Genomic DNA, 72,089 nt, shown 5'->3' with positions numbered 1-72,089 from the left:
TGCTACTAAAACATGAAGTTGAATTATTGTACTTTAAAACAGATTATGTAGCCTATGAAAGGGGGAAAATATCTTTCCAGGCTGGGAAGACTGAATTAAACCTAGAGACAGGGAAGTTAAGACTTAGAAGGGGGGAAATTCCCAGGCTTCCCAGGCTACAAATAAATCCTTGTATATATATATATATATATATATATATATATATATATACACTACGACAATCGTAAACCTGAAGGGAGTAACGTCATCGTTATTACATCGTGATTAACGTCAAATAGTTTTCAAAATCATCCCTCCATCCGCAGAATGTGCTGTTGCTGGCATGATGGTCTATGGCTATAGTAGAAATGACGCATTATATCTTCCTCAGTTGAAATGAAAGCATCACTGCAGATCCTTACAGTTTTGAACTTCATGAAATACACAGCAAACTTGTTCAAGATGTCCTCTTGTGACACAAACATTCACGCCCCACATGTCGCTCAAAAGACAGTTACAGACTCACCGTGAGTTACAGCATGAAACCCTTCTTCACCCACTGCAACTCTTGACATCTCTTTTACTGACCACCACCCTTTTCGGTTTCCCTGATGACCGGTCAGTGCAACGTGTGATACAGAATGTCTTTGTATCGCATAACTCAGATTTCTTTTGCATCGGAATAAAATTGTTGGCAGAGTGATGGTAAATATGTGTGGTTGAAGCGGGAGACCATGCCTCCAAGGTGATACCTTTATTTGTACTTGACAGATAGCAGCCTTGCAGGTATCCGTGGAAAGCTTGCAATGTCAGCTACAAATGGTAGCATCATTTTTCAACATAGTACCCTTTACTGGCAACACACTTTCGTCAACGCGAGACAAGGTTTCTCATGCCGTCGGCAAAGAATTGTGATGGCTCCTGGCGACACCATTGCCAAACTGCTTCTTCCGCCTCCGCGTCACAACTGTAGCTTTGCCTTTAAGATGATCCATAAGTTTGGAGAAGAGCCAAAAATCACGGGGCACAACAACCGGACTATAAACAGAATTATGCATAATGTCAACAACACATTGCCTGCAGAGGACAACTTTGATTTTTTTTGGCAGAGAAAAGGACGTGTGTCGGTACTCCATCGACTCACGATTCGTTTTCAGGTCGTAATGGTGTATTCACGACTCGTTCCTGAGTACCCAACCTTCCGCAGTCAGAAATTCAATTACAGCCCGCAGTTTCAACCGGACATCACCACTGGATGGCATGGATTGCACCATTTCTCTGGAATGAGAAGAGATCGGAAGGTGAAACCAGTGACATTCTATAGCTTAAATATCAACACATTAATGATAAACAGTGCTATTGGCCAAGTAGTGGGTTTGGAGACATTACTTTCTGAATCACCCTTGTATCATAGCTTTATTTATTTGGTTTTTGTAAGTGAAATACGTTAGTCGCAGATTTCAGTCACACTAACCCAATGTTATACCTTCACTTCGGTAGCATTGCAGTAAAATACAAGGGCCTATCTATTTTTATATACAATCTCTATGGGCTTATCTATCTGTATAAATATCAAGAAATATTAAGAAGGGGATAAAAATCAATTATTTTTACTATTTGATTATGTATAATGCCTAAAATAGTTTCACTTAACTTTTATCGCATAGCCACTTCAAATCTTTGTGCAAGTACGCGTGATGCAAAAATCGTGATCACGGCATTAATAGGCATGGCAGCAGGGCCGTGCCGTGGGGGGAGGGCGAGCGGGGCGATGGCCCCGGGCGCCGAAGTAAGGAGGTGAAAAATTCGGGAGAAAACAGGAAAAAAAGATAGGAAAAATTGCTTGGAATAAATGTATGGGGGCGCCGTCGTATACTCTCACCCCGGGCGCTGATTTTCCACGGCACGGCTCTGCACGGCAGTCTAATAGGCATTAGATTTTGCAATGTTTGCTCAGATTGCTTGGATTACATATGAAGTGAAGGCGTGTGAGTACTAGTCAATCAAAGAACCAGTTAGAAGTTGCATAATACAAAATAAAAAAAAAGTTACCTTCTTTCATAAGGATTGCCCTTGCCCTTCCACAACAAGTCTTCGTGTTTGCATTTTATAACTGCAGCCATACACTTATTTGTCTTTGGAGCACGTGTGTTACAACTAGTATCACACATGATACACTCACTTCAACTGTCTTCCAATTTATTGAGCATAAAATGGAAAATTACAAGAGAAAATTTATTTTCGATTCGTTCCAAGGTTTGTTACAAACTCAAATTTAGTTCTCCTTCAACATAAAATGGTTAAATAGTTTTACGGCTGAATTATATGTGACTATATTGAGTAAGAGCAATCTTATGGATTTATGATGATCCTGAATGAAACTGTCTGACTAACTGATCAACACCTAGGCCAAACCGCTTAAGCTAGAAATTTAAAATTTTGACAGTGCATAGGATTTGTGACGTAAGGTACCACAAAAGAAGAATTTATGGAAATTCGAGGTAAAAGAACAAAAAATACGAGTGACAATAACAATATTAAAATCTCCATATCTCCAAATTTCTGAACGTTAGAGACATGAAATTTGGTATATTAATTTCTCATTTAAAATAATTGAATCTCTTAAGGTTAGGGAGATGGAATTGGTATTTTAACTTCTCATTTAAAATAAATAGACACGTGTTGAAGCGTTCATTGATATTTAACCAAGAAGTGAAGTAAAGAGAGTGAGGAGAAAAAGGGAAACAGAGAGATCTCGGAATCTCTTACCGTCAACTACATGAAATTTGTATTTGGACTTCTCATTTAAAACAAACAGTTTCGCCTTTCAGCGTTTTCTAAAATTTTATCTAGAAAAGAAGAAAAGAGAATGGGTAGAAAAAGGTGTGGAGATTATAATGGGAGTTTCTTTTGAGGAGTACTGAGGAACTAAGTTTATTATCGAAAACCACGAAGTGTCATTGATTTGAAAATATATACTAGGCATGCATTTCAAATAATTAATACACAGAGAAACTTGTGAAACAAAAATTGTTAAAGCATGAACGGTAGGTAGACTACTAAGCTACGTAAATTGTGAACGATAGCAGTTCGAACACCTGATTGATAAAGTTTTAAGTGCTTTCGTGTTGTATTTGTTGCATGCAATGAAATTTAATTGTAAAAGTTATAACTGTTTTTCAAAATTAAATTGTATTAGTAAATATAATTGTAAAATGTAATCCCAAAATAAATGTTCTCATTCATTGTCCACCTACTTTTTGGTTCACCCTGTATTTCAAAAACTTACAAGCAATCAGTTTCTGTTTCTTCTTCTATAGAAATGACATGTTATCATTTTCTGGATGCTTACAAACAGTTGTCATTCCTGATCTTTCAACTTTACTTCCCATCAAAGATAAGCCTGTTAGTAGGCTACTGCTTAAATATTCGAGAAGTTCTATAAATACTCCACTATACATCGCTCTAGATTCGTTTTAAAAAATAGAAAAGCAACATCACATGTTGCAGTAAAGTGTTAATATTACGGGGCCTGACCTCACATTTAACCAAGATATTAGAAACATAAATAAAGGAGGTAGTGAGGGTTTCTTAGGACCCAGTGAGAGAGAAAGAGAGACTAATGTTAGTAATCTAACAGTCAGTGTCATGGGCATGTGTGTGTGTGTCAGTGTGATCTGCTACCTTAAGATTTTTTTTTTTTTTTTTTTCGTGAAATGTGTCTGCAATAAAATGTTCTCTTAAACTGCTGTTCATCATGTCTGTAAACTGTATTCATGTGTGTATAAAGAATATAATTTACGGGATCCCATGGTCGATTTCCTAAGGAAGAGCATTGAGATTTCGTTACATTACTATAGTGAGTTGGTTTTCACATTAAATTGTAGATCCCCGTCTCACATGTAGTCTCAGTGCTGGAAACAAACTTTAAAGTTGAACAAACGACTACTAAAACAATCTACGGAACAACGCACACAATCTACTAAAATATACGAGTACTAACTAAAAGCATACAGAATTTCGCGTATCTCGCCACAAATATTGTACGGGGTCATGACTCCTTTTCTTCCTCTACAATAACGAGCACAAGGGCAAATTTAAAATCCTTGTTAGAGGTTGTTAAGGAGAGAGACCGAAAAGGAAATACACCAATCATAAAGCAACAGTTAGATAGAAAATGGAATGGTTACAAATTGCATCTACACAGAAACAGCCCGATGTTTATATTTTCACATAACATTACACACGCATGTAATCATATTTGAGGAAGTTGCAACATACAGCATTAAAGCAACGCTAACGAATATAAAATTGAGGTCAATATTAGCGTACTGACTGTAAAGGGTTACCAAGGAAAGTCAGTGACGGTAAAATTACGTAGTTCGCGAATGATATTATAATTCAAGCATGTTATTTGCATATTGATGCTCCTTTCAGACGAGATCACAGTTACATTTTTTTTTTTAACGAAGTCACTTTATTTACTTAGGTTAAGAAAACACTGTAATACAAATGAGTTACGAAGTAAAATGCGATAATTCATCAATACAAATTTCTGTTTATGTAATTAATACTTTGCAAATTTACAAGAACAATTTGTAGGAACAGGTTTTATGACATTTTGTGAAGCCTTGACGAAATAATTGTATTTACTTCGTTTACAGAGCTGTATGATATTCTTTAGCGCAAGAGGGGAAAGAGTAAGAGAATGTAGTTGTAATAAAACGAAACTCTTTTCTAGTAAATTGGGATGTTAAGGTTTTTCTTGAACTAAAACGTACAGGGACATGTAAAGCAAAATTATCCAAGGAAACGTATGTTGACATTGAAAGCTAAAGGTAACATTATCAATCCTTAGTTTCATTTAATACGTTATACAAACTAAATCCGTCTTAACCATCTAGTTCATCTAAAGCTAACCACTGAAGGATCATTCCTAAGGCCATATTTAGACTATACACCAAAAATATACGCCACATATTTCAAGATACGAATATATATTATAATGTTGGAATGAATGTTGCTGTTTCTGGCGCATATTTTTTTCTCATGCTCGAAACTAGCCATAAGAACTAAATACACGTTTCTGATTGGTTTTACAATCACTGCAAACTAATATACATGAGGAAATAAAATGTTTTAAAAAAATGCTATAGAAGTTATTAATAGTAAAAACTGTCTGAACAGTGAGATAAGTATGTTCGTATAATTCATTATTTCTAGTTAATAATACGTGTCTTAAATTACAGAAGTAGTTGAAATGTTTGCAAAAGATAGCGTCGCAGCCAATATATTTTTGAGGCTATAGAATGTGTTCCTTAAGAAACTATAAATTAAAGAAATTATTATAAAAATTTCTACGAGTAGAGATTAAATTTGAACATCATTAACTTCGTACAATACATGGGACATCAATTCTATACCAGTCTTGTAAAATAAAGACTTTAGCGCCCAGCGTGGGGCTCGAACCCACGACCCTGAGATTAAGAGTCTCATGCTCTACCGACTGAGCTAGCCGGGCATGAGGACACACCACTTTAGACGTGAAACCCATTCTGCATCATAACCTCTTTTAACGTTGATTATAAAGTGTATGTAGCCTTTTATTCCTTTCACTTATGACAGTAACGTTTGTCTTAACGCTATAATCGTAAATATTTAAGAGATAATGTATTCAAGGTCTCCTGTTTTTCATTTTAGCAATCATTTTAATAATTGTTTATATATATCAGTGTCCCGAGCCAGATATGAATCATAGGATGTGCAGCGGAAACATTCAAGACGTAAACAACGAAAGCCACATAAAGTAAGACTGAATATCTTATCAGAATATGAAGTAATTTTATATAATCCATGATTTGACATTGAAAGCAGCAAAACATGATTGAATGGCAAATATCATGGCATTACTCGAGCAGATGGCAGACACATTTCTTACATTTTCAGAACTAGTGTTGTAAAGGCCTGAAAAAAAAAAACGGAAATTCTGGGTTTAAAAAAAGTTTTTTTAACGTTTTTTTTCCGAGCTTGAACAAAAAAAAAAAAAAAAAAAAAACGGAAAAATGGGGAAAATTTGAAATTTTTGAATATTTTACTACGTTATGCTTTTAAAATGAAAACTATTTTATATTTACTAGTTTACAGTTAAGATCAGTGAGTAGTTGAGTAGTTGTGATTTCTTGTATTAGAATAGGGAAATTTTGTGTCAACAAATATATTTGCACCACTCCTTTCAAGTAAGCACCGAGATAGAATGGAGTTATGCCTACAAAAGATACTAAAATATAATCCTAGTTAGATTAATTAATATAGACGAATTTAAATTATCTTAAGTAATATTATAAAGTTACCGTTTTACGGCAGGGAAGTGTTAAAATAACAGGGCCAGAATCATTTTAGTTATAACCAGTATGTTAAAATCAAATACATATTCTATGGAGATACGTATCTTCCTTGTGCTGTGTAAAATTTCCGGAAATTTTGAACCCATTACAAAAAATCTTTTGTTCGGAAATATTGGTAAAACCTGAAAAATGTTTAAAAACTATTTCTTCGCCTGATGCAAATCTTATTTGCTGTAACGTGTCTGCAGAATGTATACAATGTATTTCGCTAGCAGGAAAAATATTTAAAGCAATAGCTTTTAATTTTACTTTTTAGTTTTCTGATTTCTGATTTTAAAAAATCCCTCTTTATTTTTTGTATATTTTTCGACCAACTCAAAAAGAGAGATGATCTTATTTACATATATACACTACGCCGTACAAGTGCATAAATTTGAGCAGCGACAAATATATTAATAAATTTAACATGTGTACCTTCCGTTCGTTATTATTAAAGACTAGCAGAATACCCGTTCTTCACACAGGGAGAATACGTTTCATTTTAGGTATAAGAGGCACCAAAACTGTCACCAATGAACTTAGGGACTCCAAAACTATGAATTCGACACTAGTACCAGTCATTTTCAATTACTTTTACATGTGACCCACTCCCTTTATTAGTACTAATGAGGCTGAATTTGGATTTAAACAGCTTCGGAAGTGTTAATGTTCATTTCAGAACCCCCAAAACCATGGATTCGACACTAATATCGGGCATCTCTCCCCGCCTCCAAGCTACGAGGATGAATTTTGATTTAAACGGCATCGGAAGTGTTACTGTTCATTCCAGCGACCCTAAAAACAATGGATTCAACACTAATAACGGTCATTTTCGATCATATTTATATATCTCCTCTCCTCCCTAGTTACAGGGATGAATTTGAATTTAAACGGCATCGGAATGTCACTGCTCATCTCAGCGACCCCGAAAAATATACATTTGACACTAATATCGGCCACTTTCAGTTATTTTGACATATCTCTTCCTACCCAAGTTGCGGGCCTGAATTTGGATTTAAATGGCATCGGAAGTGCTACTGTTCATCAAAGCAACCCGAAAAACTATGGATTCGACAGTGATATCGGTCATTTTCGATCATTTGTGTATATATAACTCCCCTCCACTCTCAAGTCACGGCGCTGAATTTGGATTTAAACGGCATTAGAAGTGTTACTGCTCATCTCAGCGACCCCGAAAACTATGGATTCGACACTAGTATCAGTCATTTTCGATCATTTATATATATATATATATATATATATATATATATATATATATATATACATATATATATCATCCCCTTCCCCCTCCCCCAAAGTTTTGGCGTTGAATTTGGATCTAAACTGCATCGGTAATGTCACTGTTCATCTCAGGGGTCCTGAACACTATGGATGCACACTATTATCGATCATTTTGCATAATTTTTATATGGTCTACCTCCCCCTCCCCCAATTTGCGGGGATAAATTTAGATTTGAACGGCATCGAAAGTGTCACTGTTCACCTCAGTGTCCCCAAAACTATGGATTCGATACTGATATCGGCTATTTTCCATCTTTTTTTATATACCTCCCCTTCCCCTTCCCCCAAGTTGCAGAGCTGAATTTGAATTTAAGCTTCATCGGAAATGTCACTGTTCATCTCAGCAACCCCGAAAGCTATGGGTTCGACCCCAAGATCGGTAATTTTCAATATATATGTGCTCTTCCTTCCTCCAAGTTGCACCTTCAAAGTGAAATGCTGAAATCCATCCCAGGCCTTAAATTCATCTATGTTGAAATTTTTTATTGAGATCAGTCTGGTGGTTCAAGAGTTTTTAAAATAGAAATATATTCACTTTTATATATATATATATATATAGATAGATAGATAGATAATTTGTCGCATTAGGAAACAGGTATTTGTTTATTTACGAAATTTTGTACATAAAGGTTATAGTAAATTCTGTATTTGAATATTAAATGATAGTAATTATATATCTAAGTGCATGACTAATAGTGAAATTTACCCACTGCTCTTTCTTTTGATAAATAATTTGGTTAAAATTAACAAAATTTCACCTGATCAAAGAGCACGTTAAGGACTCAGTTTCATTCAAGAGCCCTATTTGTTGCAAAACAGAAACGCTTCATGAGATGTAGATGTGTATGCAATGGTAAAAGTTCTGTAATTCATAGACATCCAGGTGTAAACGACTAAAAGGCATACAAAGGAAATGAGTGCAGACTATTAATTTTCAAGGATAATTACAACCATTTTATTTTCGAATACTTCTTTTTTTTTTAAAAAAAAATATTCAATATATTGAAATTTCTCAACTTACATTTTTCACGCGTTCGAAAAAAAAGGTCCCATTACTAGTAAAACTAACCTAATACAAGAATTTTGTTTTTTTTTATTTTTCCGGAAAGAAATCGGAAAAAACGTTTTTTTTTTTTTTTTTTTTTTTTGCCAGCAGGTTCAAAATTTCCTGAAATTTTACAACACTATTCAGAACACGAAACAATTTGTGCTAAGTGTTCACGATAATGCTATCTAATCGAGTTAGGGCAGAAGCGCAGCAGGGGACCCGAGAGGTAGAGGAGGGTGCGTCCGTAGGGAGCAGGCACGTCAGCGACGGCAGGTATACGCATAAACGAGGATAGTGGAAAAGAACACATATGTACAATTTTTACACTAACATTGAAAATTCATTTCAATGTGCTGTGCACTGACAGTAAATCACTTATATTCACACTCTCATTCCTTCACGAAATTTTACCTATAAATTTTCTATTTGGTTGAACCGTTTGCTCAGGTGAACCCAATATCATAAATGATATCCTAAGTTCTAATGTATGAAGGGTATAATACCTGTACATTTTTTTATGGCTCTTCTTTTCAGTTACAAAATTTACACATGCTAAAATAATTTAAAACAGTTTCATTTTTATGGTTTGACCTGTTGACAATGCCAGTCTGTAAAAGCTCTGAAGTTCCACTTTCTTAGTAAATCACTGGTAGTCTTTACATTGTACGATTGTACGCAACTGGGACTTACAATATTGTAATGTTAGTACGTTCATACGTCAGTTACTCCACACAAAAACTCTTGAACGGAAGTGAATTTTAAAATTGTTTCTTGTACTTTGTAAAAAATACAAACCACATGGCGTAACAGCCCTTTGTGAGCCTGAGACGCTGCAACGCCATCTGTTAACGACTGACTGAACTACGTCCAGCCTAGCATACGTTGGTCAGCGCACTGAATTCCCCTGTCTCTAACAGGTGTATCAAGATTTTATAAGACCTTTTATTCACGTGATTCCCAGTTTGCCTCACGATGGACGCCGAGTCCGATGGACGCCGAGAAAGCACCGGCCGGAAATCGAACTCGGGACCACGTGGACATGAGTCTGCCACTGCCACTATCGTGTCTTGCATTAGATAGTTAGAACAATTATCTTTACCAGTTTCATTAATGAAATCAATCCGTTAACGTCTTAGCGGCTAATGGTGACTTACGTAAGTACATTACTCCACATAATAACTCTTGAACTAAAGCAAAATTTTGAATTTTGTTTGTTGCAATAGATAACCAGAGCAATTACTCTAATGAGTTTGCTACTAAAATGAATCCGTTAACATATTTACGAGTAACGGAGACTTTAACGGTAGCAATCCATATCTTATTTTGTAACGAAATAATTTACCGTTACATTAGATTTCTACTTTGCTTTGGAACGGACCTCATAAATTATATTAGAGGTTGCATAATTTTTTAAAGGGAAGGCTTCAGATATAGTATCTTAGGTATAGAGCTCCTTTCATTTGAAGTGATTAAAGTAGACTTGCACAAACATGTTGTGAGTTATTAGTTTGTTATTCTACTATGTTTTGTTGCTTTTGTGTTTTCGTTTGTTTTCGATGTGTAATTAACCTACTGCATAACGGTTTACAATTGCTTGATTTGTGCCTATGCATACTTTACAATTGTGTAAATAATTTTAAGAACCTCAGAAATACCCGTATGCTTTAATATTTATAAAATAATATCTAAAAAAATTACTGTTATTTGTTTAATTAACTTTTAGTATAAGTGTGGCTATTTTCATTCTGTACGTGCTTTCGCGTGCTTTTTAAAACCGCGTGGCAAGCCTTACATTTCGTAGATTCTGTCCACAAAAGAAGACGTTATTGATAATGTTAGAAAAGGGGAAACGCGGACGAATAAACAGTATGTAAGTGGCGTGTTGTTTTATAAAATTGTAAGTAAATATTTTGAGAATTTATACTTCATTGTTTGTATATGTAAATCGTTATTACAATGGTATGTTCTGTATTAAATTCTTCATTTGATAAAATGACCATTGAAATATCAGGTGTGTAAAATTATCGCGAATTATGTTTCTAAGTGGATTCTGATTAACGTGTTTAGTGCACCTTTTTAGAAAACAAAACATTGCAATAATGATCATGATTGCGGTGCTTGGAAATTTGAAATATGTTCCAGAAAATAAAGTTTAGTGAAAAGGAAACATTCAGTTTTGGCTTATAAACACAGACTGCTCTAAAGTTTCGGTTCATCCAGGTAACAAATAATTAGAACGTTTTCTGCAGTGCATGAGAGGAAGCATAAATGCTGTTATAGTATTCTCGTTGCTTAGTTAAAATTTCGTTCTCAACGTTCGCCTTCATTTTTACGGTAATTTAGTAAGAATGCATGGCATAATGAGATCTATAATGCATCATTAATTCGTGCCGCCTTTCGTCGCGATCTATTAATCAACAATGATCACAAAACAGCAAATTGATCAGAATAGTATGCACTTTTCTCGCATAAATGAAAATCAAATATACTTGGCAAGATACCTAATCCAAAATAATAAGTTTGTACGTTATTAATTGAATAAATTTTCGAGTTCCATGTAGAAAGTAGTGACGATAATTGCCTTAGTCACGATATTTCGGTTGTTTTCCAATATTCAAGAAATCAGCAGTGACAAATTAATTAAAACTGGTCTTATATATCTTTAATGAAATAATTATATGTTGCTTATTACAACTTCTCAATGAATTATCCGTAAACTTCAATCTTCCATCTCCAAAAAACAGTTTATGAATATGTTTTCTTAATCAAAAAAGAGTATATTTTGTTGTCTGAAATGCAGTTTGTAAATCAAAGCATTGTTCCTTACCTTCTACCAAGTGTAACAAATAATAATAATAATTATATATATATATATATATATATATATATATATATATATATATATATATATATAATAAACTTAGTTCTCCACATGTTTCGTGAGGAACGTCTTGGAAATTTATTGTTTCTCGTCTGGTATTTTACTTTATTTCTTGCACTCACTAGTTCATATATTGACTATCCTTTCTTAAATATCAGAGCATAATTTCTGTTCCTTGGTGCCTTATATATATATATATATATATATATATATATATATATATATATATATATATATATATATATATATATATATATATATAATCATACATGATTAAGCCATTTCACAAATAATCCGATAACAAAATACATGCATCGAGCCATAATGTGACAATTAATACTGACTTCGTGCTTATTTATGGCTCTATCTACTTGTCGCTCCTTGAGAATTCTGTTTGCATGGACTTTGTATCCATATAAATAGTATATTCAATAAAAAAAAATCCCTCCCATACGTGTTACTCTTTACCTCGTTCCGAGAAATTAACGCCAAAAAAATCTCACGATATGAGATTTTTCCCACTGAACTAACGTGATTGAAAGTTATCACACCGCACATGTTTTTTTCTTTTTCTCTTCGCCACGACTACTAGCATCAATTCCCAGACTATGTAAGTCTGTAGTCAAGATCCTACTATAACACTTGCAACTAGTACTACCGCATTATAGTACATCGTGCTGAATATATCTATATAAAGTTCGGGCTCAGGGATTTCTCGATTTATATATATCAGCATTTTCTTTTTTATTTTTATTTTTTTTTATTTTTGCTTAGTAAACTGCTAATTAAATTTAAACTTGCATAGCAATTTGTACGTTTTATATCGCATTTTCTGTAGTGTATGGAAATAATATTATTATGTATTTAACATGTGGACACGAAATAAAATAAAGAATTATATATATATTTGTGAGTAATTCATATTATATGACCGTAGCCAAACTCCCTCTATAAAAAATGTTGCGTGAGTACCTTAGGATTCTGAAACAGATTTTTGGATAGAGTACATATTAGTTTCTAACAAGGGAAGTATGAATGAGCTCATATCGAAACCTACCATAAAATTTCACTCAGAGGGAGGAAGTCCCACAGAAAGACCACACACAAAAAAAGCAGCTGCGTTTCGAAGTGGAATTAACCAAAATGGCAGATTGAAATGTCGCGTATCCATGTCGACAATTGCACAATACGTTCAGTACCACCCCTTGTAAACGGCCTGTTAATAATAAAAAGTCAATAACAACAATGTGGGTATATATTGTATGATCTGTCAGGAAAGTAAATGTACACCTATTTTTCGAGTCTGGCATTCCTGCGCTCCATCCGTGGAGAGTATGAGAATTAAATCAATCAAATGTTTACTGAGGGGCAAAAAGAAAAGCTTAATCTGAATAAGACATTGCAGAGGGGCACAAGCTGTGAATACGAATAGTGCATTGTGTAAATAAAGGACGGCACCGAAAGAGAAAGCCAGAAACAGCTGTTAAACTTACAAAAAAAGAGTAAAAATTGTCGAAGTGGGAACATAAAACACAAATACAACAAATACGCCGACAACTAAACGGTCACCATGCCATGATCTTGGTGTAGTGGTTAAGGTGCTGGCTTACAGATGCAAAGGACGCAAGTTCGAATCCTCGGCAAGACATTTTTAAAATTTTTTGTTAATAATACATACAACTCATGAGAGATGGTAAAAGAGGTCGTATTTAGTTTTTCGTAGCAATTATTATTGGTAATGTTTAGTACTGATAATACTTTTTGTCTTTGCGTATTGCTTTTGTTCTTGTCTTCATTTCGAAAGAGAAGAATATCCGAACAAATGCCACCAAAATTCCTCATATTTTGAATGTAAACGCCATTTGCAATTAGTAAAGAATAAAAATTGAACGTTCCGAAGTAGCTGCAAAAAGTAAAAGGAAAAACATGGAAGTCGACCATACTCATGGTTACTAAAAATACAATTTCTACATGCCTTACACCTCCCGACCACGTTTCTACGTTAGCAAGTAAGAGGCTTGTGTTTAGGTTAGGCTCGTCAATACGTTTTGCAAAGGGGCCCGGTTTAGCTCTGACGCACCACAGGTGCGAGAAGGGAGAAAAACACTTTTTCTCTCTCCCTCTGTGTGTCTATTTATCTATCTATTTGTATATATATAACGCTATTTGTGAATGCCATAACCACCCTAATTTTCAGCGGATTGAGACGAAACTTGGCACAAACATTAATTGTTGAAATATCTTGATGAGTTCGTTAACTAGAATAATCAGATGAAAATGTTCAAAATGGTGGCCCTTCAAACTCTTAAAAAGTTCCAAGGGAACCAAATTTCGCCCATAAATAGGTATTCAGAAAGTTTGAATAAATTTTCGTATTTTACTGAAATATTTGTGTGCAGAAACTTATTGAAATATTGGACCCGATTAATCGCCTAAAGAAGGTTCACCCCCTTTCGCTACGGTCAGGTTTTTTTTTTTTTTTTTTTTTTTTTTTTGCAGGACGGGTTTATTTTCCTATTGGAACAAGATGATTGTTAGTGATGATATGAAATTACACATTGAAAGTGAAGTAACTTGTGTAACGTGTTATTTGAAAGAATAATATAATAAATGTGCATTCCTCTAACACAGAGAACTGTAAATAATGTATTTCGAGTTCGGGAGCCTGAATGGCGAGGAGTGTTATTTGATTTGCTTTTTAGTAACACATTGCATTGCAAATAAAGGTAGGCTACATTAGTGGTAAGTAAAACAACAATAATAATAATAATAATAATAATAATAATAATAATAATAATAATAATAATAATAATAATAATAATAATAATAATAATAATAATAATAATAATAATTGGTGTTGTTTGTGGCAAGGCAATATCTTCCTCAGTTCTTCTTCAAACGTAATGATTGTAACGCTATATCTCCCTTACAAACAAAATATTAGCAATTTATATCGAGAGAACGGGAAACTGTAGAGCGATGGGACCAACGTTGGACAGTATGCACTCATAGTACTCAGAAAAGTAAGCGATTTCAATGCAAAATGAACGAAGAGTCATTGTCATGGGTACTCATGGGGCCACGGCAGAGCCCTCTTTAGGCAAAATGTCGATAGCTTATATCGAGAAAACAAGAGGTGATACTGGGATGGGACCAACGTTGGACACCGTGGACCCATAAGGCGCATCGAAAAAATTAGGGAGGCGGGCGCCAGCCAGCCTTACTTATTTCCACATAATAATATAAAATTATGTTGTCGAAATACACACACGAGTTAGCTACTAATATTTCATATTATTATTATTATTATTATTATTATTATTATTATTATTATTATTATTATTATTATTATTATTATTATTATTATTATTATTATTATCTACAGCGTCTTTTCATTACGTGAGCATGTTTGACATGAAACCAAAGAGAAAATCCATCCTGTAGCGAAAAGAAACAATACTTACTCTCAAATGGATAAAATATCAAGCCGAGATTGATTCGAACTCGCATGAAAAGCCAGTGCTTTGTCCACTATTTTTTTTAACTGACTCACCGAACGCGTTTCAGTAACTTACTTATTGCTAATTTTACTTGCTTCACTCGTTTAACATGCTTTTTCTAATAACTTATAACGACAGGGACACGAACACAGAAACATCGAGAACAGTTAAAAATGATAGATGCTCTCCCGCCGAGAATCGAACCCGAGACTCCATACACCCAAAACTCACGTGCTAGCCTCTAGACCAGCGGCGATGGCAATGCTCATTTCCTGTGTCGTTAGGGATTACGACCACTGTCTTGCCAGCTATCACTTCTGTGGGTTGTATACTATGATCACATGTTTCTTCTTTGCTGGAAGAGTAAAACCTACATTATATGTAATACATGAGGCATTTAGACCTACATGCTCTTCATATAATGTAATAAAAGGGTCATGGTGTCGGATTTTAATACATGACGTATTGCAGTATACAACATGCTTTGCATTACTTGTTTGTTTGTAGACAGCTACTAGCTTAGTGTTCTGAAAGGTTGTGTATAAACTAGGGAAAGCCCGTTCCGGAATTATTAGTTTTCGGACTCCCGAAAGTAAAGCCGGACAAATTCCGGAATTCGGAAAATTCCAATTTTGTAATAATTTCGGAATTCGGAAAAATCCGGAATTTAGAAATTTCTGATTTCGTTAACATTCCGGAATTCGGAAAATCCGGATTTTTTCGAAAGTCAGAGTTTTTCTCAATTCCGGAATTTTCTAAATTCCGGATTCTTTCCGAGTTCCGAAATTCTTCTGAATTCCGGAGTATAACTGAATTCCATAATTTTGCGAAATCCGGAAAGTGAAAGTTCCGTTTTCGAAAAATGAATTTATTTTGGTTAATATGAATCGTGGCGGAAATAAGTCTTTGACCAGGTAATGGCGACTGCTTTGAAAGAAATGGGGAGTATGAGAATTCAATCTGTCATATTTGTAGTTTCGTGTGGAGAAAGAACGAACTTGTGAACCAGTGGTTTAAGAAAAACTCAAGTTATTAATATAAACTTTGCCGACTTCATAAAAGAAATACCAAAGACATTTTGAATCGAAAAATATAACATACAAGTTTGCAAGCGGAGACAAAGAAACCTAATGTAACCAGACTAAAGACGGATCGTTTACCGCATAGCGATCGCGGTTCAGTGGTCAAGGTGCTTCTGCGAATGCACGTTGCAATTTTTTTTCTTACTTTAGAATTTTTGATGGCGATTGATCAGCGATAACATACGTTTTATTATATTCAGATATTTGAATACTCGGATGTTTCAATACTTGAACTATCAAATCTTCAGGAATAATAATAGTAATAATAATAATTATTATTATCTCGTAGAAGATTAAAAGCTAGAAGCTAAATTATCGCTCAGGTCATACCATTACAAGGAGAAACGTGACATTTGGAAAGAATATTTCGGTTTGGTTTAATGTTGCTCACGAGAAGAGGAGTTTCTCATCTCGTTTCTAAAACAAATAAAATAACATGAGAATTAACATTTTACATTCGAGACGGGTCAGGGCTAAATCAAAATTTTCGTCTCTCTTTGGAGATGAGAATCGAGACGAGACGAAAAGTATCGTAAACATTTCCCGTCTTGTCTCGATTCTCGAAATAGTGTATGTCCATTCTTTAAGTAACAATTGCTCTGTAGACTGAATCTCATAGGCTATTTCGTTACATTGTATTTCAGAGCTCATTGAATTATGCTCTGTGTAGGTATTTTTGTAGCAAAGCTTTATATTTACCTTTGCATATTCTAAAAATTAGTTTATTATATGCCTTACTGTCGCGTGATATTCAGTTATATTTATTACAGTTATTTTCCTCAAAACATACTTTCTACATGAAACTTCAATAAAAGGTTCTAGTTTAAAATGTTGGTAGTTGCAGAGGTGTGTCTTGAAGGTACGGAACCCTTTCCCCGAAATCTCTACTTTTAAGTAAGTTTTGCCAAATTTCAGGGCAAGTTTAAAACTATTATTATTATTATTATTATTATTATTATTATTATTATTATTATTATTATTATTATTATTATTATTATTATTATTATTATATCAACTCCATGTATAATCTTTAAAAGATATACGGTTTGTATCTGAATAGTAAAAGCTAATTGACTGTCGATCTCGGTCGTCTGGAAGTCTTCAGGAGGCAAGGACATCGGTCACGTTCTGGGTTTGAGTTCCGAAGGGGCAAGTATTCGGGCTCGAGCAAAAAATTGTTAAAAGTTATAGGCTTCATCCAAACATATTCAAAACAGCTGGGACCGGGTTTGGGCCTCTCAACGGCTCGAGCGGCTCGGTTTACAGCTCATTCAATATCGAACCGAATCGAGAAGTGAGCCGAGCCAACAGCTCACCACACCGAGCCGATTTGAGCCATCGGCTTAGTTGAGCTGAGTCGAAACGTGCTGATGAACTAGTTTCAACTTAGCTGGCTCGAACCGGTTCACATGAGCCGAGTAGGTGACCTATCCCAACCGAGAAAGCTCGAGCCATCGGCTCAATTCAGCTGAGTCGATGGCTTGTTCCAACTAAGCCGGCTCGGGTCATCGGCTCATCCCAACCGAGCCGACTCGAGCTGTTCGCTCAGTTGATACGAGCCGAGCCGGTTGATATCACTACCCGAGTTGGTCTTCTGCTTGGGCTCAAGAATTCGACCGTGCAGATCTCAGCCTTGATTTTAAGAACTACAGTATATACTTATATTGGTGATTATGACATTTGAGGCTGTTTCGTAATAATAATAATAATAATAATAAACTCTTGTCTTCTCGTTATCTAGACGAGACGAGATACACTAAAATTGCCCCACGAGATGCACTAAAATTACGAGATGAGACGCACCTTTGTCGTGAGCAACACTAAAAGTATTCCACATTACTGCTTACATTTCTCATGGCTTTTGCTTTCCAGTCTGATCAGGCCAATATTTCAAAACGAGTTAAAACGAGCTGAACGAGCGAGAGAGCCATTATCAAACTCAACTCAACTCGAAACTCGACCTCGAAAACAGCGACTTGGCTCGGAACTCAATTCAAGAAAATTACCTTTGACTCGACTCAAATTGTACTCGAGTTGAATTGAATTTTGGCTCGACTTGTGCTCATCCCTATTCGTGTTTGTATTTTATGTTTCCACTTCAACAATGTCTACTCTTTTCTCTCCTTTTACCTGCTGTTTCTGGATTTCTCTTTCGGTGTCGTCCTTTATTTACACCGTGCACTATTCTTATTCCCAGCTTGTGACCCGCTTCAATGTCTTATTCAGTTTAGGCTTTTCTTCTTACATTGACTTCACATGTGATTGATTTAATTCTCACTTTCTGGGAATAAGCTGCTTCATTCGGGAGTTGTGCACATGGAAACATACACAATAAATATGCCTGTAACTTTTTACCAAATGCACATATCTTAAAACTATTGCTACCATTGTTTTTCTGCTTAAATTCTAGCCTAAAATCATGTATCATATTGCCCTATTCCTATTTATAAAACTTGACCTGAATTCAAGATGGCGGATTTCAAGATGGCTGCTGTCAAGGTTCACCTTACCATACGACTTCCCCTTAGGTATAGTATGTACCCACATTGTTGTTATTGACTTTTTATTATTAACAGGTCATTTACAAGGGGTGGTACTGAACGTATTGTACAATTGTCGACATGGATACGCGACATTTCAATCTGCCATTTGGGTTAATTCCACTTCGAAAACGCAGCTGTTTTTTTTTTTTTGTGTGTGTGGTCTTTCTGTGGGACTTTCTTCCTCTGAGTGAAATTTTAAGGTAGCCTTCGATATGAGCTCATTCATACTTCCCTTATAAGTGAAGTCTTGGCCCGACTTCGGTAGGTCCCATAGTTTTGGAGCTATGGAAAGTTCACAATTCACTTTTTTATGTTTTCGGCAGCCTATAATCTTAAAGAAAGCATTTGTGCATCCAGATTGGCCTATACATTTTCTCTTTTCTTGGTGTCAGGGATCACCTCCGAAACGCTATAGGTGGTTTTGAAACACCCTGTATATATATATATATATATACAGAAGGTCGATCCGCGTATATGTGTCCAATTTTACACCCGTAACCCTGACCACAGAAGCGACCGAACCAAGTGGTTAAACGCGTGTGCTATACCTGGAGGTCCATTCTATCGTCTGCCAAGCGAAACTGTGTATCGTGTGCATCATGGCTCCAAAGGTGAACCGTTTTTGGAAGGGTTACGTAATTGGACTTTTCCACGCCAAATATTCGGTTTCTAAAATTCAAAGGCAGTGCAAAGAAAATGGTTATGCATTGGGTTCGACGACTATCAAAAACATAATCAAACAGTATAAAAAAGAAGACATACCAGGTAAGCATTCACCCACTAAGGGGTCGAGGAAGCGAGCGTGTACCACAGTGACTCCACAAGTAGCTCTGAAGTTGCGGCGAATTGCCTTACAAGAAAATCCCCCTCCGCAACGTATGATGGCAGCTCGACTCCACATACCACAGTCAACTGTTAACCGCGCCCTGAGTGGGAAATTAAACCTCCGGAGGGTCTTTAAAAGTCATGGACATTACCTAAGTGCGGCCCATCACCGTGAGAGAAAGTCCAACAGCAGGCGCCTCTATGAACGCCACCTATCTGGGGAAAAGTGGAAGTTTGTGACCACACTAGATGAAGCATGGGTGTATCTATCAGATTGTGGCGTAATTCGCTCGATAACGTACACTTCGCGAGATGCAAAAAGCCGTCCTGCGTTCATCCCTCATTGCAAAGCAACTTTCTTGAAAGGATTTATGTTTGTCGCCGGTTACTCTTATCAGGACAAGTTAACAATTCGTCAGGTCCCTATAAACTGTAAAATCAACTCTGCATTCTTTCAGCAACATATACTGACCCCAATTTATACAGAAGATCTGCCTTGTTTGTATGGGCATGCCATAAAGCAAGTGTCTGTGCATATGGATAAGGCCTCCTCACATACATCTCGTTCTACTCAGAACTTTCTGAAGCAGATGGAGACAGACACCGATATTCGTGCTATTCCATTTCATGATATACCAGTGAAATCACCAGATGCCAGTCCCATGGATTTCTGCGGGTTTGGTCTACTGAAAAGGGCACTTTCTTCTCGTCGTGTCACTACTCTCGGGGGCCTGTAGAAAGCCTGCCGGGAGGAATGGGAGAAGATTCCACTTCCTGTACTTCGTCGTAGTCTTCTACAGTGGAAGTTACGGTGCAGAGCTATTGCCAGAACACATGGCCATCACATTGAGGCCAATCGATGGTGGTCCCATGGATTTTCATAAGGTTAGTGTTATTTCAAAATTGGACACATATACGCGGATCGACCTTCTGTATAAAATATACCATCATATATATATCATGTATAAGCATGATAATAAAAAGCAAAGCTGAGAAAAAATTATGGCAAATATAATTTAAAAAATACTAAGTATGTCATTCTACACATTGTCTAACTGAAAGCTGGATATGAATGTTTCATTATGGAGCTTTTATTAAGAGCTGTATTCATAATGTATTTAGGAAATGGGAAAGGTATTACGCAGTTCACGAAGCGAACTTCCATTTTTTTATCCACCTAAAAAAACTTAATTTCACATAAATATTTACTTTCTAACCCATTATATTCAAGTGTTTTGCGGATTCAATTTGTTCCCCCATTTTTCACCACTTCAATTAATAGGAAGAATGTGTAACAAAATTACACAGCCGGACAAAAATAAATAAAAGTTCTGTCCACCGGACCCCAGGGTACGGATTCGATGAATTTTGTTACACAGAATCCAAATTTCGAAACCCCAGTACGATCGACTGTATCAATTTTTTCTTATGGGCGAAAAACTTGAGCGATTTTGGATAGAGATGACACGCGTTTTTCGCCCATAACACAAAATTGACACAGTCGATTGTACTGGGGTTTCGAAATTTGGATTCTGTGTAACAAAATACATCGAACCCATATGCTTGTGTATTTTCAACTCAAATCCTTTTCAAATATTTGAAATATGAACAATATTCGAGTCTTGCATCAGAAGGTTGGTCCAAAAACCTGAGAAATCTGTGACTATTACCTCACATACTTAAGAATGAACTTGATACGAGTGTCGCTGTAGGCTGTATCAAAACTTTGGTTGGTTGTTATATATAACGTTCATAATTTATAATCCCTTTTAGCACTGATGCTGTATGTTATGTTGAGCTAAAGATTAACGTAGGATCTGAACAAAGGGTTCACACTCGGAATTAAACCCAGGTCTCCTGCGTCGAAGTCACGTGTGCCAACCACCTACCAACGAGAACTTCTATCAATAACCCTGACTCAATGTACGCATGTTGTTCGCGTTACACAAAGTTAAAGGAATGAAGACATTTTGAATTTCCAAAATCCACAAGATCTCAGCACTTACTTCTTTTCAGAATTTCTTCAATTTACAACGAATCAATGCTGGCCGAGAATAATTCTAAACGTTTGCTCTGCGTAAAATTCAAAGATTAACTGATTCTGCCACGTGCAATGTAAGGAAAGCACTAACTCAGCACTAGATCACTTATACAGATTGCATTCATAAACTTATTTACTGCGTCCGCGAAGTCTGTAGGGCTGGCTATTTATCGGTCATCAAATCACATTAACATCAACTTCATATGCGTAATCACAGTCCATACCACAACTATTAATTCAACATTAGTTCGTATACATACTACAATAGAATAACGTCTTATATTACGCAACTTCGTTACCAAAGATTTCAAAATGCGAATACACGTGAACTCCACATAATCTCGCTTATTCATCTTAAAATTATGTTGAATGCACCTGTAGAGGAACTTCAGAGGTCTTGTAGAGGAACTTCTGGCCATTCCTCCCCCAAGATATTTCAGTGGGTTGCGAACAACACGAAAATTTTTCACATAGTAATGAATTTACTAATACGAATATCATGTGGTATTAAATATTCTTCGCAAACACATCAAATGCTTTATTTATCAGAATATAATCTGATGTTTTATCATAAAATAAAATAAAGCTTCCTATAATACAACAGCAAACAGAATGAACACAAGGAAATACAATAAAATACTTTATAGCTACGAGATTAAGCGGTATAAACGAAAACGCAATGCTTATTTAATACTTAACGGGGGAAATAAATTCAAAGTTGAACTATAGCGTCACACTAAACGACTTATAACGAATGGAGAATAACGAAACGAATCGAAATGTGTGACAAAGAATGAGACAACAAAATTCTTTAGCCTCGTCTTGCCAGATTGGTCAGTTCGTCACAGTGCAGACTGTCTTTCGATTTCAAATTCATTTTTAGAATTCGTCTTTCCGTTTCAGCCCCAAACGCTTGCATCAGTTGCATGATTTCACTAAAATTGCTTTCGAAATGGTAAATCAGTAACAGTCAAGGCGGATAACGCCTCCACAGGAAAAATGCAAAATACTATTCCATACATGGTTTGTTTAGATCTATTTACATCGTAAATAATATATGCGATCCAAAAACCATTTTCTGTTCCACTATTACTTACAAAGAAAAGCATATATAAACACCTCACTACGAAACTCATATATTCGATAAGAGATACCTTATTTTTAAGGGAAAGTTTTGACCTGTATATAAAAAGTATGTCAATCTGTTTTTATTTGCCATTAATTCAATCCTATCTTCACGCACGCAAACTAAAAATTCTCCCCAACATGATTGTCTCTTTTCCAAACGAATTTTGATTTATTTTTTGTCTTTCATAATCTTAAGTTCTTACTTTTCAAACTTTATTCTCACACTATCTGATGTAATATTTAAAGAAAGTTTCTCTGAGAATATTTAACGAATGAAAAGCGTACATCTGATAACTTTTAGAAGCACCCTCTATATACATAACAATGCTGACGCATATTTTAGTACACTCAAGTCTGTTTATATATATATATATATATATATATATATATATATATATATATATATATATATATATATATATATATATATATTAGTGATGAGCAAATGCAAGACCAAGACCAAGACCGGGGTGGTTTTGGTCTTGGTCTTAGTCTTGCACATCCAGTCTTGGTCTTGGTCTTGCACTGGAATCCTTGGTCTTGGTCTTGCATGCAAGAGTCTTGCAAGTCTTGCATTTAAGATATCTCAGGCTTTTCATAGATAAATTTTACTCTGGATATAAGGGATAATAAACTCTACAATGCGCCAATAGTAACGGAAATACAATATATGTTTCTAAATGTAATATAGGTTAACTTGGTGTAAGTATGATGATAGTGTACAACATAGGTGATGACCTTTATTTTTTTTAATGGATGCCCACGCTTCACTACTTATAAGATATGCTAAATCACAATGTTTGGTAATCTGTTTATATTTTTTAACAGATCGAACACTCCACTGGTTCCCAAACTGGGGAGGCTACCCTTGAGACACATGAAAGAAAATCAAGACAACACAGATTATTGAAATGCCATGAATTACAAAATTATTTTTACACTCTAAAGGCGTCAGATTTTTCTTTTTTACCACGATTAGCTAATCCTTGTATTAATCAAACTTCCAATTAGATTTTGAGATTTTGTTTTACTGATTCCAATATGTACTCCATGGGCCAGAAACATGGACATTACGCAAAAGCGATTTTAAAAAATGGCAGACTTTCGAAACGTGGGCGTGGAGAAAAAAAGAGAGAATAAGCTGTGTTGAACGTAAAACGAATGAGAAGGTGTTAGAAATATTAGCAGTAGGAGAAAAAGAAGAATTTTAGATATTGTTAAAGAGGAGGAAGAGTAACTGGTTAGGATATTGGCTGAGGAGGAACTGTATTATGAGGGACGTGCTAGAAGGTATTGTGGAAGGAAAGAGAGGGAGAGAGCGAAGAAGACTGTAGTTGAAGGAAGGTATTAAAACAGAAAATTGCTACGTCAAGGCGAAGTGACTAGCTGAGGAGCGCCGAACGTCAAACCTTCTTACGTTAGTTGCAGCAAGTAATCTGCCAATAATGGCAGAATAGCTATGATGATGATGATGACATGTTTAGCAACATTGACCAAAAAAAGAGAGAGAAAATTAAAATAATAATTATTATAATCAAACCTCTTAATATTTTAGAATAATTTGAGTGGAAACTGAAAATGACTCAACTGTCTATGTCTTGTATAAACTCAATTTATATGAATACTATGACCTGTACTTGAAATACAAAATAACGGCATCAAACTATAAGTTATTTGAAGTCTCACTTGTGAATATGGATTACTAGCATCAATTATCCACTTCGTTGGGTTAAACCAAAAAGAATAGTAATATATTCCTTTAGTCAGTCACTTTTTACTATTAGTAAAGCGCTCTCTGATATCGATCGTTTTCGATAATTTTTATATTTCTCTCCTCTCCTTTTTCCCAAGTTGCGGGGCTGAATTGGATTTAAACGGCATCAGAAGTGTCACTGTTCGTCTCAGAGATACCGAAAAGTATGGATTCGGCACTAATATTGGCCATTTTCAATAAACTTATATATCTCCCTCTCCCCTATGTTGCAAGGCACGGGATCGGAAGTGTCATTGTTCATCTCAATGACCTCGAAAACCATGAGTTCGACATTAATAATTGTCATTTTCGATATTTTTTATATCTCCTTCCTCCCCCAAGTTGCAGTGCTCAATTTGCATTTAAACGGGATCGGAAGTATCACTGTTCATCTTAGCGACTCCAAAAACTATGGATTCGACACTAATATTTGATCATTTTTTATCATTAATATGTATTTCCCTCTCCTCCAAGTTACGAGACTGAATTTGATCGTAAACGGTATCGGAAGGTCAGTATTCAACTCAGCGACATCGAAAACTATGAATTCGACACTAATATTCTTTATTTTCGATCATTTTTATATCTCTTCCCTTCCCTCCGCTAAGCTAAGGGGCTCAATTTGAATTTAAACACTGTTTAGCTCAGCGACCCCCAAAACTATAGATTCCATTTTAATATAGGTCATTTTCGATCATTTTAAAATATCTTCCCCCCCCCCCATCCTTCCCTATACTGCACCGTCAAAGTGACATGACAGAAACCATCTCAAGTCCGATCCTCATCTATGTTGAAAATTTTTATTGAGATCGATCGGCTAAATCAAGAGTGATGAAGTCACAATGACAGTCACTTATATTTTTAGTTTTTTACATATATCTCCCTTCTTCCCCTCCCCTACGTTGCACCATCAAAGTAAAATTATAAAAATCGCGCCAGGCCTGAACTTCATCTACGTTGAACATTTGATCAAAATCTGTCGGGTGTTTGAAAAGTTATTAAGTTTTATGATATATATATATATATATATATATATATATATATATATATATATATATATATATATATATATATATATATATATATATATTCCCTCACATCCTCTTCCACTACGTTCCACCATAAAAAGGAAACGAAAAACGAACTTTTATTTTTGTTCATATTGATTTTTGTACATCTCCCCCTCCTCCTCCCCTACATTGCTCCGTTAAAGTGAACTGACAGATAACATTCCAGGCTTGATTGAACATCATCTATGTTAAAAAATTGATCGAGATTAGTAGTTTGGTTCAAGAGTTATTAAGTGTTATTTATTATTTTATAACTCCCCCTTCTCCCCTCCTCTAAGTTTTACCGTGAAAGTGAAACGATGAAAACACTTCCAGGCCCATACCTTATCTATGTTGAAAATTTGATCGAGATCAGTCGGGTGGTTCAAGAGATTAGTAGTCACAAAAATAGTCACTTTCAACTTTATAATATAGATTTATTATAGTATAATATTATATCACTCAATCCTCGATGTGCCGTTTACCTGAGGAGGCTAAAAGTTATATTAATAAACAATTATTCAACGTACTAGCATCCGTCCATGAAATCAAACTTGCGGTCACATGCACTAAGTTTTTGTCAATGTCATGAAAATGTTATTTCGATATTAATTTTATGAGCACACATTAAAAATTTACAACGGATGCTTGAGTCTCGGAGCCAAGGCCATACCCATGTAGTCGACACCTATGGTGTACGGTATCACCGATGTTCAATACTACATTTCTCTTTAGTTTTGGAAGAAGAACACCACTAATATGCTTTGAAATGAAATATCTAGTTTAACGTCTCACGATTATGCTTCAAGGGTAAGGGAGACGGTAATATGAGAAATGACTGAAATGGTGGAATGAAGAAAGTAGGAGGAAACAGAAAAACATCGAGAAAATCCACGCACACAGTGTTTGTCCACCAAAAAGCTCACATGGCGCAATATGACACCTGTGTGGCTTGAAAACGAGCAATATCTACAGAAAATGCGAACAACCAATTCAGAAAACGACATACTGTAGCTATATGTTACAGGGACAGATCGACTCACACGGATTGCATAAACTACTGGAAATACATTCACTCCAGCAGCATTTTTACTGAAGCCAAGAAATCCATCTCCTTCCTTTTTACATTCTATATAAAAAAAATCAAGTAGTACCGGTACTTGTGCAAGGCTCTTGAGCAAGAGTCTTGGTCTTGGTCTTGGTCTTGCATGCAAGACTCTTGCAAAAACTGCAAGACCAAGACTCTTGCGCTCATCACTAGCGATTTGCTTCTACAGCATTGTGCGGAATGATTTTAATTCACCACACAACCTATATTTAGCATGTTTATCTGGACACTAATACAATTGAACGGCTCGGAGAAACGTAATGGTATGTCACATTTTCTAACTTTCGAATAAACGGAGAAACAAGGTTCAACATTTAATGCAATTCAATGCAATGACACCTACCAAACAAGCTTCCGCTGTCATCTGTCAGTATATTTTTGAAATTAAACTACCTACGTACTATTCTGTGGTTCGATCCGAGCCCATTTTAACTAATAACTATTTCACCGGAAGTGGCACTTACCATCACGTTTCCCCGAGCCACTCAATTTGTGGTTTCTACTGCATGCCTGACAATAAATTTTAGTTATTTGTTGTTTTTATCTGTAGAACGTGTTGCTCTAAATTTATCTGTTTGACACTGTAAATAATTGACTTACTTTTCGCGCATACAAAAAAAAAAAAAAAAAAACTTACCTCCTTTTGAAGCAACTCACGTTAATTTATGTTGTCAATTGGTTTGCTAATGGCTAATGCAGGTATAGTTAAAAATCTCTCTCTTACCGCTCCACTAAATATTTCACTTACTATTACTGATAGCATCACTTATAAGAGAATTATTGTCGTGCTGTTAGCCTGACACGTTTGCCCTAATTCTTGTTTCATAGCGTGGATACAGTGGAACTTATACCTTTACACTGCAAGGAAGTCTGTTAGAATTATTTTTTTTAATACTTCTTTTATTGAGGGTATTTTAAATCATGTTTTGTTTTGAATGTGTTTTATGTGTTAGCGTTTGGTAAATATTCCTTCCATCACTGAAATGAAAATGAAATCTTACGTCCCACGATTATGCCGGTTAGGTTAAAGGAGACGATGATGATGAGAGATGAGTAAAATGGTAGAATGAATAAAGTTGGAGGAAACCTGTGAACCCCGAGAAAACCCACGAATATGCTGTTCTTTTTAATTCGTTGAATGTCATATACAACACTTTTTAAATTTATCTTAGTATGTGTCAACATCAGCATACTCTATGTTCAATGTTTTAAAAATAAAAGAAAGAGATGGAAGTGCATTTGTTCAGCCACTGCTCTCCTTTCTATTTTCTTTCTTTCATTTTCATTTGTTTTTGTTTATTTATTTTCTTGTTTTTGTTTTAGTCGCCACTTGTTGAATGTTTGATTTACACTATTATTATGAATCTCTGATTATCATGATTATATATAATAATATCAGGACCTTGGAAGAGAAAGGGCGAATCCTGAAATCGGAGTGTTGGGAAATCAAGCTGAAAGTTTTGCAAGAACATTAAGATAGCAAAGGCGAAGTGTGAGAATACTAAGGGCGAAGTAGGGCAAAACGCGATATCTATGTGTTGTTCAGACCTGTCTGATGTGAGGGGAGAGGGAAGAAAAGATTTCTCAAGTTCACCTTTTCTCTTCCAAGGTCCTGATATTTTGCTGAAGAATTCAGGATGGTCGATTCCTCAATGAACATTTCTCTGTAGTAACATAGGATCATTTAGGAACATTTCGACATGTTAAGAAACAACTCGAAACTACTCTGAAAGTTACGATAATTTTATTCTGCAAAACCGATAAAACTTGACAATAATCCTTGCTTTAGCTATAAAACACAAAATCTTGCCCGTGAATGCAATACTTGGAAATACAAGAACTCATAAACGGAATGGATCACTCAACGTAACAAATTGCTTGAACTTAACTAATTCTAGTGAATACGTTACTAGTAAAGAAAGAATATTGTACTTCAACTTTGAGTAACCATTAGGAATTACTAGCGATTGGGAGTAAATGCTGGGAAAGATGTTAAGAAAGCCAAATAAACAAAAATCGTTCATAAAGTGTAATTTAAATACTCTGGGTATTTGTTCGATCAATAAAGGATAATCGCTTGTTATAATTTTGCAGTTTTGGTTCCGGAGGATACAATACAATATATTCACAATTCACTGGAGTAGTTTAACTTCAAACTACAAGTCTACAACTCTGGGTTTCAGCTAATGGTGAAAGGTTTAAAAGCTGTAATGATTAGTATATTATATTTAAAAGTTATCTATTTCATTCACCGCTGATTGATTGGCCTTCACCATGACTTTTAAACGGGAAAACCACGATAATACTTATATTATGAAGGAAAGCCATTAAGATTCACAAACAGGAAATCACCACGACGGGTAATAGCTACAGAGCCGGAGCTTCCACTCGAGTTTGAGGCCCTAGACAATTACCTGGTTTTCTTAAGCAGTAGTTCACTGCTAGACTTATGGCCGCAATCTGAGAAAAGTGATATACCCAAATTTCATTAAAATGTTACTGACAACATTACAATGAAGATATTGTCGAAAAATCCCTATACGGCTCGCAAACGAAACTTAATCCTTTGATTCTGAAGGATGAATTAAAGAACTAAAGAACTCTTACTTTAGTTTGATTTTCGGGTGATTAGTAAGCAACAAATAAATGTTAATTGTTGTGATTTTATTTTTAAATAATTCGTAGTGTCTGTCTAACCATAAAGCTGGGGATTTCATCCGCCCTTACGCATATATAGAGCATAAACTGTAAAATGTAGTAAGGAATGGGTCATCGATATAGATTCAAGGTCCAAGGAACGGATTCTATTTTTGATCGTATTCTTCTGCTGCAATCCTCATTGATATCTGATCTTATTTAATTTTAAAAACTAGCGCGGGATACTCATAATTGAAATAATTTGGTTCTATTAATAGATTAACATTAAAATTGGAAGTGGTGATTGATGTCTGTCACTTCCGGTTGTAATAAAAAGAATAAAATCAGAGGTAAAACATATTCTTGGTAGTGAATCCATATAAAAATTCAGTGTGTCGCTATTTTTGTTTCATCCATTAGGCTATACGATCAGTATTGTAATCGAACAATCGTAATTTAACCCTTTCGGTTTCAGCTGACGAATACAAGTCAAGACAAAACTCATTCTTGGGACACTTAACCTATGTCAAAAACCATTTTCTTTTACTCTATGGAATTAAGTATTGAATTCGGAAGTAGTAGTAAATTTGAAAACCTTCCGGTTCTGGCATGGGTGATGATGGTAACTTGCCTTGAAATGCTAAACTGATTGTTGAACACCACTTATCGCTATTATTACCGTTTTTGTTCTATGGTGATCAACGTTAAAATCGAAAAAAGGTTGATTGCTACCATTTCGGGCTAGTAGAAGAGGATTAACGGAGAAGATTGGACTTACTTTCGGAACGCTGAATCGACTGTTAGAAAGAACTTATCGATATCATTTTCCGTCTTTGATTTATGGAAATCGGTGTTGAAACCTGTATTGGTAAAGTTCAACCTCTACCGGTTTTGGTTCAGTGTTGCAAGTGGTGATGATGAAGCGCTCTCTTGTCACGCTGAACCGATTGCAAGGAATTCGCTATCTGTTACCATTTTTGTTATATGGCGGTAAAAAGGAAATGGTTGGTTTCTTCCTCTTCCGGTTTGAATAGAACGTTAGCATAAGATATGTAACCTTTTTGTGACACTGAATCGGTTGCAAAAAAGATTTCTTCTCAATATATTCTACGGTTTTTGCTCTGTGGAAAACAGTATTGAAACCGGAAAGTACTTACTACTAAAATTTCAACTGCTTTCAGTTGTGATAAAGGTTATGGACGGTGACAGACTGTTCTCTTGAGATGCTGAGTCGATTGTTCAAAACCACTCGTTGCTATCTATTACAGTTTTCGTTCTACGACGAAAAACGTTGAAACCGGAAATGGCTAATTTTGACACCTTTCGATTTGAATGACAGGTTAACATAAGAGATATACGTTATTCTTGGGACGATGAATCAATTGCAAAAAGCAGCTTATCGATATCTCTTACTATTTTTGATCTGGTACCTGTCAACAGACAGACGGACGGGCGGAAAGAGCCGTTCTATGAGACTTCCGACACTTATGCATAGTATAGTTTGGAAGTCTATTATTATAATTAATAATAATACCGTAATAAAGAATTAAAATACAGTATATACGGCATATAAATGTGTTTATCATCCGGAATACTCCTATCTACTTTTATTATTATTATTTTAAAATCTAATCCGAGCCACCCTAACGGTTTGCTCTGTCTGATAGACTAAATTACTTACCAAGAAGAAAAAATACATTTTATTTATCAATCGGATAGATTTCTTTATGTCAATTTCTATACGTTTCAGTGTGTTATGTTTCCGAGCAGTCGTGGCCGAGTGGTTAAGGCGTCTGACTAGAAATCAGATTCCCTCTGGGAGCGTAGGTTCGAGTCCTACCGACTGCGGTTTATTTTTACAATATTAGGTTTCTTTGCAGATATTAATATAATGAAAAATAATTTGTTGAATTTAGTTTGTACAACGCAAATTATACGTCAGTTATTTATATTTGTTCTAGGGACGTTACTCAGACCATTTAACAGTTTACTGAAAAATATACTTCCTTAAGTAATGAGCACCGAAAGACTTTTTTAATGATATATATATTTTGAACGAAAAATGCAGCAAACTTTATATCGTTTAGAGAGAGATCACCATATTTTTCTTTCCCATTGTAATAACAGCAAAAACGATAAGAGATAACGATAATCTCTTTTTTTAAACATTCTATGCCCTTATCACTGTATCAAAACTAATAGTGGTAGTCCTATATTTAATACTTTTGTATCTGTGATAGCGATATATATAAATATATAAAATCAACTGTAGTAGTGGTTTACTCAATGGACTATTTGCGGTCATCTCTATCCTTATCTGTAATGTAGCGGAAGTTATACATCAACCACTTCTTGATCCCATCATTGAAGCCAGAATTCATAGATGTATCACTTCCATTTGGAAGTTTATCGTAGTTTTAGCCAATATTGGATTTCTACAGTTTAGAATTCCATCATAATTTCATCCAATATTGGATCCTCAATTTGGAATTCCATCATAGTTTTATCCAATACTGGACCCCTTTAGTTTGCAAGTCAATCGTAATTTTATACAATATTGGACTCCCACAGTTAGCTCATTCGTGGTTTCATCCAATATTGGACTCCATAGTTTGGAAGTTCAACGTAATTTTATCCAACGTTGGAACCTCGAGTTTTGAAAGTCCATTGAAATTTCATCCAACATTAAACACTCTGTTAAGAAGTCTCTTGTGATTTCACACAATATTGGATCCTCACAGTTTGGAAGTCCATTGTACGAGTAGTTTTATCACATACTGGGCTCCCACAGTTTGGAAGTCAATCGTAATTTTATGGAATATTGGACATTCCACAGTTAGGAAGTCCATCGTAGTTTCATTCAATAATGATCCCACAGTTTCGAAGTCCATTGAAGTTTCATCCAACATTGAACCCCCAAAGTTAGAAGGCCTATTGTGATTTCATACAATATTGGATTCCCACGGTTTGGAATTTATCGCAGTTCTACACTATGAAACAAACTGCCTTGTTTAAGTAATGAGAGACGAAAATACACAGAGGTTTAGAAAAGAGGATCACATCAAGCTAACCATAAGAAAGAAACAAACACTTGAATAAGCTGTAATATTTTCCATAAGTAGAAGCTTTGCTTTGCTATAATTAAATATAAACTAATTATTTGCTGAGCAACCAAAACTATATATTTTCATTAAAATTCAACACGTGTTACAGCTTCACCAACTAACTCTTTGGCTTCATCAAACACTATGTGATACAATATAACTGTACAATCTTATATACAGAGCTGTTGTATGTATATACGATTGTACAGTTATACTTTATCACATAGTGTCTGATGAAGCCAAAGAGTTAGTTGGCGAAACTGTAACACGTGTTGAATTTTAATGAAAATATATAGTTTTGCTCAGCAAATACTTTGTATTAAATAAGCTCGAGCAATAGGAACTAAATGAGAATTTTCTTCAAGAGAGTCTATAAGAACTATTGTGTTAACATTTTCTTTTAGACAGTATCTGATATGTTTAAAATATAGTGAATAAATTTTAAATTTTAGTTTAAAACTAAACCTATAATTTTAGTGGAAAATACTGGGAAAGGAGAGTGTACCACAGACCCCTTGCATCTTCACCCATATTGTTAGAACGAAAAATCAGATGTAACAGGTCCCAATTCATCTTTCTGTAATTTAAATTAGTTCATAATTGGTAGAAAAGTATTCTATCTTATACGAAACTTTTTTTTGTTTAGTATGGTATTTTATTGATCATGAAAACTTTCAAGTAAATTTATTTTCTGAACTTAAATTTATACTTATACAAATATTTTTGTGGTAGCGAAAATTCTATTATACGTCAAATTATCATCTTTTTCAAGACTGCACACAACCATAAAATTATTAGTATTATTATTATTCATGTAACGATGGTCATGTACGTCTCGAATGAAAGAATGTGAATACTTGTTTACTCCAGAAAATACAGTATTAAAAAAAAAATCATAAATTTCTATTATATGATGAAATTGAATCAGCTTACTTTAAGATGATTTTGTTAACAAAGAACAATGTATCATCAGTGAGAGTTGAATACAAGTTCCTCTATTGAAAATTTTTAATGAGATCCACGACTACATCTGCAATAGCCTACTAATGCAAAAATACTAGTGATACTTTTGAATCACTAGTATTGGGTTTTATAGTTTGTTCCGCCTCTCATATGCAGCGGCGCAAATCTATCTTCAACATTAGGGGGGACGGGTAAGGCCGTTCCCATAATCTCGTTTTTTTTAGCGATGTTCAAAATGTTTATGAAATTGAAAAACAATGCTGTTAGAGGATCAGGGGAGCAGAGTTATCTTCAACATTGGGAGGCGGGCAGATTTGAGGCTTATTCTGGGGGAACATAAATTTCATTTCACTTTCTTTTGTAGCAATCGGACACAAATCATCACATTTCTCCACCAAAAACACTTTTCAAATCAGACTATTGGGAGGATAGTTTCCCTCAGTCCCAAGATTGGAGGGGACATGTCCCCCTCATTCTCCCCGAGACTTGCGCCAGTGCTCATATGTGAAGTTTCTGAATGTCCCTTTTGGTTTATGAAATTCCTAAGTGCGTTCATAAAGTTTTGTCGAAAGGGGGAGGTTTAAATACCAATGTTTTGGATGTATACTATTCTTGTTCTCACCAATTAAACTGAATTTGCACACATTTATGGAATTTTAGTTTCGCTCCTAATTTCGTTAGAAAATCAAATATTCCTTCTTATATAGGTACTATTCCAAATTCTACTCTTTAATCTTATGACACTGGTGGTGCTGAGATTGAAAAGTATATAGTTCTTTTCATCTCATAGGCTATATGACACGTCCACTCTATTGCGTTGAAATTTGAAGACTCTCCCATCGGGAATCGAACCGGAATCTCGTGTACCAAAGACACACAAACTAGTTGCTGGACCAATGAGGAGAACAATGTATCCCTCATCTTCAGCTCCCTAAAGGGTCTGTAGGTTAAAGCGAAAACCACCATTGTATAGCTTCTAAATTGTATGCACCTCTATAATAGTTAAACTAGGCTTCTTACATTAATAAATCATAATTTAATAAGTTTGAATTCCGTAAGCAGAAATTTCGTACACATTAAATAGAGCAGACTAGACCATCACTCAAACCAGACACTTATGTACGGTGTCGAAACAATATCAGGATAAAAATAGACTCATAGCGCAGCTGAGAACGAAAATGACTTATTTCCTGGAAGATAAGGTACACGATTAAAGAGAGGGGAGTTAACAAGAGTCCACGGTATTTTTGTAACACACAACATAGAAAATAATCAGACATCGTGGTTCCATGGTGTAATGGTTAGCACTCTGGACTTTGAATCCAGCGATCCGAGTTCAAATCTCGGTGGGACCTTGAGTGATATTTTCTTCTTACCGAAATTTGTATTCAACTCTCACTGATGATACATTGTTCTTTGTTAACAAAATCTTCTTCTTAAAGTAAACTGATTCAATTTCATCATATAATAGAAATTTATGATTTTTTAAAAAAGCTAATGTATTTTCTGGGGTAAACAAGTATTCACATTCTTTCTATCGCAGAGAATATTATCGTTATATGTATAATACTACTACTAATAATTCTATGGGTGTGTGCAATATTCAATAAGATGATATTTTGACGTATAATAGAATTTTCGCTAACACAAAATGTTCACTAATACATCTGGTTTTATATTTATCATCAAAAAAGAGTCTTTGGATGTTCACTACCCAGGCCGGTAGCCAGCCCAAAATTGTAGGGGGGGCGAAGTTAGGGGAGGGGCGATCTAACTATATTATAGTTCATCATCATATTATAGTTCATTTGCAAGCCTACCGTGATAATTTTAGGGTGCCAACGAAAATTTAGGGGGGCCGAGCCCCCTAGACCCCCTGGATACAGGCCTGTCACTACCTAAGCAAGTATATTATTCCTTAACCCGTTTACATGCTAAATGTTCGAAGTAATATCCCTAGGACAATTATAAATAGTTGACATAATTTGCGTTATACAAATTAAACTCAATAAATTATGTTTACATTCTATTAATATCCATGCAAAATAAACCAATATTACAAAATTAGAACAAACCGCAGTCGGTAGGATTCGAACCTACGCTCCCAGAGGGAATCTGATTTCTAGTCAGACGCCTTAACCACTCGGCCACGACTGCTTACTTAAGTTGGCAAAGGAAACACGAAGAAATCGACGAGTGTTAATTAAAAAATATAGTTTTCTTCACGGAAAGCAACTTAGCGTATGAAATAGAGCAAAGAGTTTGGTTTATTAAATAATAATAATAAAAGTAGATTAGATAGCAGTAATTCTGATTGACAAACTCATTTATATTACGTATACCGTATATATTCTAATTCTTTATTACAACTTATTATTGTTAATAATAATAATAATAATAATAATAATAATAATAATAATAATAATAATAATAATAATAATAATAATAATAATAATAATAATAATAATAATAATACGCGGTGGCTCAGTGGTAGAGCGTTTACCACTGATGCTTGGGGTCCCGGGTTCGATCCCAGCCCCCGCCAAGTGAACTTTGTGGTGGACAAACACCGTGCTCGTGGGTTTTCTCGGGGTTCTCTTTCTTCATTCCACCATTTTCACTCATCTCTCATCATCACCGTCTCCTTTAGCCTTACCGGCATATGCGTGGGACGTAAAACTTAAAGATTTCATTAATAATAATAATAATAATAATAATAATAATAGACTTTCAAACTCTGCTATAAATAAGTTTCGGAAGTCTCATAGAACGGTTTTCTCCGTTCGTGTGTCTCTTTGCTGACAGGTTTCAGAGCGAAAACAGTAAGAAATATTGATGTTAGATTTTTTTCTTTTTTTCAATTGATTCAGCGTGTGCCAAGAATAGCTTCCATCTCCTGTGCTAAACTTTCATTCAAATCGAAAGCGAATAATCTGTAAGGAAATCAAGTGTTCACCGTATTTTAAAACAAGCAAAGTGGGTAGCCTATATTCCCAGATTGCTTCATGCAATCAATGAGGATCCGGATAGTCGCCTCCAACTTTGTGAATGAATTTGAGATAATCAACACTTGACTGATTTCATTATTTGGTCTGATGAGGCGACTTTTAAATTGCAATGGAACTACCAATCGCCACAATGTGTGTACTGGGCAAGAGATAATTGCTATGTTATGGAAGAACGTGCTGTTGATCTTCCTGAGTTATCAGTGTAGTGAGGTATGTTTGTCAGAGGAACTTGTCGGTCCATTCTTTTTTAAACGAACAGTGACACGTGTAGAGTACTTGAAGATATTAGAGGTAAAAGATTGTGTACCCAAATGGAGATTATTTCAACAAGACGGTGCACCACCACACTTCTATCGGGAAGTGCGGCAATTCCTCGGTGAAATATTTGTTGAAAGATGGATAGGCTGACGAGGAACTGCTGAGTATCCACACACATCTCCCGATCTAACGCCATTAGACTTAGGGGAACGCTGAAGACGTCACAAAACCAGCTATGCTGAATGTCATGAGAGAAGAAGCGATTGAGACTGCTTGTGAATCGATTCCATTGGAAACCATACCACTACAGCCCGGATTTATATGCAAAATGCATATTTACAGTAACATGCAGAAACATATGGAAAGTATTTTCTCCTTTCTGACGGACTTGTAAGGATTCGTTTGAGATGCATATGATAGCGCATATAAGTGCATATTTTAAATGAATGTCGATGTGCATGCATATTTCGTAAACTTTACAGGATACTGCATATTTCTGAGTTTTATTGCTGTATACTAGCATATTTCAGAGTATATCACAAGAAAGTAGGTTGCATTTAAAGTGAACTGAATCACTTTGTAAACGCAGATGTAGAATAAAATTTATACAGAATAATAGAATAAATGTTATATCCTAAATTAGTCCATTTGACTTGTCTCGCAAACGGTCTCCACCACACACCAGAAAGAATCAGGTGCCAATATCCGGAAGTAGATGGTACCAAACCAAATGTAAAGAAAGTATTTGTGAAACCTCTATTGCTCGTGTCCTTAGAGAAGTTGCGAACAATTTCCTCTACCAGTTCTAACCCGATGGGGCTCGTGGCTATAAGCTGTGTCGTATTATGCAAATAACTTAAATCAAGCGAAGACAGTTGTAGACTCACTAAATCCCGATGATGTAAACGCTATTTATGTGTCACAAAAATGTTTCTTTACAAGTAGTAACACAATCACCTCTCGAGAATACCTGAAATTATCAGACAGTTGGAATCCCGTAACTATAATTTGCAGCACTCACTCTCTTTGTTCGGCGAATAATTGCAGACTTTGTCCAGTGAAACTCACGGTGTTGCGATAATAGCGTCAGATAAACTTTGCAAAATATTCGGCAAAAATCTCGGGTAGAAAGCAATCTAAAGGACCTGATACAAGAAGACATTTGGTGTTTTTCACATGCACCAGTTACTTCTACTGATGTAGAAAGGAACTTCTCGCTCTGCAAAACGTTTCTCACTGATAAACGCAGAGAGTTTACAGAAGAAAACGTAAGAAAGGCGTTTAAAGTTCATTGTAACAGAGGTCATTAAGCGGTAAGATATTTTTATACTAAATTGAAAATTTATTTTCTTAGTGTATGTTTCAGCGCATATGTTAAATTTCCTAATGCATATTTTTTGATATTTTTCGTGCATATTTGCACGCATATCTAAAAGTTCGTTTATGCATGGAAATCCGAGCTCTACATATCACATATTTGTGGGTCTGGTCCGCAGCGTTGCCGACAATATATTGCTGGCAATGGTGGATATTTTGACACATTTCACATTAACGCATCATCAATAATGTTGTGAACATCTTTGTGACTTAAATAAAATCATGTTTTGTTTATTTTGGCTTGGGTTGTTAAAATTTAAACTACACTCTATACTTTGATATTGCAGGTTTTTAAAGGAAAATGTTGACTTTCATTTAAGTATCTACTGCTTTGGTACTATTTGTCCAAGCATCATGGTTCATACATAATTCTTTTCAAAATAAAACAAGTTTTCAAATGGTATCAAATTCGCAAATGTATAGCACATACCAAAAGGGAAATCTGAGGAAATTTGGAAAATTTCCCTTCATAAGATCTCTTTCGGAAAGTTTGGAGTCTGTTGGACCGGCCCTGGCTGCACGTACCCGAATAAAATTGATCTTGAAATATACTCCTGTTCTTTCGTAACTCATGTGCCAAACTGTATTGCAATTTCTTGAATAGTTACAGTATTTCCCAACCCTGTTGGAAGATCTAAAATTTGCAGGCTGGGGGCCAGCGCACTTGTTGATGGTTGAGCAGGGTTGTCAAGACTCTTCGCCCCACTTTTCCGATCGGACATATGCTCAATTGTACCGTCATAATCATTATGCACATTTTCCTCACCGCAAAATAATCTTTCTCTATTCCCCATGACTCCCAAACCGTCACTTTCGCTATCTGGATCAGAGCTAAGTTTTTTCTCCGAATCCCTCTTCGTCTGAGTCAAATCCTTCCTTCCAGAGCTTCCAGAATGGCGGATTGAGACATAAACGCCATAGTTGCTTTAAAAGGGATACTATTATACTTAAGGAACTGTACACAAATTCTTATAAAATAACCACTCCAAGCACTCAAACGAAAACAATTTCTGTCACTTCCCCTTGTTCAAGCTTCCAAATTATACACATCATCTAAACATTATTCGGCGTAAGCTCTAAACTGCGATAAACAAAGCCACGTGAAACTAAATCTCGCTGATTTGCTGTTGTCCTGCCGACGCTTGTACTCTTCCGCAAAATAGTTCACGTGATTGCATTATTACTTTTACTCTAAAGCTTCATATAAAACTGCTATATTATTATAAATGACAAAAATATAATACGGATTATTTAATGATACTGCAATCGAGTGTGGCTAATGAAACAATAGAAATAAACACTAAGCATGCGCAGTAATTCTGGCGCCAACTTAACTGTGGACGGGTGTTCTGCTTTTAAAGTTTGAAAGATGACTGGCATGAATCCCGGTTCCGCGAGTGTTGTGGTGAAACACCAACAAGGCAAACCTTTACTCACTAAGCAACAATTATTTACGAGCGAAATTCAAATACTTTTTTTTTTTTCTTAATCTTTCGGGTTTCTTTTCTGCTGCTGCTGTATGTATCTGGACAACACGAGACAGTATTGTCTAAATGCACGTCTATAATTTGCTTCTCCCCGTGGAGAGCGGGAGTGATACATCACTAGCCAATCGTATTTGTGACAAGCGGAAGGATACAAATATTTTGTTTATCGGAGTTTAGAGCTTACGCCGAATAATGTGTAGTGCTGGGAGAAAAATATAGCTTCTCGCAAAGATCGGTTACTGAGTCAGAAAACAACATGCACTTCTCTCTCTCGAAAACTAACCTGAACACTGCGCTGCAAAGAAACAGAAACTTTCTGACTTTTATGAGTAAATAAGGTTCGAAGAGGGTTGGAGCTGATAAGGAGCATTCTGTCATCTATAATGATGCACTGTTATGTGAACTTCATGTAAAGCTTTGTTAAAACCTTCCTTTGTTCATAGCTTGACACTGAAACAATCGAACATATGTATTCATTCAAGTGCGAAACACGTGCATATATATCATCAACAGATATTTAAATGTGACGTCACCACTATGCACGTACTTGGCAGCTAACAGTAGCGACTTGAATTCCTTCCTTGAACTTTTTAAAAGTAAAAGGAGAAAAGAATCATTTCCAATGAATCACGAATCTCTCAGAAGGGAGTAATAAGGGATATATTGCCCATGGTGCACTGTGTGTGTCATGAAATGTGAAAAAAAAATAATACTCTGTAATGCCAATTACTCAGCCAGTGTATAGTTGAACGTAGGGTAGCGTTCTCGCTCCGAAGCAAAAGATTCCGAATTCCCACGGCCAGCCATTCTGAATTCAGATATCAAACGTCTCTAGCTCAATTGACCTGGAGCGCGTATGATCAAAAGTCCTATAAGGTATATCGAGCCCGCAAGTTCCAATGAGTCAAGTGAGCGCGAGTACGTGTTAGTTTGTTCCTTATTGATGATAGCTAAACGAGCCGTTAGAGAGCGCAAACCCAATGAACTGTTGGCTACTAGAACGAGTTAGTACAACTTTCATTGAGGACAGGAAGCCCCGAACCCCATTGCGTTAATGAGCCTGAAGCCGATGAGTCCCAATTGCAAAATATCTATCTGTAATTCTAACGAGGACTTCTCCATCAAATTCCTCAATTTTACAAGGCAAATAGTGAGATCTCTCTTACAGTCATTTGGATGTTTCTTTTCTCGGTACCTTCAAATTTAACTCTGACTAGCCTCTTTCTAAAGATTCCCCGTCCCCTTATCTTTTGTTAGTTTCCAGTTTGTTATTACTTTAACCTCGGAGGTACTTAGAGTAGTTGGCGGTGAAAAATTCGCAGTTCTGCGAAAATACTGAAGATTTTCCTTCATGGGTCAACCCCTGAAATCGTCACTCTTTGATAATTTGCATCAATAGCTACGCACATAAAAAGATAAGCATGAGTGCATCAGTAGCTAAAGAATATAATCTTTCAACGAATGCAGAGCCAGTGCCGTGCCGTGGAAAATCAGCGCCCGAGGCGAGACTATATTACGGAGTCCTCCCTCCGCCACGTACATACGAGTGAGGTCGACCAGTGATGAAAATTTTCCGGAAAATTTTCCGATTCATAAAAACATACTCCACATATTCCTACATCGTTGCTTAGTCGAGATGTGAGGTGGAAAATTTTCTTCTATATTTTTCCGGAAAATTTTCCGATTCATAAAAACATACTCCACATATTCCTACATCGATGTTTAGTCGAGATGTGAGGTGGAAAATTTTATTCTATATTTTTCCGGAAAATTTTCTGATTCATAAAAACATACTTCACATATTCCTACATCGTTGTTTAGTCGAGATGTGACGTGGAAAATTTTCTTCTATATTTTTCCGGAAAATTTTCCATTCTTAAACATCAGTGATTAAGTAACAATTCGTCAGTATTCATAAAATTGATTGAATTCATATATAGAAATGTTAAAAAGTGAATGATCGTTTAAAGAATCTGAAAATTTTCATGGCTTAGACAATTTTCAGTACTATGTAGAAACAAGTGGAACAATTTTTCATGAATCGAATGAATAAGTGGAGCATGTTTTTATGAACCGGAAAATATTCATGACTTAATAAATTAAAATTTTAAATAATAGAAGGGGATATTTGTACTCTACGAACTCGAGGTATGTTCTCAGCACTTTGCATACACACACACACACACACACACACACAGAGAGAGAGAGTAGTTGAATTGAGTTGATTTTGAGTTTAACGTCCCTTTCAATAGCGAGACTATATAAAACGGTATCAACTGATTAACGTGGAATCCGAACTACATGAGCTCCCGCTGGGAATCGAAGCCAGGTTTTCCATGCCAGAGGCGCGTATGCTAACTGCTTAGCAACGAAGGAGCTCGCAGAGCAAGAGAGAGAGAGAAACACTGTAAAATTTTATTTCCCAACTTGAAATAGAAAATTTTCCGGCTCCCGAAAGGTAATTGGAAAATTATAATTTGTTGCTAACTTTCCTCTACTGAAATTCAATTTTGTAGCTCTATGTGCAGTTAAATATAGTAGATAATTTTCCACCTAACATCACTATACATAATGTCCAAAATTGTCAGGCCTATGAAAAGTGTTTTCCACTTGTTTCTACATAGTGATGAAAATTTTCCAATCTATGAAAATTCCTCTCACTTGTTTCTACAGAGCAATAAAACATTTCGATTCACAAAAAAGTTGTTTTACCTCTTGCTTCAAAATGATGAAAATTTTCCGAATCATAAAAAGTTCTTCAATTTTTCCATATAAGGCAGAAAATATTTCGATTCATGAAAAATTGTTTAACTTGTTCCTACATAGTACTGAAAATTGTCTGAGCAATGAAAATTTTCAGATTCTTTAAACGATCTTTCACTTTTTAACATTTCTATACATAAATTCAATCAATTTCATGATTCCTGAGGAATTGTTACTTGATTACTGATATTTTTTTTTTTAGAACGGAAAATTTTCCGGAAAAATATAGCGGAAAATTTTCCACCTCACATCACTAAGATCAGCCGCGAAGCACCACCGTGGTTGGAGCGAAGGGTAAGAAAATTTTCAAATATAACCCTTGCTTTTTCTTGATTCTGAGCACTTTTTTTTTTATTACTTCTTCCTTCCATTTTATATATACGAACATAAAAGTATTTATTATACATTTAGGGACCATGAAAAGGACTAACACACTGAACGTAGTCACTCGCATCAGTTTTGAGCACCGATTAAAGAATTTCAAAACGGCCTCCTTCACTTAAAGGTAAAATGCATTTGTGTTTCCCCTGTACGTTTTTCTATTATTTCATACCTAATGATGAAATACACATAAAAGACGTCCCCACTCCCAAATATATATGTAGAGCAGATATGTCCGAACTCTCGAACTCAGTTCTCTGACTCGATCGCTCTCGAGCTCAATAAATGCCAGCAAGCTTATGCGAGTACGAATTGTATAAGTGAATATTCTATAAACCAGAGCCTGAGTTCGAGCATGCGCGAGCAGGGACGTACGAAGAAATTTATTTCGGAAGGAGGATCCAAAGTTTTTCAGGGAATACAAACTTAATATGGGGGAAAACTATCTTAAAATGTGTAAAATTACCCCTAAAAATAGGCTAAATTTACAGAAAAGTAAGGATTTCTGGGGCCGAACCCCGGAACCTACCTCTGCGTACATGTAGTACTAAATTTTTTCCACGTGCTTTGTTTAAGAGTTGTGTTAAAACCAGGGCCGGCCTTAAGCCGATTGGACCGATTGCTCCAAATCGGGCCCCGCGCCTAAGGGGGCCCCGCGTTAGTGCCGTCTACTCTACTGTCCAGTCTAATCTACTCTCCGGTGCCGTTGTAACAGCATATTAGGCCTCAGAGAAACAAAGTGTGTTGTGGTCCTTATGACTAAATTTTGGTCTTGATACATGTAATTAACACATGCCATTCTGCTCGCCCCCCCCCCTTCCCTTGCTAAGTGGCTATGGTACCGTTAAGATGGCTCTACTACTCACGATTGTCAAGTACATATAACAACATATAGCAATACAGATACATCCATAGACTTCACAAGGAAGGGTATTAATTCTCCCTAACAAGTAGGGATCTAAAGTTTCTGAGTATAAGCAAATATTCTCTGAATTTAATGCTGCAGTAGTTTCTGTATTGTTTTACATTTACAACTTTTCTTTGTAAAAATAAGTATTATGTCAAGGGAGTATTCTGCACATCCCTAACACTCGCCAAAATTTCCTTACACACACCCCTGGGCGTAAAAATACTGTTTTCTTTGAGTTTGTGTAAAAATGTATATCATTATTCTTGGTGTACACCCTCTTTTATTTTGAACACTAAGTAGGCTAAAAGCTGCTGGCACTCTTACTAATTATGTCATGTAATACTACCATGAATGCCGAGACGGTATCAAATAAATCAGCCTCAGTGCGACTTCTTTGCATATCCTTTTTCTTATTATAGCTATATTAAAAATACAAAACCAGAGGACAAACTTTGCCCTCTACTGCGAAAAATCTCGTGGATGTATTTTTTTAAAATCAAGACAGGAAAACCGAATGTATACTAGTGCGTATTGAATAGGTGGCTACTTAAGAAGGTTTGTCTTCTAACTCGAATAATCCAATGGAAAGTACATAATCCATCTTCCATCAATTCCTTAAGGTTTGTGATTGTCTCATCACCATTTCATTTTGTCTGCAGTCGATAACGATTTCAGGCTGATTATACCATTCATAAGTAGCTCCCTAGGATGTTCTCACTTGCGTACATTAAGTTTTCCTGACGTAAATTCTTTTCAAAAAGATACAGCTGTTAAGAAATCTTTGAACCAACGAATTCATATCAACGTGCATTTCATTATGTCTTACAAATATAAAATTATGGAAACATAAACTTCACCTTTGTACTTCTCGTAAAATTCTAGCCCAATTTGATATTACTTGATCTTCCTATTTAAAAAAGTCAAGCGAGATAGAAGATGGCCGACTTCAAGATGGCGGCGATGATGAGCATATCCTCAAATAGATGTTTTCTTCCTCCCAGTGTTGGTTAATGTGTTTTTATTTTTCATTCCTTTACACGTTTTACAAATAAAATGAAATTTTCAAACTTGAAACACATTATTGCTTATTCTGATCAATCACGTTTTTGGGTACTGCTGCCGTCTTTATGGACGGAAACACTTTAAATTTTACTTACGTTCGTTTCTTGAAATTCCATACTTCTCTACCAAGTTTGATCAGGAAACATCGATAGATTTATTTGTTATAGAAGGAAACTATGAAATACTGGTACAAAATCTTCTTGAAAAATTGCGAGTGTGAAATATGTATTTTAAAATTCATTCACTGTCTCCATTTCCGTTTGTGTTATTTCTCGGAAAAATTAGCTGCTATAAACAATGAACAGGGTTAACGTTTTCACCAGAACATTTTGCAGATGGAGAAACGTTATAAAGGGAAATGGATATAACCATTAGACCAGCAGGGAGAGTGCAATACATATAAAGTTAACCAAGAAAGTTCTGTCGCTTTTTCACCCACCACCTTCGAACATCGATAAGTCACCTAAGAAGTACCTGGAAGATCAAAAATAGTCCCCATCAGCATCGACGACCTTCTGCCAACGTTCTGGAAGGCCATGGATTCCATCGCGGTAGAGCTTGGTGGGCCGTGAAGTGAAGAAGGTATTAAGTGCATTTTGCACCACTACTAGTGATTTGAACTGGTGTCCTCTAAGGTGATTATTCAAGGAATGGAACAAGTGATAATCGGATGATGCAATGTCCGGGAAGTATATTGTTTGCAATAATGTTCCCCATCCAAGGTGTAGAATGGTCTCCCCTAGGTAATCCTAGCCACGTGGAGCTTAGCGTTGTTCTGTAATAGGAGGACCCCTTTGCGATTCAGAAGTGCTGGATCCAGAGTTTTGAGTTTTTCTTCAACACGGCTCACCTGCTGACAGTAAACAGTTGTATTGATGTTCTGAGCAGCTGGTAGTAGTTCTCGATGCACGATGCCGCAAGCAGTCCACCCAATACACAGAAGGTCTTTTTTCTGGTGTAGTGCTGGTTTCGGCTGTTTTGGAACCGGTTCATGGGGTACTAACCAATGATGACAGCGCCGTGGAGCTTCGTACAAGACCCAATTCTCATCACATCTCAACACCCTGTCCAGAAATGGCTCCTTCCTCACACGAGACAGCAAAGAAACACAGGTGTCTACTCGCGTTGTTTTCTGGACCGGAGTCAAATCATGTGGGACTCACTGACCCAACTTATAGTGCTTCCAAAGTTGATGGATGTGCTGCTGAATGGTTTCTCCACTTGCACTGAATTGTAGTCCCAGTTCCTCACATGTCTGGCCACTGTTCGCCTCAATTTCTGCCTAAAGATCTTCATTATGTACAAATGTTGGTCTTCCGGCACGCAGTGCGTCTTCGAATGTTTCGTCACCGTCCTTAAGCTTGTTAAATCACCGTTGCACTGTCCGCATACTCACAACACCCTCACCAAAGGCCTGGCATACCGTCCGTCCCGCTGCAAAGGCCTTTGACCCTAGTTTGAACTCATACAGCATACACACCATTATAACGCTCTGTGGAGGTCCCTGGTTACTCTGTCCATACGCAAATTCACGGTAATTGAACTGCCACAACCAGGTAGTATGTTGGATATTCCCACAAGAACAACTGGCCTTCGCCTTATCTCCATTAGCATTCAACTCACGGTGTGAGGGCCAATTGAACACAGACCTCCCCTTACACACACACACACACACACACACACACACACATATATATATATATATATATATATATATATATATATATATATATATATATATATATATACATTGGTTCTGCAGACCTTGGTACGAGTTAGTTGTAAACCTGGGGCCCCGCAAAATGTTCCTAATCGGGCCCCGCACCACGTAAGGCCGGCCCTGGTTAAAACGTTGTTTTACAAAGACACATGCTGAGGGCCCAAAACTGAAAAATTCGCAAAATGTCTCTCTATGACTTACGGTTCCCGAGATATAACTACTTAAATCTTCGGAAACCGGTACATTTTGGGCCAATGTCTTGGTAATGGTGACAGTGATGCAAAAAAATAAATCCATCACTTGCTCATTTAGTATTTGATGCTCTATCGAGTGGAGGACTCAAAATTGAAAAATTCACAAATAGCACACACAGAACGCCATAGAGAATTTTTCGTTGAATGTAAGTTAAGATTAGCAAAGAGCCAGAAAGTTTTACTTCTTCAACTTAAATAGAATATAAAACAATTAAATGCTATTTGTGCACAATCGTTTAGAAGAGAGAAGCAATTTTGTACAATTGAACACTGATTGCAAAATGATGCAAATCAAAACTATGCTTCTATATTAATTTGAAACAATATAACGTATAAAAAACTTGACCTCCCCGGCGGGGAATCGAACCCCGGTCTCCCGCGTGACAGGCGGGGATACTAACCACTATACTACCGAGGACTGAATTTTGATTTCTTTGTAGCAGGTATTGTGGCACATAAAACGCTCGAATTTAACGTGATATGTGAGCAGGTGTCATGTGTCAACCAACCATAACCAACAGCGCCGATCCTATGAGGAGGAAATCTGAAAGTTTATATACCTGCCAATAGAGAAGCTCAACATGTTACGTCGATATCATTTCATCTATCTCCACAATACATGGTCATTCAAATTATATCTACGCATATGTAACTAACTTACTAGTGTCGATTTAATCAAACTGCTTGCAGCACGAGCATGACCCTTTGCAGATACTGGTTCAGCTGCACCATTTGTAACTTGCACCTAAGGTCAATGGACCATTTATTGTAAAATCGGCTACTAAATGTTTCTGTTGGGCCCCTTTTTTGTTGCTTTAAGCATGGGTTTATTTTCCTTAATAGTTAATTCACATTCGGAAATACGTATCTGCTTGCAAGGAAATTACGTGAACAAGAAATGAGTTGGATTCGAGCTGATTCAGATAGGGCTAATAGTATGCCAATTAAAAATGTTCTTACGTTAGTTCTTAACAGTCCGATACGGCAGGAAACAAAGTAAAGAGAGAAACAACACCAAGCTCGAAGGTAAGAATTGCCTCGTATAGAAAAGACTAACGCAAGATTAAGTTTAGTGTGTTGCCCCCCCCCCTTTTTTTTTTTTTTTTGAGAATTACGAAATTTTTTTCGTATTAAGTTCAATACGAGAAAATATATGTAGAACTGGATACTATTTGCAAGACGCGGAAGGTTTCAATGATTCAGTAGCATGGTAGTCGTATAAGTGCGTTGAATATGATATTTTAGCATTGAGTTTTACAGAATTATATAAGAAGTCTATTACTTTTTTTTTTTTTTTTTTTTTTTTTTTTTTTGAGGACCACGGATTACTGAATTAAAATAATATGAGCTGAAGCTTCTATGAGAACTGGTTTCAGTCACTTTCTAGTCTAACTAGTCTTACCGGGTAACCTAACCTAACCTAAATTAACTAAACCTAACCTAACAATTTTTAGTTTTAATTGTTTTTTTTTTTTTTCGTTGGGTTGAAACTCGAGGGGCAACTCTAAACTTAAGCCCAAGATTAATATCTTCTTGCTTGTTGCAGTATTAAGTCTGTGGCAGATACAGAAGGAGATCGCACACGCTCCCCGCTAAAGGTGAAAATAACTATATTATTATAGAAGAAACGATAAAAGACTTCGTCGGTCAATATACCTAATGTTCTGAATCAATTGTTAGTATAATAATCGTATAATCTTTTTAATATTCCCCGGTATTAAAACGGGAAATATTTTGCGCCCCTCCAAACCTTTGCGCTGCAATATATATATTATAAAATTTCTTGGGTAGAGCAATAAAATGTACTCGGGATTTGGACTTTTCTCTTCACCTTTTTTTATAAAAAGTTTATGTACACAATTTGGTCGAGGTGTGCAGGTCCTTTTTATTCTGTCTTGTCGGCTTCCATCGTTGATTCTCGTCCTTCCGACTGTTGGCGATGGTGATTGACTCTTCTTCGGGACTGTCGTCTGTTTGTTTTTATTTATTACTAACACATGTAGTTTACATGTGGTTATTGCCTGGTACAGCAACGTGGGGATCCTTACAATATATACTGAAAAAAATTTGGACCTACCATCACGAATGATCATGTATTGTAAGAACAGATTAAATATCTTATTTCCCTATCGGAAGGAATGGGGCAAAAACCTTTGGCAGTTCATCCCGTCAAGATCGGCACCCTTGGTTGTAGCTGTAGTGAGTATGGTTGACGCATGACTACTCTTCATACATCACGTTCCCTTGATTGCTTTTCTTATAGTGACCAAGGCGACTTCTGAAGCCCGGTCTCTACACCAATCATAGCACTGCTTTGCCTCACCTGTTATGCATCGGAAGTATTCGGTACGTTTTGTGAAGTTGCCATCCGCATGCATACTTGAGAAAACGTGAAACAGCACAAGTGCACCAACAAACCTGCCGAACTTAGAAGACAGCTAAGGACCAAGAAAAAAAAAACAAACACTTAAAGAACGTCAACACCAATACTATTACTTATTCAAATTAAACAGTACCAAATATAATACAACGACCACAATATTAATAACAAAAATAAAATGAAACTTCGCGTTAATTCGATAGAACTGTACCATCACTAGTTGTTCTCCGTAAAGTGCGAGAGCCAGCACTGGCAAAATTTCATAGATAGCGGTTGACGACTGGGACATGCCGTCCCTTTCTATTGAGCTCTGAAATCGTTAGATCTAAGTAAGCTTCACGACTCCTTGCGATCACTATAGAGCCACATCTGCCGAAGACCAAAATAGGACGTGTCCTCGGTAGAAGCCGGTGGCAATAACCGAGCGGCGTAGAACTCGTGCTTGTCTCGTAATGAGCCCATGCGCCTTTGGTTCCGAGTTCAAATCCCATGAGATAATCTTTTGAATTTTTACTGTGTTCATGTTCCTGTTCTTGAAGATTAATGGAAAACAGTACAATCAAGTAGGAATAGTGATAACTAGGGTAACCAAGTTACTAAGGAAAGTTCGGTAAATCAGTTAACTATTTTAAAAAAAATTGAGAGAGAGAGAGAGAGAAATCGTCTCGGGCGTTCGGCTTCGGAATATGAGTCTCAATCCGATTGGGGGTTCGAGTCCCTCTCAAGAACACGGTCCAAATTTTATCTGTTCTAGACGTGTGTGTTTACGTGTTTCTGCCCAAAATTTGGTAAGGATTAAAACTTGGCACAAGGAAACCCGTGTGCTCAGGAAACAGAGTAATGATCGGTTGATATTTTAAAGAAAGGTTTTAATAGTGGTAAGTATCGTTACATTCCACGCGGGAAACCGTGGTTCGATTTCCTGACGGGGAATGTCTTAAATTTTTAAAAACCTTATATTGTTCTAACGAAACACACTATTTTCATTTTATTCACTATTAATACGAACAGGACCTCAACTGTTCTTTGTTAATATGCCAAAATACTACTCCTTTCTAAACTATTATGTATAAAACCCATGGGTCAACTTTAAAATGAAAATTTAAGTAATAAAAATATTAACAAAGATCCAGAAAGTTTTAATTCATTTTAAACAGAATTAACCCTTTAACCCACCATTTTTTCCTATCAAACTGATTTTTTTTTAAAAAATTGGAATGGATTTTGTGTAGGAAACAAAGGATTAAAAAAACAATTAATGCAAATAATATGTAGTCTATGGGATATTTTATGGTGTTTGCATATAGGGTCTTTGCAAAGTTCTGCGTTGACATCTGCAAAGTCCACTAAAACCAGATAGAACCAATAAAACCCGACGAATGTCAGCGTACTTGAACTTTTGTACTCATTACACTTCTGTCTAACATAGAAAAAATCAACAGTTCAAAACGTGTCCACCTAAACGAGCAAAGAAAGTTCAAAGATGACCCGCGTGCAGCAAGTAATACAAAGAGACCAACGCTGGCTTACTATGACATCTAGGGGGAAATTCAGAACTGCATTAGTGAAAGGGCATCTTAGCTGATACGCAAAGCTGCTTTTCTATGTCCGAACTAAAAACTACATGGTGCAGTACAATTTCAAAGTAAACTTTGCATATATGCAAAGCTGCGCGCTAAAGTGTTACGCCATTAATTGCTATTTGTGTGCAATGGTTTAGAAACGAGGAGCAACTTAGCACAATTGAATACTGTTCGCAAAATGATGAAAATAAGAATTATACTTCTATGCTAACTTGAAACAATAAACGTACAAAAAAAAAGAATTAAACCTCCCCGGCGGGGAATCGAACCCCGGTCTCCCGCGTGACAGGCGGGGATACTTACCACTATACTACCAAGGACACGCTTCTGTGTCCCAAGCGCTCGAATTGAACGTGGTGTGCGAGCAGGCATTATGCGTCAACCATACTCACTACAGCTACAACCAAGGGTGCCGATCCTATGACGGAGAAGTCTTCGAAAGTTTGCGTACCCGCCAATAGAAGAGCTCAAGATGTTACGTCAATGTTATTTAATCTATTTCTACAGTACGGTCATTCATTATTATTATTATTATTATTATTATTATTATTATTATTATTATTATTATTATTGTTATTATTAAGTATTCTGCCTTTCGTCAGGTCCTGGGACTAATGAGCATTTTTTTTTTCAATTTTAGATTTTGGCCTGGAAATGTTTCTTCCATTTTTGTCTATCTTCAGCTTCCTCTTTTAACCCCCATAGGATAATAACCACATCTGTATGTAACGAACTTATTAATATTGAATCGATCAAACTGCATCGCCACAAGCCCCTTTTGCAGAACCTGGTTCACCTGCACCATTTGCAGTTTGCACTTAAAGACCAATAGACCATTCATTACACATTCGGCTAACCTCTTTCCTTGATGACCTAAGTATGTGTTTATTTTCCTTAATGATTAATCTGCCTCCGGAAATACGTATCTGCTTGCAAGAAAATTATGTAAGCAAGTAAGTTGGATTGGAGCTAATTCACCAAAATAGTACGTCAATTACGTAATTATACATATCCATTATTTCTTGCCAGTCCACCATGGAAGGCAACAAAGTAACGGGAGAAACAATACAAAAACTGAAAGGTATGAATGGCCTTGCATACAAAATACTAACGTGAAATTAGTACTTTCTTGCTTGCTTCAATTTTATGTCAGTGGTGGATCCAGAACCCTAGTAGCTGAGACAACATGCAAACCGCTGGTTGTAAGCGTGAATTGCAAGTCGGCCAAGCTTGCATCCAGCAAGCATACCGCAAGCTGGATTCCAGTAACGAAATTACACGGGGGCAACCTCGCATCCAGTTTTCCATTCAAGCTTGACGCAAGCGTTTTACAAGTCAAGTCAAGTCAATAACCAGTGAATGGCCAGTGATGCTATGACGTTCTGCAAAGGGTCTAAAGCATTACTTGTAAGTACAACAAAACAAAAGGCAGATTGTATGAAAGCATGCATTTCAAGTGCAAGTGTAGAAAGTCAAAAGAAAGCACGTGCCACCTGGCCGAAATGAACGTGGTGTAAACCACTCGGGAAGGGGGTCACGCACTTCTGAAGGTGAAAATAATTCTATTCTGGGAAACGAAACTACAAAGACTCTGTAAATATATTAGAACAATAATCTTTTCTTAGACTATCGTCACTTGCTAACACTCTCGGGTGTTACAGCGGGTAATATTTTGCAATTCTTCCAAATCTTCCTTTTGCGAAGGAATGAAGAGATATAAACCTGTCTAGATATACAATAATTATTTGAAAGAGCTTTTGTGATAATGTACCTCGTCATTCCCGGCACCAAAATGAACATAAAATATTCCGTAGTGAAAAGAGATAAATGTTTAAAATTTTAATTTCAAACTGAGTTATACAGAGGTTTTAAACAAGCAGTAGAATATAAGTTATAATACAGTATGTTATAAAGAATTATGTAATTCTTTAGTTCACTCCTTTCCAAATTCCTGTTTCATTCTCAAACACGTAGCTACGAATGCTCCCTGCATGGAGCCGAACAGGCTTTGTTTCAGAAAAATGTGTCCCAAAGACTAAATCAAAGTTTGATGGGACTGTTGTGGGACTCTAGCAGGGCTGCCAACGTTTCAAACCTGCTCACCCGTACATTCACAGCTTATACGTATCCTTCAAATTCAATTTCGTTACATTAGAACCTTATTTCAGTTAAACACATCCATGTATTTTTTTAAAACAGATCTATGTTTAGCAATATTTGTTGAACAAAATAAAGTTGATTTGAAACTATAATTAACGTTTATTTCTGAACAGACTTATACCCTATTTTTTTTCATTTTTACCACTTTTCAATACAGCAGTAGTTTTTATTATTATTATTATTATTATTTTTAACATAAGAGTAAAATGTTTTACAGGTCATTCGAAAGTTAATTTTTACCATTAGTTCAGATTTCAGTAAATTTTGAGGCATACAGTTTCTTGTGCATCAGTCCAAGCATTTGACATCATACTAAACACTCTTTCACAAAATGCATTGCTTGCAGGTATTGATAATACAAATAAAGCCAAATTGTTGAGTCAGGTACAGCTTGAAAAACTTTTAACCATTTACAAGTTACAAAAGAAAACTGACCAACCTCGCCTTGCACTTTTTTTTTTTTTTTTTTTTTTAAGTAATGAATTCTGAATACAGCTTGTTAATTTTTGCGTTAACTTTAACATGATTCAAAGTATCAGTAACGTCAGACTAAATAAGAGGTGTTCTCCAAATTCAACGGTTCACAGTAAAAGAAAACCAGTGTCAAAATTATTGGTTCACTCATACATTTTGAATAGCAACGCGTACACCCGTATCTGAGATGTTAAACCCGTACAGTTGGTAGCCATGGACTCTAGTTGGAAAGGGTGATACCGTGCATAAGAGTAATTTGTAATCGCAGCTTAATATACCTTTGGTCTGGCGAGATGCAGGAAAGTTGGTTAACTCTGGAGGACCTCACGTTATTTACCTGTAGAAAATACTACAGCTGAACAATTCGGTGATTGTCCTTTTCTTTTTATGTATGGTGCAAACCTGATTAGGGAACATGAAACAAAGTCCAGTTGGAATGGGAATGCACATATTACCTTTTATTCTTGAAGGCGTATAAAAATACAACTTCGTTTTACACCATTCCTTAATTTTAACTTTTAACTTTAAAGAGCTATAAATTATGTGGATCCAGGATTTTCAGAGGGGGTGAACCAATAACTACCAGTACATTTGAAATTTTTAAAATGCCTTTAGGCATCTGTGGTGTGAATGTGGAATTGCCCCTAGAAATGCTAAATGTCTGCTCTCAATAAATTATTTTCCTTCAACCTTCAGAAAATTGACTTAAACTAGGCTATTGGTTTTGCAAAACTTCGCTTTCTTTTAAGCCCAAATGGAAACATGACAGCAGAAATTTTCTGAAAATGTTATTTTGACTGCTAGCTTCTCGTTATAGGTAGTGTATATTTACAACGAAGGGGGAGTGCACGTGCACCTTTGCTTCCCCCTTAAATCCGACCATATATATAGTGGCGGATCCAGGATATGATCAAGCGAGGGGCTAAACCATTGTTTGCCGCTTTATCCAGTGTAAAGCAGGATTGAAGCGCATTTTATCCAGTGTATTTCTGAGCGTAAAGGGGGGCTATAGCGTTTCAAAGTAACAAGACAACTTTGGGAGGTGATTCCTGACAAAAAGTATAGACCAACCTGGGTGCACAAATGCTTCCTTTCGGTGTTATAGGCTGCCGAAAATATATAGAGATAGTTGGTGAGTACTTCAGTTATAGAGATAGTTGGTGAGTTCTTCAAATTATATGTCCGTAGCCAAAGTCCTTCTATAAAAATTGTTGCGTGAGCATCTTAGGATTCTGAAACGTGTATTTTGGATAGAGCACATACAGTATTATTAGTTCCTAAGTGAAGTCTTGACCCGACTACGGTAGGTCCCATAGTTTTGGAGCTATGGACCTCTAAAGTTCATTTTTTCATGTATATAATAAGACTAGGAATGTATGTTAATGTTTTAAAGGAAACTTTACCTTTAAAAAACTAGTACCCAGTAGATTTATTGTTTTGTAGAAAATAATTTATGTTGAGGTATGAAATGTACGGAATACTGGAACTTGGAAGTTGATTTTCAAGTAGCACTTAGTAATACACTTCTTTACTCAAGAAAATTCTGGATCCGCCCCTCACAAATGATCTTGTACTGTGTGATCTAAACAAATTTTAGGGACTCACCCTCTCCCCCAGGATCGGTTCTTTTGGTTGTAGCTGCAGCGAGTATGGTTGACGCATGACGCCTTCACACATCACGTTCGCTTGGAGTGGGGGCGTGGGAGACCCGGGTTCGACTCCCGGCAGAAGCTCAAGTGGTTTGGATTCCACGTTAAGCAATAGGTCACGTGTCATATAACCTCGCTGCTGAAAGGGACGTTCTCAAAATCAACTCAACTCCATTCGCTTGGAGTGGGTTAGCGGGAGTAACATCTTCTTAAGGCCTACCGCTCACTGGCAACATTTTGTCGGGCAACTATCTTGTTGCTCTGTCTAAATGCATTGAGTCTTATGGGAGTCCGCTCACTGAGGCGACAACGACAGAAAAGTTGCCGAGGTGTCGCCAAGCAGGGCGACAGCAGGGCAACAGCTCGGCGACGGAACAGTTGCGCAACATCTAAAAATGCATTGAGTCTTATGGGAGTCCGCTCACTGAGGCGACGGCGACAGAAAAGTTGCCGAGGTATCCTCCAAATAGAAAGCTAAAAAATAAATGTTTTCTACAAGGTTTTTTCACGTAGCAGTTCGTTCCGTGTGTAGCGCGTGAAAAGAAGTGTTCGCAATGGAAACTAATACATTCTTTGATTAGTGACTAGCATGTCTTTAGTGATAAAGACTATGAAAAATTAATTGAGGATATAGAGAAACGCTCAGCGTTAAAGAAGAAATATACGTATATAAAGGAGAAATTATGGAAGGAAGTGCATTTCGCTGTTATAAGAAACTAGAATGAGCTTTCCAGCCAAGAAAAAACAACACAGGAGGTACATTTTTCGATAATGACATATCGCTGTCATACTACACACTACTACTTTCATTAATTTCCCACAACTAGAAAAAAAATACAGATAAAATTATCATTTTCAAGTTTCTTTCCATTTCAAATATAAAAAAAGAAGAAAAAACTGTACTGCACAAAAATGGCCGATTTTAAAACGTGAAGAATATGCGGGAAGAACAAATAAAGCCAATTTTGTTTTATGGCTATACGTAGAACATTGAGAGTACAGTTACTGTACAGTGTTGTCGGATTGCCGCTTTTGTCAGTTTCGTTCTGTTAGTTATTTCCAGTCGTTTTATATTTTCATTGTTCTTATCTTTTGATTCGAATAATTGTTCCCGTTCATATTAGCTTACACAATGTTGTTACTTTTGTCACTCATTGACGTTCAGGAACGTCATTTAGAGGGGGGGCAGGAGGTGCTATTGCTCCCCAAGAGTTTGAGGAATATATATACTTTAATCAATTGTCTACTAATATACTAGTACAAAACGTGAAAGTCTTATATCGGTGGTGCTCTTGCCCCCTCAAGCGAAGTCTGAAATAACGCGCCTGTTGACGCTACCTTCGAAAGTTTATTTAAATTTATTTATTTAACCATTGGAATGGGCGTTTTTTTTTAAATGTCCGAAACCAGCGATTATGGGAAATGTTCCGGTTGCCGATTATGTAAATTGTGATATTAAATGCTCGGCAACTTTTCTGTTGCCGTCGCCAGTGAGCGAGGGTATGGCAACAAAACTGTTTTGTCTCCGTGAAGTTGCTGACTGCAGGCGACAGCGACGAGATAGTTGCGCAACTGTTTTGTCGCCAGTGAGCGGTAGGCCTAAGATCCAAGTAGGGCGTGTCCTCGGAAGTCCCCCCGCATGTCATACGGGAGACTGGGCAATACTTTACCGCTGAGGAGAATCAAACTTTTTAAACCTTATATTTTAACTAAACATAGAAACTATTTTCAAATATACACTATTAAAGATGAGGACTTAGCACTTTCCCTATGAGCACTTAGGGAAATTATTGTTTTTTGTTTGTTGTTTTCTTTTTTGTGTGTGTGTGTTGTGTGCTGTGGTTGTTTTCCTTTTTCCCTTTTCCTTTTCCCTTTTCCAGAAATATAATGGATAATGAATAAAGAAAAGAAAAAAAATGGCAATGATGATAACCCGTTCCGGTTTAATTTTTCAGATACCGGATCTGAAAGACGGGCCTGAGCAAAAAAAAAAAAAAAAAAAAAAAAAAAAAAAAAAAAAGATGAGGACTTAATAGATACTTCAACTGTTATTTGTTTAACCATTTAAAGCTATGGGTTAACTTTAAAATGAAAATGTTAATAATAATACTAACGAAGAGCCAGATAGTTTTACTTCATTTTAAACTGAATCCAACCATTAAATGCTGTTTGTATGCAATAGTTGAAAAGGAGAAGCAATCTAGCACAACTGAACTGAGTTCGCACAAAAATGATAAATCAAAATTATACTCCTATATATACAAGAAGCAATGTAAAGTTTTAAAAAATTTAGACCTCCCCGGCGGGGAATCGAACCCCGGTCTCCCGCGTGACAGGCGGGGATACTTACCACTATACTACCGAGGACATGTTGCGGTATTCTCCTAAGCAGATATAGATTGAGATTAAGCGCTCCAAGCGAACGTGATTTGTAAACAGGCACGATGCGTGAACCAGTTACAACCAAAGACGCGATCCTAGGGAACGAGCTTAACATGACAGCATATGAACAGTCCACGTCGAATAAGATGTGTTGTTTCCTATCACTGAATTTTCAGAAAGTACCGGTACTTACAGTTTGTTATCCTCTACTTCAAGGAGCTATCAATTGCTTCGCGATTTTAGTATCAAGAATGTTTCTCCTCTGTTTCTTCCTTTATTGCAACAGCAAGAGATAGACATCAATTACCACTTTCGGTTTTTGTGTTAGTCTCTATACAACAAAAGCAACAAGAGAGCGGGTAATGGCTTTTTGATACAGTTTCAGTGTTCGAGGAGCAAGATCTATCTGACCCTATTCCTCTATCGCAACCAGTACTTACAATAAGTTTCCGGTTCACTGAACTCTATAAAACATGATTAATAATAATTCTAGTTCTATATAAGTATATATACAATTTGCTAAACCAACATGTGGTTATACAAGTATTGATGCTCTAATCTTAATATGATTGCGGTCTGTTAATGGTAGAATAGTAGTTTGCGTCATATGGGCTGGAGCTAAAGGTTGTTCAACATTATGTTGTCCTAAGGGTAAACGGAACAACTGTCTGTAGTTTATGTAGTCTCTACCATGTTCATATTGCTTACTATATAAATTATGTTTTGCTTGACATGGTACAAGTAGTTGTGAAATTTCTAGAAATTACATTTAAAATGACTCTGGTCTTAATGATAAACAGCTAAACGTGTTCATGTCCAGGATAACTACTATCCACTCTTTCGACTAGAGGTAGACAGCAAACGTAGCGATGATTGTTAGTAATTAGGAAATAGCCTTACTCACAAATTGAGATGATTTTCGATTGTGAGTAGATTATTATTTATTCCAATGCTACTAGTGACATTGACAAACTTGCAGTTTGATGCAGTTTGCTTACTGAGTTATATATATACAGGGTTTTCATAAAGTCTGGACGGATTTAATTTGCTTATAATTTTCATAAAAATGCTCATAATGAAATCAAATAAAGTGCTAACGGTAGCGGAAGGATTAAATTTTTAGTTGGCAACACTGTTAAATAAGCGGCAACTCTGAACACGTTGAGAGAGGGAGAGGGAGGGCAAGGGTCAGTTTCTTACCAAATTCTATCCATTGTTGTTTCAATGTTGACTGTTAAAAGTAAGTTGTAAGTTGTATTGGTGTGTGTGTCTTTTAAACAAATAAATAAATGAAAAACTCCTCTGGGAAGACTATTTTTTTTACCGTATCAAAGATGGCGTCGGTGAAAGAGAAAGCGCAATATGTTCTGTGGTACGCAGAGCTAAAATCATCAATTCTGGTGTGTCGAAAGTTCACCAAAGAGTTAAAAAAGCCGGCACCGACTGAGAGTGCAATCCGAAAGTGGCATGCTAAGTTCTTGGAGACAGGAAGCGTCCTGGACCGTCCTCGAAGTGGGAGGCCGCCAACATCGCCTGCAACAGTGAGCAGGGTAAGGGAAAGCATCAACAGCCCACAGAAGTCGATTCCTAGACGGTCCATGGAACTAGGAATTCCACAGACAACCGTGTTTAAGATAGCCAAGAAGACGATCAAGGCCAAAGGTTACAAAATCAAGATAGTCCAGGATCTGCATGGTGAAGATTTGGACATCCGGTTCAATTTCTGTGACGCCATGCTCAAGCAGTTGGAACATGGCGACGTTCTCCTTTCAGCCATCATGTTCTCAGATGAGGCAACCTTCCATGTCTCCGGGAAGGTTAACCGACACAACTGTCGCGTTTGGGGCACGGAAAACCCAAAGGAATTTGAGACACATGAGAGAGATAGCCCTAAAGTGAACATTTGGTGCGCTGTGTCCTATGATCATCTGATTGGACCGTTCTTTTTTGAAGAGGAGACTATGAATGGAGATTCGTACCTGGATATGTTGCAGAAATGACTCATTCCGGAACTGGAGGCACGTGGAATCCAGAACGACATCGTGTTCCAACAGGACGGGGCACCCCCTCACTATGCAATCAAGGTGAGACAGTTCCTTGACGAGAAATCCTTTAATCGATGGATTGGCCGCGATGGCCCGACCGCTTGGCCGCCAAGATCACCCGACCTTACCCCCTGCGACTTCTGGCTTTGGGGTCATGTGAAAACGGAAGTTTATGCAAAGAAGCCAAGTGGTTTGGAGAACTTAAAGGACAAAATCAGGGCGTCTGTGGCTGGCATTTCGGATCAAACACGGCGGAACGCTATGAGTGGATTCCAGCGCCGCCTACGCGAATATGTGGACGTAAAGTGCGCCCAGTTGGAGGTGTGGCGGTGAATGAACTGAACTGGTGCAGATTACAGGTAAAAATTTAATCCTTCCGCTACCGTTTGCACTTTATTTGATTTCAATATGAGCATTTTTATGTAAATTATAAGCTAATTAAATCCGGCCATACTTTATGAAAACCCTGTATATATATATATATATATATATATATATATATATATATATATATATATATATATATATATATATATATAACGCCAGTGCTGAAATAGGGTTTGAATTAAAGAAGAGAGCAGAAGGTCAGTTAATGTTTAGAACTATCAGCAAAGCCTGTGTGAGTGCCAAAATACTTAAACATCAAGGATCCCCATTTCGTATCGTTTGCACCAACACAACGCAAAATTTACAGGAAATTAGCATATACCCTATTATATGCTACATAAACGAACTGGTCTGAATATCGGTAGAAATACAACAGCTACACTTCCATTAATGAAATAGTGTAACATAGGCGGATAAAGGGAGTTAAGAGTCATTTTCCCCCTCCACTCCCCTCCCGTGACGTAAGAACTAGTGCTTCAAAAGCACGAGTCTCTTCGTAAATAAAACTAAAGTAGCATCGAAACAGTCTTTCACAGCCGCTCCCCTCCCTCCAGAAGTTCGCTCTAGATCCGTTCCTGTGCTGTAGAATATAATCGAGTGTTGAGATCACAAATGTCATATGTTTAATTTTGTTCAATAATGACCTAGTCCCGAAGGTATTTCGATAGCTTGATACTTGCTAGGATAGATTGATATGCTAGCATGCTTCAAAAAGCCAATAACATATTTAACTTAATCCCAAATTTTCAACAATCTCAGTCATAATCCTGAGTTGTGCTAATATTTTGAAACTTCGAAACAGTCTCTTGAAAAATTTTGACAACTGGACATATGACATTTTTAGGGATGGTATCGAGACGAGACGAGACGAGACTTTGTACAGTCTCGGTCTCGTCTCGGTTGATAAATAACGGTCTCGGTCTCGGTCTCGTCTCGAGTAAAAAATCACCGTCTCGGTCTCGGTCTCGTCTCGGTCAACAGATGCTTGTCTCGATCTCGGTCTCGGTCTCGAGTACCAAATCTCGGTCTCGTCTCGAAAGTCTCGAAATAAATAGTGTGAAATTAAAATAGTGAAAGTATTATTCTCGTACAGTCCGTCGTTTCCGTTTATTTTTTCCTTTCATTTTGACTTAGAATTATGGTATAGTATACCTCTTCGTAGCTAATTAGCTAGTGCTAATGCTTTCCATGCGCGTATTCCAGGTTCAATGATCAGTGGGTATATCACGCTAAAACCCTAATAGAACCCATATTTCACTTTCAGCGATAGACTTTGTCTCATATAGCTTCAGAACTGCGTATACAATTAAACTCTATTAAATTAACTCCATTACTATACAGTAGTTTATTTCCTTCCTTTGAATCAGAATTGTTCAATACCTCCTAACGGATAACGCAACACATAGCAGCACGAATGTATTTAATCGTACCGAAATTGAAACTTTACAATTTCTCATTTATTATTCAATACATTCTGCTTTGACTGTCATTTTAAAAACAAAATATAACGTTCATTATCTTAACAAATAGTGTAAATTATTACTACAATATACGTATTTTGTTTGAAATTGATGAAATGCTATATTATCGTTTCACATCTCTGTGTTTAATTGACACTTTATAACACGAACGTCCTGAACCTTGTGGTGGGAGCTACTACACTCATCTTTGCTATGTGAGGTCTCGAGTTGGATCACAAAACAAGTTAGATTCAAAGTCCGATGTTTCGCATAGTTCGCGTCTAATTTTAAGTGCATTCTGTTTCTTATACAAGTTCATAAGGTCGTAATGCATTACGTAAGCACATATCCAGTGCCGTAACATAGATTAATCTTATCCCTGAGCTCTCAATGGTGCATGCAATCTTTATTCGAGAAAACTAATCTTGCGTTCATTACTTTGAAATTATATAGTGATTAAAAATTACTTGCGAAACATGGACATACATATTACATAAGTATATAGGTAATTCGAGTTATCTGTATCTATTTTTTCTCAATCGCCAAAACAAGTGATTCTTAACTTTCTAGTTTTTTTTGTATTAATTTTCGTAGTTTTTCTGCAACATGATGGATTGAATAGTCAAAAATATTTTTTTCGCTGTATGACTTTCATTAAATTTTGGGTCCATTTTTACCGTACCTTACCTAGTAAAAGTTATATATTTAGTCTTAGTCGAGGAACCGGTTTTTCGCTTCTGTAAAATTACGAAATTATGACTTGGCTTAGTTTACCTCCGAGGTCCAGATATAACAAAATCATCACCATCATCATAATCAACCATTATCAATCCATTGCTAGATGAAGGTCTTTCCAAGTCTTCTCCACAACTATCTAACTTGGGCAATTCTTTTCCAGGTTACTCCTTCGTGGTTCTTGATTTCGTCATACCTTCATGTATGCGGAGGTTTCCTAGGCTGTTTTTGTCTCGTGGGATCCAGTCTAGAAATGTTTTCGTCCGTCGATCATAATTTCTTTTTGCAATACGTCCAGCACACTTTCCAGCTCATACTAAATTATTTCATTAGCACCATCAGTATTCATTTCTATATATTTGGGCTACAAATAGTTCGAATTCAGTATTTTCGGAGTACAGACACGCTACTTTTTAATCTTCAGATCTGGCAACACTGATTTAAATCAATACGATGTGAGGACCTCCATTTGGTCTAGCGGCTAGCATTCTTGATTTCGGTTCGCGTGGTCCCGAGTTCGATTTCTGGTAGGGGTAAAGTTGAACGATTGAAGTGGTTCGGATTCCACTATAATCATTAGCTCTACGTCTCCTTTAGCCGCCCTAGCATAGCTGTGGAACGTTAAACTAAAACAAAACAAAACAAAAGTGAACATTGTGTATTACTAACTGTAAGTCCTTGAATAATTGCATATGGCTATATGGTATGTATTGAGTTTGAGGTGGTCGGTGGTCAACCTAAAGCAAGTGAAATGTAATTAGGGTGTAATTAGAACTTTTAATTAAGCACGGTCTTAATATAAAGTGTACACCAGGCCTAAGGCTTAGGGGGAACAACTACTATTACTGAAAATGTATCCGTTACAATTTGTATTTACATGTATTGCTGGAACGAAGACTTAAACATTAACATCATAAGTAGTCCAAAGACTATGAAAAACGTCGTCTCTTGAAAGCATTCTTGCACCATGAAACAAATTACGAGTAAATTTAAAATATTTTGCAGTTTATCTACGTTATTTGCACATATTTAGAATAATATTTAGCAATTTATTTAAGTGGTCAACACTGCTTAAAATAATGTAACTGCGACTTGTTGTAATTAAAACCACCAAAAACTATTGTTGTAATGTTATAAAAGCAAAGGAAAGCAATAATCATTATAAAAATTTAATACAAATACGTCATTATAACAATCACTACCAATGTGTTTGGTATCTCTGAAACAATTTGAAATAACAATTGTTGTAAATGGCGTTATAAGCATTTAAGTCTTTTGGAAGCATCTGCATGATGAGACGTGATATGTCAGCGCGTTTTCGAAGTAAAGTCTTTAGAGACACTTAAATTTTTTTGTTTCTTGTAACTTTGTTCCTTCACTCATTCGAAATATGGTCACAGTATTTGACGCTAAGTTACATTTGATGCGCATTGCACCGTCCATGCCATTTGCGTTATTAGAGATTTCCAAGCTACACTAAATAATATATGAGCTATTGTGTTTTTTTTTAAAAAATAACTAAATTAGAAATATGTAATACTTTACATTGCGCAATTTGAGAAAATACAACTTTATTTTGCTTTAGCAACATTGCTTGTTTATCTAGTGATATTGCAGAGTATCAAGAAGAATTTCCCAACTTGGTACAAAATTTCTGCATTTTTAATATTATATATATATATATATATATATATATATATATATATATATATATATATATATATATATATATATATCGCAGATTCTAGGGGAGGGCTAGGGGATTCTAAGGACTATAGCCCCCCTTTACGCTCAGGTATGCACTGGATAAAATGGGCTTCAATCCTAATTTATTTACACTGGATAAAGCGGCAAACCATGGTTTAGCCCCTCCCTTGACGTATCACTTGAGATATATATCCAGGATGGCCCATTTTCATCTTTCCACGGAGATATCTTAAAAACGGTTGAACGTAAAGGAACCGAACAAAAACTCAAATAGAGAATACCATGGGGCACACTGAATGGTGTCGCGGCGCCTCCCGGGGCCGCCTTTTATGGGGTACCAGGGACAAACTTTAAAATTTTAAATGGAAAGATGGGGCCAGTAATACCTCGCTCCATTGATCTTTAAAAAGGAAAAAGCATTGTGGCAAAAAAATTTTCATATCGGTCACCGTATTCAAGATGGCCGCCAAGACATGGTGCCTGTATCTGATAAAACGTCCAATGCCATTAATATGAAAACAGTTGGAGATTAACGAACAGTCAGAAAGTGAAACAGGAAAGGCATGGGGCGCGTCGAGTAATGTTCTCGCAGTGCTCCCAGGGCTGCCTTTTAAGGGGGCCAAACTTTGAAATTTTAAACCGAAATATGGGTCAAGTGATACGTCGTTGGATAAATCTTGAAACACTAAACAGTGTTGTAGCAAAAGATTTTTCATATAAGTCACCGTTTTCAAAATGGCCGCCAAGACATGGTGCCTGTATCAGATAAAACGTCCAGTACAACTAGACCCCTAATATGAAAATAGTTGGTGATAAATGAACAGAATAAAACTCGTATAATAAAGCACAGAGGGTATTTATCATTCCACGGCTCGAGTATAATGCAACGGGGAAAAAGATTATTAAAGTATAATTGACATGATGCAAAAGAGGAAATGATAGAAAATTATCTTTCCGATCTCTTCCCGTAGGTAGGTGAAGCGGAAATGAATGGTAAAATCTCAAATGAGAACCTCAGTTTTATTTGCAATAGATATGGTTTGTCTGAAACACTTGTGTGTACAAATGACTGGTACTATAATGAATAAACATAAAGTGAAATAAGGTGAAATTCAAGATTAACAACATTTTACCGACTCTTCGCCCCTGATAATTTAACGCATTGCGTGCAAGATTTTTGGAACATATCTGCATCAGTATGTACTGTTTCGTTACTAAGGATCACAACTGAAATTACCGTTGAAAGTTATTCGGAATGTAACTGGACATCTCAGTGAAACTCATATTCTATCACATGCAAGAAGACATAGAAGGAAAAGAAGCGAACCAATATCATGCAGACGACTGTTGAACAAAACCAACGTTTGTAAACATTGTTCTAAAACTGCATTGTTCGACAAATTGGTTTCGCATTTCAGTTGATTCGTTTTTGCATCAAACCATTGCCCGCAATCAAAATGGAAGGTAACATTTAACAAGAATTTTACATACTTTATCCCATTACAGAGACATTTATCTCTTATAAAACCACATTTCAAATAACTTTGTTTCGTAGATACAATTTGCAAAAACTAAGGCTCTCATTTGCAATTTCACCGATCCTTCCCGCTTCACTCACGTACAGAGTGAGGTTGGAGCGATACTTTTCTAGGAGTTAGATTTGTTCCTCTCCATTATGGCACTTTCACTCTAATCATCTTTTTGACTGTTGCAACATTCCAGAGCTATAGAATGATAAATACCCTCTGTGATTTCCTATTCGAATATTTGTTCTGGTCTTTTCATATTAGTGATACTGGACATTTTACCTGATGCATGTACCATGTCTTGGTGGTCATTTTGAAAACGGTGACCCATATGAACAATCTTTTGCAACAGCACTCTTTAGTTTTTAAAGATTTGTCGAACGAGGTATCACTCACCCCATGTTTCCATTTACAATTTTGAAGTTGTGCCCTGGGCCCCGATGAAGGGTGGCCCTGGGAGTCTCCGCTAGATGTGCCACATGACATTTTCTATTTGAGTTTTTGTTCGGTTCATTTATGTTCAACCGTTTTCATATTAATGGTACTGCACGTTTTACTGTATCTGATAGAGGCAACATGTCTTGGCGGCCATTTTGAATACAGTGCCCGATATGAAATATCTTTTGCCACAACGCTTTTTAGTTTTTCAAGATCTATCGAACGAGGTACTACTCACCCCTTGCTTCCATTTAAAATTAAAGTTGAACTCTGGGAACCCATACAGGGCGGACCTGGGTGGCACCGCGACCATTATATATATATATATATATATAGAGAGAGAGAGAGAGAGAGAGAGAGAATTCTATTTGCATCAGCAGTGGATTCGGGAGAGGCTTGAGGAACTAGTAAGAAACATTTGCGTTGTACGTGCAATGAAATAAATTATCACAAATTTATTTCGGGAGGGGTTTGAGCCTGATAACCACCCCGTAAATACGCCACTTTATATCAGTCAACTGTTCTCATATTATCTAACACAGCAACGAAACAAATTTTGTGTGAAGGCAATTTTAGTATCTATCAATATCAATATTCGAGACGAGACGGAGACTTTCGAGACTGACCTAAGTCTCGTCTCGGTCTCGTCTCGATTTATAGAGGTAGGTCTCGGTCTCGGTCTCGTCTCGGTATTTAAAAGTCCGTCTCGGTCTCGGTCTCGTCTCGGTATATAAAAGTCCGTCTCGGTCTCGGTCTCGTCTCGATAATTCGAGACGAGACCGAGACGAGACCGAGACTAGTCTCGGTCTCGGTACCATCCCTAGACATTTTGTAATGCGCTTACTCTCACTAACGCCCTCCATGCCTAGACGTCATTAACTATTTCAGTGTTATCTTGCCATGGATGACTTTACAGATGTCGTTTTAGGATCCTTTTACTGCTTCAACAAGACAGACAACACAAAACAGTATCTGACTTCCAATGAGTTAGGCGTTAGTATAAGATAATAAAGGCACAGAATCCTCTACGAGGAGACCTGAGCCTCTGGCCCAGTAACGGAGTCGCCGATGTTCCCCTTCTTTATCCGAGGAAAATTATAGATTCGTGGTAGAGATGGATGTTACGTAGTGGGAATCTAAAATTCACAACGTCTGGCAAATGTAATTAAATGTTCCAGAACGTAATCAAATTGAACTGGTTTGTACCAAAACCATACAACGTTAACTAAACTTAATTTCTAAGAGCTTTTTAATGATTCTGTACACATTATATCATTGAAATGTATATTGTGGAAACGAAAGTAAATACAGTAATAATCACATTATGAATAATAATTCCATATCATTAAATTTGTCAAGTAGTTTTGTGGTTGTGCGTGTGCTTGCATGTACTAGGAATAGTATTTAGGTTAAGTTGGTTTTCTTTCGATTACATCTAGTTACATTTGTAGCTTGTTTTATATTTATTTAAGTATATATAGCTCGCTTTAGTGTCTTGCTTGTGCATATCTTGCAGTAGTTCATTTCATTTCTATTTTCACTCAACCATTGATTGGTACTATCTGACGTTCCTACGCTCATGTACATCAAATATACGAAGTTTTACTTTATCATCTTTTATAAATATATCTGTGCATTTATAGGCAACTTTTATATTAACATAATTATCTTTTTTTATATACTTTCATTTATATATATATATATTTATTTATATCATAATATCTACATTTTTAACTTAAAAAAATACAATTGACGTATTTTAGTGAGCTCTTCCAGAATCGTCATGACACCATCCATATTTATAAGTTATAGAACCTATGCAAGTTAAGCAGCAAGAAAATTTAGTGCCTTTAATAGCAGCTACAAACACATGTTATCAAGTCTACTCATTATATTCATGCAGCATGCACCACAGAAAATTTTGATGAGACATTTTATTTTACAAATATTTATAAATTCATGTCGAAAGTTTAGACGTGATGGTGTGTAGAATTTGGAGAGGGGATAGAATCCCCTGAGCTAAATAATAGCTTCAGAAATCCATTATATTTTATTCATGCCTTACTGTAAAATAATCCTCAACACTTACTGGAAAGTTAATTAAAATTTGGCACAATAGTTTCGCACTTGTCAATCCCTCGACACTATAAGATTAAATTCATAAAATAATTCGCAGGGTTGATACTTCCATTTTATATTCTCTATATTCTTAAAAACATTTTTTCGATTCGAAAAATGTCTTGATTTAAATTTAAATCCTCTGATACAGACAAGAATGCAAATTGCTACTTGTCCAAATATCATGTAATGCGCTAAGGTTCAGATCAATTTTAGCGGCGCATTACAATTTGTGCTCTCAAGACTCGATATTAAAATTTTCATATCTCACCTTGTTTTAATTGTTTCTTTGGAAATTTTAAGGAATAAGAAATTAAAAAAAAAGTTAGAAAGGAAAAAAATAGTACTTTCTTTTCTTTTCGTGAATACTGGATCAAGAGGGGGGGGAGGTTGGCAGAATCAGTTCAAACAGAATGAATGACACCCGAGTGCCTGTAAAGGAGCCAGGCAATATAGTAAATGTAAATTAATGATATTAAGAAAGTATTAGAATAGAATGAGAATGTTGAAAAAAATTCTGCAACCCCGAGCAAATTCGATGTTGTTCACCATAAATTCTCGCGAAGTCCCTCTTTAGATAATAGTGCGTACGGCATGGGAGACCCAGATTCAGTTCTTCTTGTTGTTGCGGACAATAGTTGATTTGATTTGGTTTTCAGTTTACCGTTCTTTTCAGCAGCGAAGCTATATGTGACGTGGATCTACACCAGCGTTTCGCAACCGGTGTGCCGCGAATGGGCCGCTGGTGTGCCGCGAGGAAATCGAAACAAATTATTAATTCTATAGGAATCAAATTGCAAGACATAGGGGAAAATGTATATTTGTATTTCACATTACTATAAATCTACAATTTTAAGTTTCGTACTGTGTTACTTTTCTGTACAATTTTAATGTTGGAAATCATTGTCATGACCATTATTGCTTCTTTATTGTTGCAGACTATTTCGTAACTTGAAATTTTAACATATCATTCAATCCTTTTGACAAAGCAAATATGCATACAAATTACCTACATTTGTGTTTTAAAAGTATAGGAGATTGTTTATTTATTCGTTATTTAGTGATCTTCCCTTTTAGTTAAAGGTTAGATACAGTTTTCGAAAGAGAAAGTGTATTTTTAAAAACCCGAGTCCTATATTTCATTGCAATTTTTTTCTATTTTAAAATTAAAATGAAAAATAAGCATTATGATTTACCACGGGGTAAATCAGTGATCGAGCTTTCTTCTCTGTAAGGAGATCAGTAATCACATAAAAATACCATGGTATTTTATATTTACAAATAATGTATATATGGGTGTGCCGCAAGAATTCAAGTTACACGTATAGTGTGCCGCAAGTTGAAAAAGGTTGGGAAACGCTGATCTACACTTTAGTGTTGGGATCCGAACCACATGACCTCCCGCCGGGAATCGAACTCGGGTCTCCCACCCCAAAAGAAGGTATGCTTACCGGTTTGTGCGAGCTAATGTGATTGGGATCCGTTGCCTCATATATTCTTGGTAATGAAACACGATAAACTTGTTAAATCCATCATCGAACCAACCAAGCATAAACTCAAATGGTTGATTTGGGATCCAGTCAGGGCTTCCTTTGGTCTGAATGAAAAGTGACAGCTCTACCATTAAGTCACCGTAGCCCGTTTGATATTGATAAATAACAATGATACTTTGTTGATTTATTGGAATTAGGGACGGTTTTGAGTACCTAAAGTTATATGAGACACAATGGATCTAGCGTTTAATATGGAACCCTAAATAATATAATTTGTACCCTGTCCGCTAATCTAGAGTTAACGCATGCGCTTTTGGTGACGATTCGATTCCCTAGAGGAAAAGCATAACATTCTTATATTTTAATCATTCACTTTGATAATCCGTATCCTCTATCCTAAATGATATAATCGTGATACGTTAAACTAAAAGATTTCGTTTCACTTTATTATTATTATTATTATTATTATTATTATTATTATTATTATTATTATTATTATTATTATTATTATTATTATTATTATTATTATTATTTACGAAAATGCTTTCAATCACAACCGTAGTTAACATTTTTGCCGCCGCGGGCCATTAAAAAAATGATATTCCCTCAACATCAAGAAATACCGATGTAGAAAAATTGAGACAGAGAAGTGAATTATCAGTGTTTAAGAGGATTTATAAAGATTGAAAACTGTAAGGAAATCTACAAATCAATGGAAATCACTGTTGCCAACTCGCCAGTGTGAAATGTCGCTAGTTTTATACTCTAAAGTCGCTAGAAGTCGCTAAACGCCTCCTGCCAAGTCGCTAGAAAAGCCGCTATACAATTTTACAAAGGAATTAAAATAATTTAAATATTTTTCATATACAATGGAAGACTCGAGTATTTTTTTCTTTTAAAAAAATGGCCATCTTGACAAAAATACTTCACTATGCGCTTTGAAAAATACAAAATTAATAAATATAGCATTGAAAGTTTGCAAATACTTAAAATTTTGGATCACTTTTCCCCATTCCCTCTTATTGACTACGATTATCTTTTGGGGGGGGGGATTCAAGTTGCTTTCGTATTGGAACACTTCATCGAACTCACCCCACGAAATTTCTGTATAATTTATATTAAGAACAACCGCAGTTCAATTAATATATAAATCACACGCACTACACTGAACCCGAAAAGCACAATGTTCTCCAGCGTCACTGTCACTGTACGCACTGTGCAATGCAAGAGGTTACCAGCTATTACGCAACTAGTTAGATACGGGAAATTCCCGGATTTCCGAACCGCAGTGAAGAAGGACAATCCTCATAGCAGCGATGAATCCAACGAAGTAGGTCGCTAATAGCAGTAGTGCAACCGAGTGTGTAGAAGTAATTATTAGTATCACGAACTGCAAAATTTTGGATACTTTAATATAAATATAGAACAAAATATTTGAATTCCTAAATGTCGCTAGATTTGTCGCTAGGCGCTAAATAAAAATTTTTGTCGTTAGACACTTCCAAAAGTCGTTAGTTCTAGGGACAAAGTCGCTAAATTGGCAACACTGATGGAAATGTTTTGAAATTAGACGGTGTCAATAGAGAAGCAATAATAAATATAAATTCATAACAAAAATATTAATGATTACTTCCTAGCCAAACAAATCCTTATTACATGGATGTTTAAAAAAATGTAAAAATCTCGTATCACACCAACATCCGCGTCTATAATAAATTCTTGAAATTCCTGAAACTGATGTGTGAAACTGGTCTGATATATTTTTTCAGCTCTCCCCCAAAATTTGCCTTTTTGGGCCATAGTAGGTGTTGACCGATGGTAAACACGGCGCTTCGTTCAGTGCTCTCGTACCTGAAATCGACGTAATTATATGTTTGTTAGTCACTGTTTCATTTTCATTTTATTTTTAATTACTGTTTTAAAACTTGCTCCAACCAGGACATCTGTACGCATTCAAATGAATCAATACCTAATGCAAGGACATAAACACAAATTTTGTGGACAATTAAAAATATGCCCATGATGTTTTAAAAAGACTTGAATTAATTTAGGATTCGCCTCAAGATCACTAGCCTAACGGCTAGGGTTGCCAACCACACGATAATTTATCGTTATATACGATAATTTAAACCTTAATGCTATATACAATAAAGATTTTGTGATAATAGGTGAATATATTATAATTTTTGAACTCACGCCATTTGCAGTTTTTGAATCTGCAAGTATATTGTAAATGCCCATTAAATAATCACAAAACATATAGAGGCTTTTAATAGTTATTCCTGCTAAAATAAATCAATAACGATTTGAGAATTGGCAAATGGCAACTCACCATCCATTCTTTAAATTCAATTACGTTTAGAAGAAGTTGGAGATATTGTTGTTCAGAGTAGTGTTAATAACTATTTAAAAAATGAGGAGGACAGTGACACCGATTGGAGTTCAGAACTTAAGACTACTAGATAAGTTTATTATATATTATTGCTACTATTAGTAGTATCAGTGGCGTATTTACGATTTGGTTTCCGGGGGGGCTTGAGCCTGGAAGCCCCCCTAAATACGCCACTGAGTAGTATTATACCGGTACTTGTTTCTATAGTTATCACATACATCACGAATATACTATATTATTTGTAATGTAGGATAATTTAAAGACGAAAATCGATCATTTTGTTCTCGGGGGGTTAGTAACTCTGTTAGATCGTTCGACTCCATAGCACCGGCTGGATCAGCGGGAATTACTACTACTAGTAGACTACTACTACTACTACTACTACTACTACTACTACTACTACTACTACTACTAATAATAATAATAATAATAATAATATAATAATAATAATAATAATAATAATAATAATAATACATCTCTAATTTAATAGAAAATAGGCTTTGATACGCTCATTCGTACTTAATTGTGAGACGAGTGCATTTTCCTCGTAAGCTCGTGACCTAACGTCACTCACAAACGCAGCCTCATTAACAATAGACCTGTTGAAGACTCAT

The 72,089-nt window shown here is 36.2% G+C and overlaps 7 non-coding genes across 7 annotated transcripts; 2 read left to right on the top strand and 5 right to left on the bottom strand.

Annotated features, from left to right (window-relative positions):
- Positions 1-5,427: 5,427 nt before the first annotated feature.
- TRNAK-CUU (transfer RNA lysine (anticodon CUU)) lies at positions 5,428-5,500 on the bottom strand. The gene has a single exon. It is a non-coding gene; the product is annotated as a tRNA-Lys (tRNA).
- Positions 5,501-31,025: 25,525 nt separating this feature from the next.
- On the top strand, positions 31,026-31,107 carry TRNAS-AGA (transfer RNA serine (anticodon AGA)). The gene has a single exon. It is a non-coding gene; the product is annotated as a tRNA-Ser (tRNA).
- Positions 31,108-34,609: 3,502 nt separating this feature from the next.
- TRNAQ-UUG (transfer RNA glutamine (anticodon UUG)) lies at positions 34,610-34,681 on the top strand. Its single transcript has one exon. It is a non-coding gene; the product is annotated as a tRNA-Gln (tRNA).
- A 720-nt stretch (positions 34,682-35,401) lies between these two features.
- Positions 35,402-35,483, bottom strand: TRNAS-AGA (transfer RNA serine (anticodon AGA)). The gene has a single exon. It is a non-coding gene; the product is annotated as a tRNA-Ser (tRNA).
- Positions 35,484-46,892: 11,409 nt separating this feature from the next.
- On the bottom strand, positions 46,893-46,964 carry TRNAD-GUC (transfer RNA aspartic acid (anticodon GUC)). The gene has a single exon. It is a non-coding gene; the product is annotated as a tRNA-Asp (tRNA).
- A 3,793-nt stretch (positions 46,965-50,757) lies between these two features.
- Positions 50,758-50,829, bottom strand: TRNAD-GUC (transfer RNA aspartic acid (anticodon GUC)). Its single transcript has one exon. It is a non-coding gene; the product is annotated as a tRNA-Asp (tRNA).
- A 6,258-nt stretch (positions 50,830-57,087) lies between these two features.
- Positions 57,088-57,159, bottom strand: TRNAD-GUC (transfer RNA aspartic acid (anticodon GUC)). The gene has a single exon. It is a non-coding gene; the product is annotated as a tRNA-Asp (tRNA).
- Positions 57,160-72,089: the final 14,930 nt, after the last annotated feature.

The sequence above is a fragment of the Thermobia domestica genome, unplaced genomic scaffold (assembly GCF_964235325.1).
Source record: "Thermobia domestica unplaced genomic scaffold, izTheDome1.hap1.1 HAP1_SCAFFOLD_630, whole genome shotgun sequence".
Classification (NCBI taxonomy): Eukaryota; Metazoa; Arthropoda; class Insecta; order Zygentoma; family Lepismatidae; genus Thermobia; species Thermobia domestica.
This window is presented reverse-complemented; position numbering and strand designations above follow the sequence as displayed.